This window comes from Phoca vitulina, unplaced genomic scaffold (genome assembly GCF_004348235.1).
Source record: "Phoca vitulina isolate PV1807 unplaced genomic scaffold, GSC_HSeal_1.0 scaffold2, whole genome shotgun sequence".
Classification (NCBI taxonomy): Eukaryota; Metazoa; Chordata; class Mammalia; order Carnivora; family Phocidae; genus Phoca; species Phoca vitulina.
Genome location: NW_022589705.1, coordinates 32,062,478 through 32,129,161, shown reverse-complemented (window position 1 = coordinate 32,129,161; position 66,684 = coordinate 32,062,478). Strand labels below are relative to the sequence as shown.

The window sequence follows — 66,684 nt, the reverse complement described above, 5'->3', positions numbered from 1 at the left end:
TGGTTTTGGTCAGAAAGCAAAAGCAGGTGTGAGGGGAAAGCCTAGAACAGAACCTTTATTGAGGTTTCCATGGGAAAGGCAAACCAGGGAAGAGCTTAGGATTGGCTGGTTTGAATAATTGTGTCAGGCTTTGGGGCATAGGAGCTGTCTCTTCTCTAGCTGTCTGATTTCTGGCCCTGGGTTGACTTAGGACAGAAGAAATATTGGTTTGGTATGTGAGTTAGATAAAGGAGGTGGTTGGATCAGACATGAGAGAATGCTCCTAAGTAACTTTCCTATCTTTAGGAATTAGCTACCCCTTGGGAGGAGCAATCTCTCACTGGGTCTGTGAGGCCCACCAAGATGTCAAAACATAAGATACAGAGAATAAAAAGCATAATTAATACATATAGTTCCATTCACAGATCTCTTCCTTCTTCCCAATCTGCCGATCTTTTTCTTTCCAGGAGCCTGACCAACCAAGCATTTGCCCATGAATTTATATATATTCTTACCTAGGGCCACTTTCTTTCCACACTTTTCTTTCTTAGATGACCCTTTGGTGCATTTCCTAAAACTTTATTCATTGAGAGGATTTCCCTTCAATGCTGTCATAAGAGTCCCCTCCTCTTATGACTGTAAGTGTGAGAGGTGCTGGAGAAACACTGGTAGATGACATGAAGGTCGGGTCCCACATACCTTTCTTGTGTCCTCTAGCCCTACTTGTGCCTGATTCCAGATCTATCATTTCCATCTTACAATGGATTGCTGCTGGGCTCACCAAACCCTAACACTTGGTGGGTTTGGTAGAAACCAGCTCATGATGAACAGCTCTGGACACAAAGTCCCTCCATGTCCCATAATCAGACATTTGTCTTTACCAAGACTCAATAACACACCAGGAGTTATTTTTCTTTTTCTTTTTTTTTTTTAAGATTTTATTTATTTATTTTGACAGAGAGAGACACAGCGAGAGAGGGAACACAAGCAGGGGGAGTGAGAGAGGGAGAAGCAGGCTCCCCGCTGAGCAGCGAGCCCGATGTGGGGCTCGATCTCAGGACCCTGGGATCATGACCTGAGCCGAAGGCAGACGCTTAACGACTGAGCCACCCAGGCGCCCCAGGAGTTATTTTTCAAATAGTGAATAATTCTCGGCTATAGATGGCATGCTCCAGAACTGTAGGAGTCAATGTTGTAATTTTCCTATTGGGGCTTTCTATAAACCCCAATACAATAACTTCCTCAGTCAGATACATTTCTAATAGCGTAGTGTCTGCTAATTCATATGGCTGAAGCATCAGGAATGTTTGCACCCAGCCTGGACCTGCTTTGGGCCCCACACAAAGCTAGAAGACTTTGTCACCCAGTAAATGGGTTGGACCAGTATTCCCATTGGAATATCCCAGTGAAATATGATGCCTCCAAAACTTGGAAAGACTACCAGGCACTGTGCATTCTTCTTAGTGGTAGAAAGTTTGAGATGCAGTAATGTGCCTTTTGGAAGAGATATCCTGGAACACCCTAGACCAGAGGTCATGAAACTCCCTATTTAGGCCAGAGATTAAATATTTTAGGCTTTGTAGGCCAAATAGTCTCTATTGCAACTACTCAATACATAAACAATACCTAAGCAAATGGCTGTGTTCCAATAAAATTTATTTACAAAAACAGATGGTAGGATAGATTTTTCCAACCCCTGTCCTAGACCACTGGACTCCTAAAAACTTCACTAACATGGTGGGCTCCTGATAGGTTTCTCCACCATTCTCTAAAGTACAAGCACCACTTCTTGCTTTTCCAGTTACATTAACATGATATCATGGGTACGATGAACCAATGTGATGTTCTGTGGAGTGTCCAGATGGTCCAGGTCCCAGATAGAAAAAGTAAGAGATTAATGTAGTCCTAAGGCGAGACCATAAATGTATAGAGTGGGCCATCCTATGTGAATGGAAAGTGCTTCTGTTCTTCTTCTTGATTTAAAAATCTGATGAGGGGGCGAGCACCTGGGTGGCTCAGTGGTTAAGCATCTGCCTTTGGCTCAGGTAGCGATCCTAGGGTCCTGGGATCAAGCCCCACATTGGGCTCCCCGCTCAGCGGGGGTTCTGCTTCTCCCTCTCCCTCTGCCCCTCCCCCATCTAGTGCTCTCCCTCCTCTCTCTCACTGTCTCTCTCTCTCTCTCTCAAATAAATATCTTTTAAAAAAATAAAAATAAAAATCTGATAGGTTTTGTCCAAAACCCTCAGGATCCAGTCCCATGTATAATCCTCCAGCTCTCGTATGCATTGACTGAATCTTTGCCACTCTTTTGGCCTGTAAGCCCCTTCCTACCTTATAAGTCCAAGCATGTCTCTGGCTGGTATATGATGTAACTTGACCCTATTTATAGGTCTGGTATCCTGAATGGGAGGTGAAAATAGACTCCAAGGGGACATGCAGAAGGCTTTGCACTGTCTTCAAGCAAGGGTGGCAGTGCTAGATTTTAACAGGGAAGAGTAGTCTACTTCTGCAGGCCCAGAGAATTCAGGGAAATCTGAAGATTCAAGGTTTCAGGTGCATTCAATCAGGAGCCTGACCTTGGTGTGTGGACCTCTCAGAACTGAAAATTCAATCTTCCTTGGAGCTCTGCTCTTCTTATAATTAAGTCCTAGGCCTGATCCTAATTTTTTTCTATCATCTAGTTGTAGATTTTCTTCATAGCCTACCAAGGAGGTCCTCTTGCTTTCATGCTTTGCATTATATTGGTTATTAATCATCCTCATCTTTTTATTGTCTTTCTTAATGTATTAATGGTTCTCAGCAATACCCAAACAAATTCCATCATCCTTATAATAATTATTATCCCAAATCTCTCAAGCATCCAGGATATTGTCACTGCCAGAATATTCCCTTCCTCCAGTATCACATCCCAATTCACCTCAGGGGATAGTTTTAACCATCGCATAATTATAACATTCCAGGAGCTCATCACCAGCTGGACAGTGGGTGGTTCAGCTCCCACAACCCCATTTTAAAGCCTCCTTCCTAAAACACTCTTAGATCCACAGGTTGGCTTCCCTAAGAAATGTACAGTGAGACCCCGAGATTTTCATGCAGCTTTATTAAGGATCACTTCCTGGAACAATGCCTGTGAGCAGTGAAGGAAGCAGGACTGGGCAGAGAGAGAAGTTGGATTATGATGCCGTTGCAACAAAGACCTCAGTCAGTTAGGAGCTCTGGGGCTGGAGTGTCCCCGCAGAGTTGTCCCAAATGAGGCAGGAGGGTCGGGACTTTGTATCTCCTACACTAACCAGCACTGGATGTGAGCGGCTCCCAGGTGGCGGGTATAAACTGGGGTGAGGCAGCTTCCTTTAGCCCAGGGCAATTCCTGCAGAGGGACCCAATGATAAGCCAGCAGAGGCCAACACTTCTGGCATCTGAGTGCTTTGGTGCCAAGGGAGATTTGGGTGATACAGGCTATCTGTAACAGGAGTTTACTACCCATTTTATGACCCCAGGGGAAACATTAATGCCTGTGAGCATGGCAGAGCCAAGGATGGAAACGAGCCTGAGAACATGAAGCCATCCCTGAATGGTCAGATCAATCCTGAGACAGCTTACCTCTAAACTTCTTAAGTAAACAAGATGTCCTTCTAGTTGAAGACACTCTGAGGTATTTTGTCATTTGCAACCCAAAACATTTTAACTCATGCATGCGTTATCTCAGTTAATCCTCAGTTCCTCTGTAAGGTAGTTACTATTATGAGACTCATTTCAAAATTACAGAACTAAAGTTTAGGGTTACTTGCCCAAGGTCACACAGCTAGAAATTGGAGACGCCCAATCTGAAACTGAGCACAATCTAGATCCAAAGTCCATGCTCTTCACCCTTTTATAGACATCGATGTGACAGCTGATCAAGCTGAAAGGGGGATGTGACTATCCCCCAGGTATGAAGGAAACAGTAGCCTATGTGTAGCTGAAGATCCAGTATGCACTAGAAGAGCTGCTCTCAAGAAGCTCACTGTCCCCTGACTCACGGGAGTCGGTTGAGTGGTGCCCCCCACCAATCCTATGTTCATGCCTTAATTTGGAACCTGTAATTGTGACCTTATGTGGGAAGAAGGTCTTTGTAGATACCATTAAGGATCTTGAGATAAAGAGATCACCTTGGGTTATTTGGGTGGGCCCTAAATCCAATGACAAGTGTCCTTATAAGAATGACACAGAGGAGACAGACAGAAGAGGTAATGTGACCATGGGGGACAAGCCAAGACACCAAAGAAAGTACCAGAAGCTGTAAGACCAAGGACAGAATCTCCTCTAAACTTTTAAAGCAGACACAAACCTACCAACTACCATGACTTTGGGCTTCTGGCCTCCAGATCAATGAAAGAATACATTTCTGTTGTTACGTACCATCAAGTTTGTGTTACTTTGTTATGGCAGCCCAAGAAACTAATATACCTGGGGTCCTTCTCTCTTGTTTGTTTATTTATTTATTTATTTATTTGGCAAAATTTGGTTTATTAAAGTGGTGTAGAACTGAACCTTCAGTTTCTCCAGGGTATGCCTGCAAAACCCAATTGAAGTTTTTTTTTTTTTAATTTTTTAATTTAAATTCAATTAGCCAAGGTATAGTACATCATTAGTTTTTGAACACACTTATTTCCCTTTCTCATATAAAGGAATCAGTATGCCTCTCTTCCAAGTTTGGTTGAATGTGTTCCTTATGTGGCAGATTTCCAATGGAATCCTTCACACTTTAAGGATTGAGAGTAAACCACTTCCATGATGGATGTTGAGGCACCTGTAGAGGTATGAATGAGCGTTTTGCTGAGAGGACGGTCCATAGCTATTCTTTCTCAATAGGATATCCATAGAATCCAAAAACTTTAAGAATTCCTGAGAAAGAGTCTGAGCAAATGGAAGAACGAAAGGCAGCTGAGCTCTGAGAGAAATGTGAACAAAGACTATGAAAAATACAAAGAGAATAAGTTTCCAATATTTGGAAGCAGGAAGAACCCAGTGAGTCAGAATGCTTGAAATCCACGTCTTTAGAAAGAAGCCTTGGTTTCCTCTTGAAATGCAGGCGAGGAAGCAGAAGTTACAAAGGTTTTGCAAAAGAGACTACAAAAGGCAAAGTCTGGTCAGTCCCAAGTCTGAAGGGGAAAAAAAAAATGCTCTTTCTGGACAGAGGGCTAGGAGGTTAGAGGGAAGTTCAGATTTCTGTAGTTAAATCTTGCATGTGGTTGAAAAAGGTAAATTCTGTTTCAATAACAAACAAGAAAAACACTGTTTCCAAAGAGTGATTTCTATTATATTGGGAACAAAGGGAGAAAAAGCAGGTGACTGAAAGTGAAGAGAGGTATGAACTTAAGTCGGACTCTAAAAAGGAGAAAGAATGGAACATATTTTCTGAGCCTGTTTATGAAAAGTGGGAGATGAAATTTAGAGGATTTCGACCAAGTCTTAGAATTCTGGCTGCCAAAACCACAAGCCCCAAATGACAGCTGATCCCTTGAGGTCATGCAAACTGCCTCCCAGGCAGCAAATGGGCTGGAGTCACCTGCATTACTCACCACCCCCCCCACCCCCCCCCACCCCCGACTTGAGAGCGGGTTGGGGGATGCTTGGGGGGAAGGCAGGGGAGAGCGCTGGAGAGCAAGCCTGCTTCCCAGAAAAACTGGCACAGAGTCCAGGTAGGCTTCCTTCACGAAATTACAAAGCGTTTTGATACGAATGAGCTCACAGGTGTTTCCAGTTCAGGCTGGTCCCCTCCTCTGCGGGCACTGGCAAAACCAGGTGAAACCCCCAGCCTGGTTTTCAGCACATAGTTTACGATTTTAACCACAAGAAAACATCCTTCCCAAAATAGGAATCTGGTCCTTGAAAATTTCACAGACGACAGGCTTTCCTGCCACACCACTGGGACATAACATCTAATAGCTCATGTGCAGTCCCTTACAATAAATGTTTTAAGAGCTCAGGAGAAAAAAACGCACGTGTGTATAAAATGGGCCCCAATTTCTAAGGATTCTGCTCTAATACGGATTTCTTCTCAGGAGCAACTGCAGTGTTTGTAAAACTTACATGACCAAGAGAATATCTAGCAAGAAGGGCCTGATTAAGTTTTTGTTCTTGTTGTTTGTTTGTTTTTAGAAAAAAAAATCATGTTAAACTCTAAATTGCTCTTCAAACTGGATCATCAAATCCGCAGAGGAATAAAATGTACCAGCTATTTGGCCATGCAAGTGACATGCTGTAAGCACATTTTGTAACCTGAGTATTCAATGTGGCACAAAACTTTCTTTATCAAAGTATTTCTTCCTTCTTATCTCATGTTCTTTCCCAGCAGGCACGAGTCTGTGCCTGGCCTCCAGCATCTTCTAGGGCTCCCTGCGCTCAGACCTCCCATCTCCCATCTCACTCACAAAGGCCAATGACGATTTTCTACTTGGGTCTAATAATACATGAAAAGAAGGCAAGCTATTTCATTTAGCAAACACATATAGAAATTTCTGTGTGTCGGGCATAAATACGACCACAGCACTGTACAGACATTAACCCATTTAGTCCTCAAAAAACCTCTGAGATTCTATTCTCACCTCTATTTTACAGATGAGGACACTTGTCATATAGCTAGTGAGAGGTGGATCCAGGAGTGAAGTGAGTTTGTGAAATTAAACACTATGCATGCTAGCTTAAGGTATAGTACTAGAAAGGGGGGAGAACGAAGCAGAGTTATCAAACAATACTAAGCACTCATATGTAACCATTTATAAAAAATGGAGATTTAAGAAAATTAATAAATGGACATTTTTTAAATGGAGGAAGGTTATCTAGAATGTTCATGTGGACAGGTTTTCATCGTGGGCTTCTAAAATTACAGTTTATGAAGCTTTATGGTATATATCTATATACAATAGCAGTATTAATCAACTGATATAAAGATAATCACCAGTCAAATCTGTGTACACCTTTAAATCATCAATTATATTTATTTCTCTGATTATAAAAGTAATAACTCTTCATATTTGGAAGATCCAGAAAAGCACATGGTCAAAAAAAAAAAAAAATCACTCCTAATCCCACCATCTAGAAATCATCATCACTGATATTATTTTAAAGATGTATATATTTATTTGAGAGAGAGAGAGAGAGCCCTCTTGCACAAGCGAACAAGGGGAGGGGCATAGGGAGAGAGAGAATACTGAAGCAGACTCCCCGAGCATGGAGCCCGATGCAGGACTCGATCCCAGGACCCTGAGACCATGACCCGAGCTGAAACCAATAGTTGGCAACTCAACCAACTGAGACACCCAGACACCCCATCACTGATATTTTTATAGAGTCTCTCGTCTTCTTTCTCTATGGATATTCATTGATTGGTGTATTGACTTAGCATTTATTAAATGTGCTCTTTTTGCCAAAGTGATGCATTATTCAAAGAAAAACAAGTTATATTTTTTTCAGCGTCTACTAAATATTCTCTAAGAGTTGTAAAAGTCATAAAACCAATACATTAAGATTGCAAAAGTACATTTAGAATAGAAATAAGCTCCCAGTGATTCATATACTAGAGCATTCTTAGAAATTCAAATATTCAGTCTAATTGAAGTCACAATGGTGATAGCTTTCAAAATATGATTTCGTCATTACCTGAATTGCCCAGAGCAAAGTTTTAGCATCAGTAGGTTGAAAACAATGCTTACTCTTAAATTTGTGCACAAATTAATTGATAGAGCATATCCATTAATTCATGATTATTTTCTTAATACATTGATTCTAAAACTTCTCTAAGATAGGAAGGCACAAGACAACTAAAAGGCAATATTGACTTATGACTATTCTCATACTGCTTAGCATTTGTGAAGTAAACTGTATCCGCCACGCATGTTATAATTACTAATCACAAAACACCTCGCTGAGCTAGTAGTAGAAGAAGTCCTTCCTACAGGAGGAAACTTAATGCTATAAATCAACACTCTAGTTTGAACATTTGCATGGCTACATGCTATGATTTCCAGCGTCACAAGAGGCTGAAGGAATTCCTCAGTTGAGAGTAGACTTCCAGTGGTGGTGGCTACAATGTCACAGCTTTGAAGCCAGTTTCCTCTTGACCGTCCCAGTAATTTTGCCATATGGATTGTCCAATGGTAGCAATACCTGTAGAAAAACCACATGGCAACTTCAGAGGCATTAAAATAGGCCTCTCTTTTTTTCTGTGAATCAATAGTAAGTCAACAACAAAAACAACAACTCACTAAACAGGCAAATGGATGTGCCCTACAGTCATTCAGTTATTTCAAGTATGGGAATGCCTTATTTTTCTGGCAATAGTTGAGAGATGAGTTGATGGTCCCGAAAATTAAAGAGTTTTGGAAAAATTTTAATCACTGGGATATGAATGTTTCTCAAATGCATTATATATCCCCCTGCTTTCTCAATAGAATGTGGTGAACCTAATTTGACTTTTGCTTGATGATTCACTTTGAACATCAGTCATTGTCCAATGCTATAATACCACCATGCCCTCAGGAACATGTGAGGTCCTCGGGGCTGTTAGCCCAATACTAAATGGCTCCAGACAGCTGTGAATTTAGAGAGGTTCTGTCTTCCCACCCTGTCATTTGTCACTTCTCTGCCATTGTCAGTGTGTCCTGACTCCCTGCTTTTCATGTGTTGCCTTCTCTTTGTAGCCGAGATCAGCTCCAGCCATCCCCAAAGTGCAGACACAGACCTGGGCCAACTTGTTCAGCCTCTCAGGTGCCTTCATGCAGAGCCCTGGCCCGAAGGAACTGGGCCTTCCTGCCTCGGGGTCCCCACCCGTTCTTCAGGTGGGAGCTGAGGAAGCTGCCAATCTGACTTCTTGGGTATAGAGACACAACCGGCAAGCCGAAAACAAGTTTTTGAGCTGGGATTGGTGCAAGCCAGAGGTGTTTGGGGGCCCTGAGGAGACCTCCTTTCTCTGCTGGCTTCCTGGGCTAAGCACTGTCCAAGTCATGACACTTGGCCCTTTTCTGTTTGGGGCCTCTTTGTTTTACCTTGGTGGACATGGCCAGGATTACTTTCAGGTCCCTCTCCTGCTCTTTAGAAGGTAATTGCTTTAAAAGGCTTTATGGGTGGCTCAGTCATTAAGCGTCTGCCTTCCGGCTCAGGTCATGATCCCAGGGTCCTGGGATCGAGCCCCACATCGGGCTCCTTGCTCAGCGGGAAGCCTGCTTCTCCCTCTCCCACTCCCCCTGTTTGTGTTCCCTCTCTCGCTGTGTCTCTCTCTGTCAAATAAATAAATAAAATCTTTAAAAAAAAAAAGACTTTATACTCTAATTAATGGTATTCTGGTAATCACCATGCTTTCTTTTCCTTCCACCGCAATAAACAATGTTGCCTCTCTGCTCAGCTGAGTGAACAGTACCTGGGATCAAGGTTGCTCTCTTCTGCCACTCAGAGTTCTCTAGCAGCTGTCCCAGGCACCTAAGCATGACCTTCGTTTCCCAGTGCTGTTCCCCAGCCTCCACCTGCAGCTGTGGTGGTGCAGAACCCCACACAGCCCAGAAACACAATTTGCAGAACAAAAACAAGGTGACTGGCCAGAGGACTGTGGCTAAGAAGAAGGCTCCTAGATCAGCAGGCCCAGAATTCTATGGCCGCAGAGCCACGTTGATAGATGGTCCCTCCCCCTACACACTAAAACAAGCTATCAAGATGATGTTTTCCAAATTCTAGAAGCCTATGAAAGGATGGATCAAATAGAGAAATGCTACCATTCTGAAAGTGGTTCGAGAGGGGAAGGACAGTTCTAATCTCCAAGGCCCTACTATTTCAGGCTATTGAGTCAGACACTCCCACTTGGTTTAACCTTCTGTCATGGCTTAAAACAAGTCAAGGTAAGTGTTTTTTTCCAAAACAAGGTTTCCTTTCAAAAAGTACACTTCCTCATCTCGCTTTCTATAATTGCAATTGGAAACACAAGCACTCATTTCTCTGTTGACATTTTCTGTTTATATGCTACTTAAATTGACGACTTAATCCAAAGTTAAAGACGATGAAGGAAAATAGAATCTTTTTCTTCTTGTCGTCGCCTCATCATGGAAGAATAATGAAGCCGTGACCTTGGGTGGCACTTTTCGGAGAAGTAGATCTCAGAGCTGTCTCTTCTGGCACACTCTGTGCTTGCCTTGTCTTTTACTCCCTGCAGCCTCCAGCCCTCCTCCACAATCCTTCATCCACTTCTAGCGTACTCCAGCCTCAGGTACTGAAAGGCCCAGAGTCTAAGAGGACTCTAATCAGTGGCAACTATAAATACTTCAAAAGCAACAACTGTGAAGAGTTTTGCTTGGCGATACTATCATCTCAAATTTATAAAGACAAGTAAGGGTGTGGGGCAGGAGGGTGGATATGCTTTAAATATTTTTAAAGTTCTCTTACCTCTTCCTTGTTGATCAGTCCCATTTTGGACATGTCTATGTTAAAGTAGTGCATGTTGGGCAGGCTGATTTCCATGTCTTCTATCTGGAATCCGAAGTAATATGGATCACATTGGGCAATTGAATCTCTCTCCCTCTATCACTCCTCCCCTGCAACCCACCTGCCCAGTAGCCCATTACTCAAGTTCTACCTCTGTCCCCGAGACACCCTCTGGTGATCCTCTACTGCTTGACAGTTTTCTCCTGATAGTCCTATTATTAGATGGTGGACCCACCCTTTTCCCCTCCGAGTACACAATCTGTTCTCAGAAAAGTAAGAGTTCCTTGGGTCAGAAAGCTGTGAGACCTTCGGTATCCACCTGGCCTCCTGGTGCTGGCCAGTCAACCTCTTAAATTCTTCCTCAGTCCATTTCCTCCTCTCTAGGCCTGTCCCAAACATTTGCAGGCCCTGGGGTAAGAATATAATTGGAGGCCCACATACCAGATGTTTAAAGTTATGAATAAAAAAATTAAAAAATAAAGTTATGAATCAAGCAAGAAACTTTTAAGTGAAATATGTTCTATCCTTCCAACTTGACAAATATACCTTCATAATAACCTGGAAGGCCAGGACGTAATTTAGAATTCTCTGACTGCTTACAATGCCATGCCAGGATGTGGTAGTATGGGAAGAGCCAGACCCCAGCCCCTGGCCCATCCCCACCTTCTCTTTTGGACTCACATGGGTGGACACCCTTGCTTACATGTCAAGTCTCATCCTTACCTCCTGCAAACATCTGCCCCTTCACCTACTCTCAGGCCTAAGGGTGTATACACTGAGGGCATAATCTGCCTCCAGAGGATGGATCTGAGGAAGAGGTTTGCACAGTTTCTGAAAGTAGTCTCAGGGTTATTTGGGCAGTTAATTCTGGGCTGCAAGTATTCAGAGAATGATCTAGAAAGGGATGTGTGGGTCCCTGAAGGTTTTGTTGCTTTGGCCCCATTGACTCTTCATCCAGTGAAGAGAGATATAGCCAGAGAAAGGCTTGGAAAGTGCTGAGCCATGGCAGGTATCCCTCTTGCCCAGGTCTAAGGGTGGTACACTTCCTCTCCAGCCCATCATGGAACTAAGTTCAGGCCCTTCTTGTGAGATTTCTGCTTCCCAAAAGCCTCCAACAGGTCTCCTTGTCTGTAATCTATTGTTCTTTTAATTTATCACCCTTTTTTAGAGTGATCTTTCTAGAGTGCAAATCCAGTAGTGCCACACCTTGCTTAAACCCCTCTGTGACTCCCAAGAGCTTTCAAGTTAAAGTACAGACTATAAACAAGCCCACAAAGATCCTCCTGATCTGGTTCCTGCCTCATCCCTAGGCACATGGAAAGACTTTCACTCATGGAGCTTCACGTATGGCAATCCTCAACAGCAAATGACCGTTCTATGATGCCTCCTTCTCTCTATACCTACCATGCTCCCTCACCCTTGAGTGTGAACCCAGAAAACCCCTACTTGTCCCTTAAGACTCAACCCAAACACCTCTCCCTCAGAAAGCCTGGCTGGTCCTATGCCCCATACCTGAGTTAGACGCCTTTCCCTGTATTTCCATAATAGTCTATGCTCTACTGCATCATTAATTTACTTATTTTTTTTCTTTTACTCAATGATGGACTCTTTGAGGGTAGGCACCCTGTCTAATTTGTCTTTGTATTCTTCATGTGTTGACCGAGATATAATAACCATCCAATAACATCAGATGGATAGATGGATGGATGGATGGATGGAATCTGTCTGCATCTATCTTTCATTCCCTGGCTACCCTGAAACATAGACCCTTGGCCTAATTATTGCTCATTCAGGGCATTTCAGTGTCCTGATATGAGGCTTAAATTATGGCAGGTTGAAAAGACCCACAGAATTTTCAACAAGCCTAAAGAACTATAGCAGTGGCCTGTGTTTTCAGGTTGGACAGATTTTTCCATTTTTTGCTCTCTTCTCACTTGCTATAACAAGCTTTTGAACAACAACAGATGTCATTTTTCATGTGTCTTCCACTGTCTTATTTTAACTCTCAACTCTTTGTCAGAGCTGACGGGAGACACAACAAGTTCTCTTAGTCTTCAAGATGGCAAGTGACAAAACATACCTCAGGAACCCGGCTCAAAGAGTGCACCTGGATGTCATAGAGGGTCTTCTGGACAGAGGGTGAGTACTCTCCTTTGTCATAGGGTCCAGCAAATTTCTCCAGGACAATGTCCCGAACAGTATCCCTAAAACACAGAAAAGAGACCTGAGGACTCATAGAGTGGTCTTTTAGGAATACACTATAAAGCAGGGAAGTGGTGACCTTCTGTCCCCCCAGAAAACAAATTTTATTGCTGGTTTTAGAAGAGATTAATATCCTGCAATGCCTTCCTCCTGAAAACACCTCACTTCCGATTTCCCTACACACACACACACACACACCCTATTCAACAAAAGTATTGTCACTAGGCTATCTTCATCATCTGGAACTAGGGTCCACTGGGCATTCCAGAGTAAATCTTCCTCACATTTGAAGAACCCATGAAGAGGACTTCTAAGTACGCTAGTGCTCTTACTGCTCAGCTTGGCCATTTCTTTGCATTATTATATTTTTAGGGGTTTTATTCTGTGCCAGGCTCCGTGTTAAGGATTTTATGTGATTACTTCATTGAATTCTCTCAATATACCTGAGGCAGGTACTATCATTATTCCCAATTTAGACATGAGCAATCTTTTTTTTTTTTAAAGATTTTATTTATTTATTTGAGAGAGAGAATGAGAGAGAGAGAGCACATGAGAGGGGGGAGGGTCAGAGGGAGAAACAGACTCCCTGCTGAGCAAAGAGCCCGATGTGGGACTCGATCCTGGGACTCCAGGATCATAACCTGAGCCAAAGGCAGTCGTTTAACCAACTGAGCCACCCAGGCACCCTCTTAGACATGAGCAATCTTAAAATGTAAATGATCCACACTAAGTCCCTCTCCTTAGTGGGAGGCCCAACTAAGACCCTGATTCTGCCATGTTCAATTTGGTGCTCTTTCCAACAGAAATACATCAGCCTGCGGCCAATGGGGAACACTTAAAAAAGGAAAAAGAAGATTGAGGTGAGGTTCTCTGTAAGCATTTTCAAACCCATCACGTAATAAAAGGAGTAGAGCAAAACTACGCCAGTAGGAGGAAGCTACCAGGGGGCAGATTCCAGCTTATCAGAAAGTAACGTTTCTAACAATTAGAACTTCAGCAGAGGAATGAGATGCCTGGTCAAAAAGCAAACTCAGAGTCCAGAGGCCTAATTACTGCTTGCCAAGGATATTATAATAATCACACCTTTACGTTGTTAAGGCATTTATCATTTATAAACTGCTTCTGTGAATATCGTCTCATTTTCAGTTTAGCCTACAGTGACCAGCTGTCCCAGTTTACCTATGACCAAGGGGTTTCCTGGGACATGGGACTTTTAAGTATCAAAATCAGAAAAGTCCTTGGCAAACTGGGGTGAGCTGGTCATCCTCATGTAGCCCTCTCTGCATCTATTATGAGGTAGTAAAGTCAAATATCATTAGCCTCGCTTGATACAGTGATTCTTAAAGTGTGGCTCCTGGGCCAGGAGCATCAGCATCAGCTGGGAGCTTACTAGAAATGTAAGTTCTCAGGCCTCACCCCAGACCTACAGAATCAGAGCCTCTCGAGGTGGGCCCAGTAATCTGCATTCTAACAAGCCCTCCAGGTGATTCTGATACACAGTAATGTTTGAGAACTGATGTAATCAATTGAAAAACAGAGGGTCAGGGAAATTAGGTGATCCATTCAAGGTCATTTTAGCTAATAGCATCTAGGATTTCAGTGCAGATTTACTAATTTAAATCAAGAGCATTGTCTTTCTGCTATCCAACAGAAGGGACTCCGAACAGTGGGGAGGTTGACTTGGATGGCCTCTAAGTTTCCCTTTCAGATAGAAGAGTCTATGACCTTGGGGCCCCTGGGAAGAGGGCAGAGGTGGTGCCAGGCCCTAGCACAAGCTCATACCAGATAGCATCAAAATCCATGTCTCTGCACTGGTGATAGCGCCATTTGCAGTATACTTGGGTGGCAAAACACCGGTCCTTCACCTCAGGGAGGGTGGTGAATTGGTCCTTGATGAATCCTTCAAATCCAGACTGGGTCGTTTTCAAGACCTTGAGGTCTTTGATTCCAGAATGAATGACTGGAGGTCCTGTTTTAAGTAAAAATGCAAGAAGGAATAAGGTAATAAAATAATGTCTTCTTACTGATACCTAGCTCTAAGGATCCTGGCCATTAAAACATGGTGCACTGTTTGAACAAATAACTACCTCACTGCCCATATTTTCTGTCTCCCTGTCTCCTCTGAAGTCCAAGTGATGAGGATGGTGTGCCTTTCTCTCTATCTGGATTCCATGACTCCCCACCTTTCTCCAGCCCTAGGAACTGAAGGTCGGAGACTAAACCTTCTTGTTGTGTTGAAACCCACAGAAATGAACACCTTCCTCTCAGCTACACGTATAGGTGACTTCTAGGCCAAATACCTTCTACTTTTTGAGCTCTCCTTTACTCAACAAATAATCATGCTGATTAGTAAGCTCCTCCAGAACAGTTCTTTTGTTTGCTACTCTGACTGCCTTTATGGGATAAGGGAAAGTTAGTCCTCATGTTGATCATCTACACTGGCTGATGGCTCCAGTGATCATCAGACCCTCAGTTCTCTTGTGGTCATGAGCTCACTGAAACCAAACAACTTCATGAATGGGTAGCATTGTGGACCTGGCTCAACCTAAATAGAGGCCGGGACGATGAGGCAGTGACCCATAGGGCATAGATCTGCCTAAATGAATACCCATAATGGCTTTTGGTTTGGGCTGAAGGAGAAGGGACAAAGTTGGTTCATGGGGACCTGGGGGAGAGAGGGCAGAGTTGGCAAAAATGGAGGGGATGATAAGGCTCTCCTGCGGTCCCTGACAGTATGAGGTGAATGGGGAAGGTGGAGGGATAATAGGTATAATCTGAAGAAGCTATTTACTTGTGTACCAGGCAGTTCTAGCTCGGGGCCCAGGACAGGTGGGGCACAGAGTTAGTGAGGGGAAGATTCTCTCTTTTTCTATGTGGAACACACTGTAGCTCCAGCAGTTTGGTGAAGCCTGAATAGAATATGGCACCAGGTGACATACTGGGAAATCCCGGAGTACAGTGTTCTGTAGAGAGCATCATTCTTCCCAAAGAGCAGGGACAATGAGCACAGCCAATGCTGAGCAGAACCAGTGAAGCAGTAGTGGTACCCAATGGGTGCAAACTTCTCCCTAAACACGTGTGAAACAGACCTCCAGGCTGTCAGGAGGTGGGAGAGTTTGACTGGAGAGATCCAGCAGTTTTGTAATGAGAGAAATATAAGGCCAGAAAAATTCAGGAATTAACATCACCATAGACTTATTTGTGCAGGCTGGTGAGGCTGGATGTTCAGGGCGCACTTGGGTACAAACCCCAAGGAGCATGGTGCCATGACAGGATGATTAAGGTCATCTCTTTTCAGTCTTGAAGTTAGGCCTGATTAATATCTCTCTTTCTTGGCTTGTTTGGTGTATAACTCAAGGGCCAGAGGCATCAGGCATCACTATGTTGTACATGGTTTTAGTTGAAGGACAAGAATATAATTCTATCCTCAATTAAAATCCAGGGCAGCTCTTAATAACCCAATAGTTTACATCTTCTCAAGTTGCTGTGGTTAACTCAGGAGCTGTGGAGTTTAGAAGTAGGTAAAAAATGACTGTATTTTGATATTTTCCCAGCCACACGTGTACATCTACCAAAGATAGCAATGGCCAGTGGCTAGTGGTAGATCAGCTGATTATATAAGGTCTTCTGGTCAGAGTGTTCCAGGATAATGAGGCAAAACTGAAATGATATTTGTTTAACATTCTGAAGTTCTCTTTGGAAACTACATCTGAAGAATGATCAAGAGAAAGACACTAGCAATGACTGCGTGCTTTGAGTTGGCTTGATGTAACAGATTTTAGATGTATGAAGACATAGTTATGCAAAATCAGCATTTCTAAATGCTGTGTAGAGCTGATCCAAGTGAGTCTAAGTTTAAAATCCAAGAGGATTGTAGAAGCAATCAATAAGTATCTATTGAATGAATGAGTGAATGCATGCAACAAGATTGATGCACATCAAAGAATAAATATTTCACAGCTTAGTCTCTTTTTTTTCTAGACAGTTCTCTTCCATCAATCTTTACCATTTCCCTTCCTGATCACACCCACCAAACTATAATAGACAGCATGGCAGGGGAGGCGGAGGACATCGCCATTAGCTGAGAACATCCGGACTATCGGCAAGCATTTAGTTGCTGCCTTTTTCAGTCTTTATTTTACTTAATCCTCGCAATTCTATTAAGCATTTTTATACAGGAGACTTTCAGTCATTTGCCCATAGTCACGTGGCTAAAAACTGGCAGGGGTGGAATTTGAACTCAGCACTTCATTATTTCCTCCTTTTTGGATCCCCTTCCCCATCCCCATGATGTTTTCCCCTTCCTTTAACTCTCCTGATTTTTTTTACAGTAAGAGGCCTTTCCAGGAGACAAGAAGGCTGCCACCTTCACTTCCACAATGTTCTTTGAGAGCCTCAGACAGAATCCCCAGCCTGAAAAATACCATCTCCATTGATCTGAAACAGAAACTGAAGCATCACTTTTAGAAATGGCCCCTGTGTCTGGAAAACTTTTTATTCCTTAAAAATTTCCTACTGAAATACAAAGACCCCATAAAGGAGTGACTTCTTAAGCCCATAAACCAATATAACCTACTTCCAACAGTTATCCCTTCTAAAAAAAAAAAAAATCCTATAGAAATGAAATGTAGGTTTGCAATAAGGAATGAGGTTAGAACAAGCAGTGGGAATCCTTGAGTGGGGATAAAGTCAATGAGAACCAAAGGCAAATTTTACCTATTTTATCTTTTCCTATACAGCTGGCCTTTATCACCAACATCCAAGTAAGCCAATAAGACATTGGCTCCTCCAATGGTCTTAGTCATAAAAGGATTCCCGGGCGCAGTGTTGTTGCATAGTAGTTGAGTTGAGGCCTTGGGACTCAAGATTTCCTGAATTCAAATCTTGGTGCTTTCTGTGCCTCTCCTCCTCTATTTATGAGCACTATTCCCCTCAGAAAATACTTAATCCCTCTCTACTTGAGTTTCTCATCTTGAAAATGGAGATGATCACCATACCTATTTCCTGTAATTGATAGATGTCTGAGATAATATCTGTAAAGTACTTATTAGAATGGCTGCCCCACAGAAAATGCTTTCTAAAAGTTATCATGGTTTTGCAATAATTGACTTTTTCTTATCACTTTAACTACCTGTGAATGTTTCCCATGTTTCACAAAGGCTCATTGGGTTCTGAAAACTACTTCTGACATGCCATCGCTATCTACCTCCAACCCTGCGATGAGATTTATTGATCTCTGAGGAGTGTCAGTTCTGCTAGGCAAATTTTAAATGATCTATTTTCTGGCTAGAATCTGAAAATGAAGAAAAAAGTTGAATTTTCTAATGTGTTCTGGCCTCAGTTTCACATAGAATAAAATGTTTTATGTTCCCGAAGACAATTAACCACTGCCACAGTTTTGGCAGAACATGAACCATCTACTCTGGTGCACTCATCATTCTATGAAGAAACAACAACAACAAAAAACCCCTATTCTCTTTTAATGTGAAAAATTTTTCTTCCTTGGCACACATTAGACACTCTGGATGAAATCAAAGAGCTTATTTTATCTTCTCTGTTGGCGGTGCCCCAGTTTTCTGAACACTGGTACGAACCTGAGCCTTTCAAATTCATGGACCCATCAACTAAAAATATGTTGCCTCACACAGGCTAAAAACAATTCCAATTTATACTAACAGAATTAATTCAACCAAAAGGATTGTCCTTTTCTGGGTTACTTGTCATGAAACCACTTAATCAGCTTTTTTTCCTTTTTTTTTTTTTTGCCTTGGTTATAGAGTAATGCAAAAGAAGATTTTTCACATTTTACTTTGCTAGAACATAATCTTTGCTAGCTTTTAGTGTCCTCCTACACACTTAACAGATTGTGGTTTATCTCTCAAAGAAGCATACATCCTACCCCTTAGCTCTCTAAGGGAAAGAAACTCACTGCAAATTAATAGAAAATAAGCCCAATTCCTTACCTACGCATCAGGTGTCACAAAGCACAAAGCTTTATTGAGCCAAGAAAAAAAAAATCCTGTCATGAAGAGGATAATTGCTTCCATGTTTAACACCCCCAAAAAGGACACAAATAGCTAAAAGGAGGATATTTTAAAACTATATTAAATCATTCTAGTAGAAAAACCTCAAACTTGTGAAGTGCTAGAGAAAGTGAAGATTAAATATCATTTGTCTTTGAGAGTCCATTTCACTCATGCAGGGAGAGTGCAAGGTACCTCCGTGCAACTCTGGATGGGGAAAGATGGCGTCAGCCAGGTGGAAGGAAGTTAACTGGGCTTTTGTACAACGAGGTTGTGATCGAGATGATTTTAAAAAACTTGTGTGTACTAAAAATTCATCTTTTGGAGAAACTGAAGAGTGTTTCTGTCGTGATATCAAAAAGGACATACACAGCCTTCTTGGCAATGGGCCGTCTCTGTCCTGAGTCTCCTACTTCCTCCCTCTCACTTCTTCTGCCTGCTGAGCCTCTGAAATTACTCTCCTCTAGGACTTCAGTTTCATCACCCCCCTTCCTTAAGACCACCTCCAAGGCCCCACTGGTCTCCATGTCAATAGATTTTTTTTTTTTACTTCCAGAAGACAGTATCTCTTAGTTGACATGTCTTCTCCATCTACCATTCCTCTACTTAGCTATGCTTTAGCTGAATTTTTATACTTACTGTCAGATTGGGAGGAATTTGATTCTTAAAGAATTGTGAGTTATAAATCAAATACTGCAGAGGTCTGGGGGGCAATTTAGTCCAAATTAGTGACTCAACCATCTCAGCAACTTCAAGACTTGGCTACGCTTGTCGTTCAGGGAGACACATAAGAGAAAGAGTTTGTAGGATCCAGGTTCCTTAGAATGCCTGAACCAATGACTTGCATCACACGTGCAGAGCCTAGCTCTTCTCTCAGAGTTTGGCAAGTCACAAACATAACAGTTGTCATCCCTTTGGGTGAACAAATTTCTCTCTCTCTTCCAGATTCTCCCTTGTAACTAACAGACTTTGAAACAGGTAAAAGTACACTTAATGATGTAGCTTTCAAAGATCCGCTAGGAAAATAGTGTAATGGGAGTTTTACAGCAATTCTAGGGCCTAAAATGGTGCTCGAGATTCAGTAGGCTTTCTATAAATGTGTGTTCAATTGATAAGAAAGAATCCAGTCCATTAGTTACATATCCTGCTGGGAAGAGTCCCTATTGGGAGTTGCATGGCTGAATGTGTGATTAAGTGCATGTGTTTGAGTGGGCAGAATTCTCCCCAACTAGCTAGTCCCTCACCAAAAGCCTTACTTACAAGTTTGTAACAACAGTCTTTGCCATGAGAATTGGGGTATGGAAGGGCGGGGCTAGATACCGATTATTTTCTTCAGTTAAGCCTATGCAAGGGCATTTCTTATGATAATGCTTGTTCATTGACTTACCTCAAAATACCTGCAGTTTTAGCTCTTGGATAATAAGCAAATTAAGAATTAAACTTTGCTACCCTAAGATCATGGATCCTTATTTTCCAAAGAGGGACAGAGTACAAATGTCATTTTTATGTACACAACACTGGCAAATACACATACTCATATACACGTCCACACACATACTGCATACACTTAAGGCAAGAGATCCCTCTTCCCCTACCCTGATCCCTGCCAGCCCTGCATGATATTCAGAGGGACGCTGGACTCTAGATGAGTCAAGCTGGGGCTTCTGGGAACACCACCATAACGACTGGAGTAGCCTGAAGCGTTGCGGTTTTCCGCAGAAAGAAAAAGCTTTCGCCTTATTATGGTGACTAGTTTTTCCATTCTGCAGCAACCAGGTGACTAGAATTCAGGCTGATGAGAGCTTCCGGTAATTCCTGGAAAGAACAAGGGTGTAAAGAGCAGACGGTTTTCTTCTTATGATCAGCAGAGCCTAAACTTGGCCACTCCATTTGCACGTCCAGGCCCTGCTAAAATATTCTTTTGGAAGTCACCAGTGACCCATTTGCCAAACTGCACACTTATTCTTCAGTCTTCTTTCAATCCAAACTTCTGAACTTTCCCATGGCAAACACTGCTTGCTGTTTACTAAATCTGTTTCCTCTTCCTCCTGGGTACCTGGGTAGACTACATTTCCCAGCCTCCATTGCAGTTGGGTGTGGCTGTGTGATTGGGTTCTCTCCAGTAGAAGTGCTGTGCGATCGTCTCAGGCCTGGTGTTATGCTTGAGGGGTTTTGCCTCCTCCTTTTGCTCCTCCAAGCTCTTTTCTTCTCCTGGTTGTCTGGTAAGGGGATCTGCTCTCAAGGTGACCCCAAAAAGTAACGATTAAAAAATGTAAGGTTGCATCAACCTGGGTTCCTGAATAACTTCCTGGAGCAGAGCATCACCCCAACACACACACGCACGGGCATGCACACACGCGCACACACACACACACACACTGAACCGGACTTTTACAAAAAGCAGTGAGCTTCTTGTAGGGAGCCACTACATATGAACCTGTGTGTTATGTATCCTGTTATCCTAATACGGTCCCTGATTTCTTGAAATGTATTTTTCTTTAAATTCCATGGCACCACTCTCTCCAATCTTCCTTCTCTCTCTCTGTCCTTTCTTCTGTCTGACTTTTCAGACTGCCCAACCCATAAATTGGGGAATTTCCCCCAGTCCTCTCACTTTCCTCCTCTCCTTTCAAGTGTTTTCCTGAAATGGCTCCTTCTTGCCCACAGCATCACCCACCAGCAGTCTGTTGATGGTCTCCAAATCTACCTCGATCCCTTATTCCCCTCATTCACCAGCTTCCCCCTGAACACTTTTTAATCATATGTGTTCTCCTCAGTCAGTTCCTGCGAGCCCCCAGCTTTAGGGCAACTTTAACCTCTCCTTCTCTGTACCTTCCACCCCTACCCAACCCCTCACACCCATTCAGTACCCTTCAGAAATGCCTCACATAATGCCCTCTCCATCTCTACTTCTCACTGCCTGAGATCCGACTCCATCATTTCTCCATCTCTGCAACAAGATCCCAAATTTCTCACTACTGCCTGTTTCCTCCAGGCAGTGCATGGTAACCTTGGTCAGAATTACTGAATGGTACACACACGCACACACACACAAAGACCTTTCCTGGGTCTCTATGGCCATCCTAAATAATAATACTAGTAGCTTTCATTTAAGGAGTGTTTCCTATGTGCCAGGTACTGTGCTAAAATGCTTTATATTAATATTTATCTTCTTTAATTCTTTGGGCCATTGAGGTGAACACTGTTATCATCATCTCACAAATGAAAACCAATGAGGCAGCATAAGTAACTTTCTCATAGTCACAAAGTTATTAAGTAGTGGAGCTCAAATTCAAATACAATGTAGTCGGATTCCAACACCTATGGCTTTACCACCATGCACAACTGCCTCCAATTTGACCAGTCTTGCTAGCATGCTACACGAGGCCCTTCCAAATCCAGCCCAAATCAATCTCTTCATTTTCATCTCAGCTCTTTACATTCTAAGAACTAGACCCTTTAAACTTGCTACTATTCCTCAAATGCTTTGCCCTTTAAACAAAAATTACTTGCCCAGGATGGTGGTCAGCAGAAGGCAGATGTCCAAGATACTTTAGTTTTCCTCTTCCACTCCTGCATAGGTCCTACCCACGTACATTCTATTTCTCCCACCTGTGATTTTCTTTCCCCTTCTATGCCCAGCACATCCTGAATCATTTTTCAAAAGTCAATTGGAATATTTCCTCCTCCCCTGTCAAGCCTTCCAGACTACCCTGGGAAGAGTTAGGTTTTTGCACCTCTTTGCCTCCCTCGCATAACTTTGATTCCTTCATTGTGATTTTTAGCCCCTGATATTGCAATAAATCTTTTTATAAGTCTATCTCCTGCTATTCATCCACTGTAAACTCACTAGGGCCAAGCAATGTCTTTTTCACCTCTGAATTTACAGCCCTAGGATACATAAAAAGTCCTCAAAATCCAATTGTTGAATGAATAGTATTTCAATGAATGACATAAGCATATTTCATTCATGTTCTCATTTTTTAGTTAGCTCTCCCCAAATCTAATTCTAGCCCCTACTATTATTTTACATACTTGAAAGTCAAAAGAGGGATATACTAAATATTGCAAAATCACTTATGATTTGGTTTAGAGCTGTGCTAATCAATATGGTAGCTGCTAGCCCCACGTGGCTCTTAAGCACTTGGAATATGGGAAGTGTGAACTGAGATGGCCTGTAAATATAAAATACACACAGGATTTCAAAGACTTAAGTTTTTAAAAAGAATGTGAAATATTTCATTAGTAATTGATATTTATAACATATACAAGGGGCACTGTGGATATATTGGATTAAAGAAAATATATTATTAAAATTAATTTCTTTTTTCTTTCCTAATGTGACTACTAGAAAATTTTAATATTACATATGTAGCTTGCATTATATTTCTGCTGGACAAAGCCAGTTTAGAGTTTATAATTTTATGAGGCTAGTCAGTGTGGTTTGGGTAAGAAAACACTGGCTTGGGGAGGCAGGAAACATTTCTTTCTCTTTCTCTCCCAAAGTCACATACAAAAGGAAAGAAGGAAAGAAGGAAAGCAGGAAGGAAGGAAGGAAGGAAGAATGGAATGGAGGGAGGGAGGGAGGAAGGAAGGAAGGAAGGAAAGAAAGTTACATTTCAACTAACTCACGGCTCAGTCAGCAAGTCAATATGTCACATGGCTAAGCATTTGGGGGATTAAAAAATCATTATCTTTTCAACTTATTTTAACAACTAGTTATTCAGTCTCCTTTATAGGACAATAATTACACAACTGTTAATTAAACACTGAGAAGGCTCTGGCTGTGCCTGGAATTTAATACAGATAGCGAAAATTATTAAACCACAGCTAATACAATAGAACTTTCTAAGGGAAGGCATTATCCAATAGAACTCCAAAGGGACTTATATTTTATTAACTTTATAATATTTCTGACATTTCTGAGATGCTACCTCCAATTCTTGTTGAAGAGAGCTAGAGAAGAAAGAGAAGGAGATACAGCAAAGGAAAGGAAGGGAAGGAGAGGAGAGGAGAGAAAAGGGAGAGGAGACAAAAGCGAAGAATAATTGAAAAGGGAAAAAGTTGAGTCCATGTTCTCAATTTATGATGATCATGAAGTTGTTTTTTTTTTTTTTTTAAGATTTTATTTATTTATTTGAGAGAGAGAGAGACAGCGAGAGAGGGAACACAACAAGCAGGGGGAGTGGGAGAGGGAGAAGCGGGCTTCCCACGGAGCAGGGAGCCAGATGCAGGGCTCAATCCCAGGACCCCGGGATCATGACCTGAGCTGAAGGCAGATGCCTAACGACTGAGCCACTCAGGTGCCCCGAAAGTTTATTTTTTATTAGGATAGAGACCTATCTACCACGTTTGGCTCCATGGTTCTTGGAGGTCCTCTACTCTAACTCATAGCCAATTATTAAACTCTGCTCTGACCATCTCAATCAAGCAGTGGGAGACAAGCTTTGGGAATTTTGATATTTGCTAAGTTCAATCATCAGTACTAACAAGGTCCATATTGTAATTATGTTCCTCAATTAAGTTTTAAATTTCTTAGTAAATAGAAAGAATTATATAATTGTCATTGCTATTTAAATGAGGTTCATTCTATAGTAATTATAATAATATCAGTGGTCTCATTATGAAAATAAAATGTCAGGGAAACTCGATTGTTATTTACTGGCTATTTCCTATAAAGATTGTTATAATTATAGCATGGTATGGTACAAAAAGTACTGGTCAGAAAATTCAGAGACTTGGGGTTTTGTCAGCCTGGACCTTTTTTTCCCCTCACCTCAGAAGCAGATGATAAAAATGATCTACTTTATTCAACCCCTAGATTTGTTGCAAAATGTATTATTTCATTTTTACACTAGGATAAAAAGTAGATAGTTTTAAAATGTACTCCAGAGTCACAATGCTCATTTCCATCTCAGATTTAAATGCCTTCAAAATTCTCTACAGTTTTCCTCAATGCTAATAAACAGAATTGTTTAGAAGAATAAAATACTGAAATTGCTATTGCAGAATCAAAACATGAAAATATTTTCTCACCACCCCTCATCTGTTCAACCTCACAGAAGTGCGTTCCAGTGGGAGTGTGAATAAATGCATGGACATGCTTAACTCCATTCTGAAAATTAGAAAAAAAAATTGTTTCCAGTAAAATTTCAGTATATGTCATAAAGCCAATTTCTTTAATTAAGCTGAGAGCACAAATAACTGAGGTAACCTTTTCAAAACGCTTCCAAGGGACTTCTTCCACATAGACTTGAGCTCGGATGACATGGTTAAAAGAAGAAAGAAAATGCTCACAGATGTTCATTGCAAAAGTTTCTATGCTTTTGATCTGTAAAAGGAAACAAAATGCTAGTGACCAGAAACAACTGCCTCATTTAAAAATAATTTTTAAATACCCATGGAGTTCTCTTTCCTGTTCAAATGTTTTTTAGAACCAGAGAAATATAGATTTTGAAAGACTCTGGAGAGGTGAATTGGTCCTTATCTCGATTTTTCACAAGGTCTCCTAAGTGTAGTTAATAGATCACCATTACCAGGTGAGACTATCCTGTTTTTAAAAGAAACCTGTTTTGCAGGAAGAAATGTGTCAGTGAATGAGCAAAATGGAACTTAACATTTAGATTCTCCTTACGGTGAGCTCAGTCATCAGCCACACCAACTACAGTACCACAGTATACTCCAAAACGCTCTGGTGTCTTTATGACATTGGCCAATGGGCCTCCCAGTCTCCCAAGGAAAAACATTAATGTAGGACCACTTCTGCTTTTTTGCTTTGCAAACAGGCCTTCTATGGACCATCCCCAGCTCTCCACCCCATAAAGCAGCTCCCTACTTTCATACAAATTATTCATAATAATCTTTAGACAATGGGCTATGGTCTTAGCACAGTCTACAGATGATTTATGTCTGTGCCTAAGGTGGACTATTTGTACAGGTTTCCCCAGGATAGTTCTGTTTTATGCCTCTTTAGCATCTTATTTCACTCTCAGAAGTGTCCTAGTTTAGAAAACAAAAATACTAACTCAAAAAGATGTATGCTCATTGCAGCATTATTTACAGTAGCTAAAATATAGAAACAATTTAAGTGTCCATCAGTGGATAAATGGATAAAGAAAATGTGGTGTGTATATACATATATATTTATTTATTTATATTTATGGTTTATATTTATTATTTATACCATATTTATATGGTATATATATGGTGTATATTTTATATATATATAATGGAATATTATTCAGCTATAAAAAATGAAATCTTTGTATTTGTGATAACATAGATCATAGATGAACCTTGATGGCATTATGCTAAGTGAAATAAGTCAGGAAAAAACAAATACCATATGTTCTCACTTATATGTGGAATCTAAACAAAACAAAAACAAACAGAAAAAAATCAAGCTCATAGATATAGATAACAGAATACTGTTTGCCAGGGGAGAGGGGGTGAGCAAAATGGGTGAAGAGAGTCAAAAAGTACAACCTTCCAGTTATAAAATACATAAGTCATGGGGATATAATGAACAGCACAGCAAATACAGTTAATAATACTGTATTGCCTATTTGAAAGTAGCTAAGAGAATAAATCTTAAAAGTTCTCATCTCAAGAAATAAACATTTATTTCACCATATATACAACTATCAAATCATTATGTGGTACACTTGAAACTAATATAAAGTTTTATGCCAATTATACCTCAATTTAAAAAAAAATCAAAAGAAAAAAGTGTCTTGGTTTGGATAAGAAATTATATGGTCATTCTATATATAATGAATAAATTCTAGCTGTTTTTAATATCCAGGTCCATTCCATCACTTTTCTGCGTCTCTCACACAGTGCGGGAAATACAAGCATCTGTGTTACCTGGCCCTCTTCTATAGCTCAGGAAGAAAGCCTATTTTCAATTTAATTTTTCAAGAGAGCAATGCCTTTGTCCATAGTCATGTTTGTTTTTTTTTTATTATGTTATGTTAGTCACCATGCAATACATCATTAGTTTTTGATGTAGTGCTCCGTGATTCATTGTTTGTGTCCATAGCCATGTTTATGCTTGCTGGGCCACTCTGATTAGCAAGAGAAAGGTTCAGCAGGGAGGAAGGCCTTGCAGAAATTATATTTCAATTAATCTGTTCGTTTCATGCATTCTGAGTGTGGATTCATGCAAAAGCATGAGAACAGAAGTTTTCCAGTCTACATGTCTTGTCTTTTTAGACTTCTTAGCAAATAGGAAAATTATCTTGCTGAGCGAAATAAGTCAATCAGAGAAAGACATGTATCATATGATCTCACTGATATGAGGAATTCTTAATCTCAGGAAACAAACTGAGTGTTGCTGGAGTGGTGGGGGGTGGGAGGGATGGGGTGGCTGAGTGATAGACAATGGGGAGGGTATGTGCTAGGGTGAGCACTGTGAATTGTGTAAGACTGATGAATCACAGACCTGTACCTCTGAAACAAATAATACGTTATATGTTAAAAAAAAAAAAAAAAGAAGAAGATAGTAGGAAGGGAAAAATGAAGGGGGGGAAATCAGAGGGGGAGACGAACCCTGAGAGACTATGGACTCCGAGAAACAAACTGAGGGTTCTCGAGGGGAGGGGGGTGGGAGGATGGGTTAGCCTGGTGATGGGTACTAAAGAGGGCACGTTCTGCATGGAGCACTGGGTGTTATACGCAAACAATGAATCATGGAACACTACATCAAAAACTAATGATGTAATGTATGGTGATTAACATAACATAATAAAATAAAAATAAATAAATAAATAAATAAATAAATAACATCTGCATGCCATGCAAAAAAAAAAAAAGAGAGAGAGAGAGAGAAATTATCTTGAGTTGCCCAGAAATCTGCTAGTGCTCCAACACAGCTTCACTCACACTTAAAGAAAGTGGAAGATGAAGTGTTAAAATAGCAGATTCTATCAGCTCCAAGACCCTTTTGAAGAGTACACTTACCACAATATACAGATACTAAGTGGTCATGGAGTTGGGAAAATTAGGGAGACATTAAAAGTTGGGCAAATATATTTCAAAATATATCTTATACTCAAGATTCTCTTCTGTAGTAACACCAGGAAGAGAAATGGTACTTTTTTCTATAAATGTACACCATTCTAAATTAGCTAGAGGAATCAAAGAAATGTATGACAAAAATGTATAAAATCCTATTCTGAAAATCTTCCCGGGACCTTGATTTGCCAATGATCCTAATTAAGAGAGAACATGTAAATTTGTCAGGTAGGATTCTCTTCCTAAAAGATGTGGTAAGTTGAGAACCAAAAAAGAGAAGTGAGGTTAAGAAGAAGAAAAAGAAAAAAGAGAAAAAAAAAGCTTTTCTGTAAGGCTGAGAATTTTAGAATAGAAATTTAAAAAATTAGTGGCTTAAATGTAAAAATAGGATTAAAAAATAAAGGGAACTTGCAGCAAGCAAATAATACCCTCAAGTTATAGTACAGTGAGTTCTGCAGCAAGAGAGGCAGCGTCTAAGGAGAGTGACACCTACCCCTTTAAACTTTGCCAAGACATGAACCGTGTTCTTGATGGTGTCTGTGGGGATGATGTCTGAATTATCTCCATGCACGTAATCTTTTTTGGAGCTCAGAGTAAGTTGCACTGAAGTTGCCACCTCTTTAATGTTGTGGTATTTTCCATCTCGCTGAATATGAAGAACTCTTACCATATCCTTCCCATAGCCAGTTCGGACGAACTCCACCTCATCATTCTACAACAAAAACACAGTCCTCTTATTGAAGAAACCTAAACGAAAGCAAAAAGTCAACTCCAAGCTCTTCAAGCCTTGATTTAATCACATAATTATAAAAGGTGAGAGTTAAGAGTATTCATGAAAGCAAGACTATATCCGACCTTTGAAGAAAAATGGGAACTTTAACGGAGAAAAGAGAATTATGAGAAACAGATGAAAATATATCCAGCTAGCCTGAAGACAGACAGGTAGAGGGCATTCTTGATCATAATAACTAATGATAACAATAACAGTATCTCCTGGACCGAACTATTTACTCTGTTTTATTTAATTCCTGCTAACTTAATCCTTGTAACAGCTCTATAAACTCGTATTATTCCCATTTTACAGAGGGAGAAACTGAGGTTCAAAGAGTTTAAGTGACCTGCCCTACTCCACATAGCTAGTGAAGGATAGAGCCAAGGATTCCTACTCAGATCTGTTGACTCCAGATTTTGTCCTCCGAACCACTATGTAGACTGCCCTTCTTCTATTAACATGTTTTGACTATGTTAACTGAAAATAATTATATCCTCTTTTTTATACTGAGTGATATTCCGGAGAAAATGCCGTGTGATCAATAAAAACAATTTGAAAATTGCTTCTTCTACTTGCTGCCAGGAAGAAGAGTAATTAGTGACAGGGTCCAGATTACCTTCAGGAGGGCAGAGCCAGGGCCATCTGGCTGCAGGAACAGCTATGCTTTTAGCGAAGAGACACTTAATAAAAGCCTGGTGACTGATTGATTAGTAGCCTTATCTGGAGCCGGAGCTCTCGCTAGCGAATGCATCCATCCCCACTGCTAGGATTCAGAAGAGTCGTCCCTGGGCTTTACTGGTGTTTGAGAGAAGAGACAGGAGGGAGCAGAGGGGCAGAAAACCCTATTTTAGTTAGCGTCAAAATTGAACATTAAAATGGTAACGAAAGCAAAGTGACAAAAATAAAAGTAAATCAGAAACAACATGCAGTGAGAGTCTGGGGAGGGTCACAAAGGAACCTCCCCTGCTAATGGCACACAGGCAATCTGCTGACGGCGGCCCCAAATTCTGCTTACGTAAAGCATCACCAGGTCCCCGGGGAGGAATCGTGAAGTATGAGAGGCGGGCTTAAATCTCAGGGACAGAGCCTGCTAGGACATGCTGCTGATTCAAGGGACGACTCTTGAAAAGGTCCCTCAAAAGCCTCTGACCCAGTTTTGGAGGGACTCATCTTCAAGAACAGGATCAATAAGACAACGCAAAGAGTGGACTTAAAGGATCTTAATAAGAATGATAATACGGACAAGGAAAGAGTCACCGCTTGTGGTTGCAGGGGCTTTGGAATCAGACCAGGTCCAAATTCCGTCTTGCCATTTATAGTTCTGTGGTTGCAACAAATAATTTGTTGGCTCTGAGCCCTCAGTTTCCCCGGCTGTACAAACGGAGATAACCACCCCTACTTGTAGGAGTTGCCGGTGAGTGTGAACATCCCGGCTCAGTTCCTAGTACCTCGCGGAGCCGTGAGGGCCACCCCAACTACAGTGGCCACGTCAGGCCCGGCTACGGGCACAGCAGCGGCAGGGATGGCAAGAGGGACTTTGAGTGAAGACACCAGTTTTTAGAGGAGAGAGCACTGCTGGCGGCAGTCGGAGGAAGACTCTGACGTGACTTTTGAGCCACAGGGATTCCACCAGGGGGAGGGAGGCACTTGGCTGGCCTGGGGCCCCTGGACGGCATGGATGAGGGGCCAGAACCAAAGGTCTCCAAGATCGTCCATCAGCTGCAAGACACAGCAGGACTCAACAAATGTGACCCCTCAGTCCTACGCCCTGCCGCTAAATACCCAAGCTACAGTAGCTCAGTCTGCGAAAGCAAGTGGTTCCTACATGATACATAGAAAGATTCAATGACGGCCACCCTTTAGGTCCCCAACCCCGTTCACCTCTCCAACTGCCTGTCTTGCCACAGCCTATTTCAAACTCTGCTTCAGCTCTCCTGAGCTCACTGGGCTTGCCCAGGCTCTGTATGCTTTCTCTGCCCGTAGGCCTTTGAATATGCTATTCCTTCTTCCTTGGGCACCTTTTCTCTTCCTTCTGCCCAACTACCAACCCCTTCACCTGCCAAACTTCTTCTAGTCACCCTTCAGGTCTCAGATGCCACTTCTTCAGGGCTGGAGTAGGTGCCTCTTCCATGTGCTCTGGAAAGAGTTACTGCCTTAGTAGAGCCTTTATCAAATTATGTTGCAATTGCCTCATCATGTGTCTGATTTGTTAAAAAATGGGCGACTATGGAAGCAGGAACCATTCTATCTTAGTCGTCATGGCAACCCCAGGGCTCAGCGCAGTGCCTAGTACATGAATAGGTGCTTAACAAATATGGCATGGCTGAATGAATGGTGCACCATCACCTCCACTTCTTGTGTGGGGACATGGAATAGTTAATGAAAATACCCCAAAGATTTCAATACAGAATCGCCACGTCAGCTCAAACCCTGAGCAGGAAGTTCCTCTTCCTGGGAAAGTGGGGAAGGCACCATCAGCTCTCTGATCGCCACAGCCCGGAGATCACAGGCACAGCCGACTGGAGAATAAAGGCCTGGGAAGGGCAGAACTGAGTGTAGAGAGAGTCAGGGACGCAGCACAAAGTGCTCACGTTGCTAACAAGACCGAGCACTCCACACAGCGCGGCCATCATGGAGCTCCCGCGTGCCGCGTGCAGGAGAGGTCAGCCTTCCTCAGCGAGCCCCCGACCAGGCCTTAGCACCAGAGCAAAGCTTGAGTAATCACATTTACTGGGTAATAAGTCAGAAGAAAAAGGACATAACCATCTGAGGACGGAGCAGCGTGGAACAACAGAGGTGTGGGATGCCCGAGAGTCTCTGGGCAGGACCTGACAGAACGGATAACGGGTCCAGACCAGAAATGAGGCTGTTCTCCTCAATAAGACTTCCCCCAGTTCTGCAGGCAGAGAAATCAAAAGTGGGTGCCAGAACCCTATGGTGTAGAAAGCACAGTGTGGTGCGGAGATCCGTGTCCAAGATAACTGCACAAGAAGATAGGAAGGTGGCTGTCGTGTGGAGGGTGGGCAGGTGGCTGAGAGGATGGGCTCTGGGCTCTGGAATCAGGCAGCATAGGGGGTGAACCTTTGTTCTGCCACCTATTAGCTCTGCATGTGGAGGCGAATTTCTCCATCTATAAAATGGGAATAATGGTAGTGCCCACCTCTCAGGACTGCTGTGAGGATTCTGTGGGAAAAACCACAAAGCACTCAGAAAAGGGCCTGGCAAATAGTGAGTGTTCAATAAATGTTAGCCATAATTATCATTGATAAATAATAACTACATGTCAAATTTTATATCAAAGTGTTCCAATTACTGTTAGAGATAAATACCCAGATTGCACGCCAATCCAGAAAGACTGCTGCTATGACAAGGCCTACTTCTGCCTTCATACTTTGGTTGTGTGGCTTCCTCAGGCTTGTGTGGCTTCAGGAAACAAAGTTACAAAAGGAAACTCAATTTCCTAGAGTAATACTCTGGATGAAACATCAGACCGAGTAAATTTTTACCTGGCTCTACACAAGGAAAATCCCCGTGTCTTAGACATGTCTTGAAAGATGAGAGGATAGAAATCATTACTTACCTGCAAGTAATGTTGGAGAGAACTCTCTGAGATTGTAAATTAATCTTATTTTTCATTTCTGTAATGAGATAGTGAGCATTCTCTTATTTGCAGACCATACTGAAAATGATGAAGGCTGTCACTACAGGTCTAGGGGTCCTTAGCCTGGAGTCTGTTAACCCTAGAAGGCCCAGTGGTGGGATTTGAGGTAGAAAATATTAAGAAAGATTAAAAAAAAAAACTTTTTTAAATTTAAAAATAACTCACATTTTCTCTTCAGTCTTAGAAGAGCTTCTGTAAGCCTCATCTCTTCCCTCCATAACAGAGACAAATACAAAAGGGCTAGCTATTTAGGACCCAACACAGGTATAAAAATCAACTCAGTTGCAGTGCGCCATGATGGAAGAACTGTTCATGGAGACAGGCCTCTCTCTGTCTTTGGAATGTTCTGGAGAAGTTCTTCCAATTCTATGCCCAGGTTTTTCCTTTGCCTGACTATTTTTTGGGGTATTCATGAACAAAAAGATTTCAGAGAAAGATGCTGAACTAATACGAGAAAAAGGAGTACTCATCTGAACAATCTTAATATCACTTTGGCAGATCTTAACAATACATAAGGATAAGAACAATAATGGTGAATCATAACCTTAGAAGCAGCTGGTATTTCTCTTCTTTTCTTTTCTTTTCTTTTCTTTTTTTTTTTTTTTTTGGCTGCCTAGGATCTACTAAATGTCAGATGGGAAAATATTGATATCTAGTAGAAAATGTCAGGTTGCTTTAGGCTGTAGAGTGGCTTATTTTTGCTATCAAGGAGGGCTATGCCTTGAGTTATGTTCAAAGTGTGACTCTAAAGGGATTTTTCAAGCAGATGCTTCAAAAACAGTCTAACAAGTCATATGCATAATTATGGTAGAAGGAAGGTGACCTGTTAGCTAACGAAGATTCTATTTACAGGTGCTCAGTGATTTTCAAACTTCTGCCTATTACTAAGGAAGAGAAAATTCAGTCACTAAATGTCAGGGGAGATGCTAATTTTCTTGCCAACCTCTCCATGGCGCCAGTAGCCTTAGGGCTGGGGACTGGAACAAGGCCCTCAGCAGCTTTCTAGCATTGGGGGCTGGAAACGCCACAACAAAGAATTGATGGAGACCTCCAAGAACTCGGTGGGAAGAAAATGTCACTGAAACGCATACACTGAAAGATACCTCTTTCCAAATGTGTAAGTCTTGAGAATAAAAATAACAGTAGTAACCATTTAGTGAGGGTTTCATCTGTGTCAGGAACTGGGCATGTATTATTCCCTCTGATCCTTTACCAGGACCCTGTGAAGTAGGTATTTTTAATCCAAGTTTGACCAAGGGAGATACTAGGGGTTCAGTGTCCCGCCAAGGTCACAAAATTACTTGGTGACAGAAGGCAGGAGGAGAACCCCGCCCATTTGCCCCTGAATAACAGGCTCTTTCCCACTACAGGCAGAATCCTGATCCCCCCTGGAAGGCCAGTCCACTCTTTAGGGAGAGAAAGGATATAGACGGAGGGAAACGGCCATGCAAACTTGAGTTTCTATACCATTTTTTAAATTCCATTCATTGGAATCTACATTATCTTATCTATTCCTCCCCAAACCCCTGCAATTTAAGAGGAAAAATCCCCATTTTAAAAGAAACTACATCAGGGATGTAAAGTGAGCTGCCCAAAGCTATAGGGCTACCAGGGAGACCCGGGCCGTGGACAGAGCCCTGCTGAGACTGAAAAGCCGTATTCTGCTTACACTGGACCAAGCAGAACTTATCAACACCCAGAGAGACCCCAGTTCAAGCCATCACTTTTTTCTAGAACTGAAGTCATTGGTTTAAATTGCAGGGGAATTCTCTGCTCTGATCGATTCTGTGTGTATGGCTAGGATGTTTAAATAGTGAAGTAAGGGGAGAATGAAAAGCTCATTGCCCTTGGGGGCAGGATGAAAATTCATCTTCAAGTCTTCAGTAACAGGCACTCCATTTGAGTCAAACATTGACTTTTATCTGGGCAAGGACGACTGTAAACATGAGTGATGTAGGTTTATTTGTGGTCATTAAACCCGTATCACCAAAAGACTGTTTTTAGTCCATCAGCAAAGATAAAGATATAACAGTGTCACAGAAGAACAGGAAACAAGGAGGGAAGGAACCAGCATTTAATAAGCATTCGTCATGGGCCAGAGGCTATGCACACAGCCCCTCACTGAATCCTGAGAGCACTCTCTGAAAGCACAGATCATGAGCCTCACCTTGAGGGAAGGAAGCTGACAGTGTTGAGGTTAAATAGTTTGGTCAAAACCACATGGCTGTTGTGGGGGCGCTTGGCTGGCTCAGTTGGTGGAGCACGCAACTCTTGATCTAGGGGTTGTGAGTTCGAGCCCCATGTTGGGTATGGAGATTACTTAAACATAAAATCTTAAAAAAAAAAAAAAAAAAGCCAAAAACCAAAGGCTTTTTTTTTTTTTTTTTTTAAGATTTTTTATTTATTTGACACAGAGAGAGGGGGGGAGAGAGGGGGAGAGCAAGTACAAGCAGGGGGAGGGGCAGAGGGAGAAGCAGGCTCCCCGCTGAGCAAGGAGCCCGATGCAGGACCCTGGGATCACAACCTGAGCCGAAGGCAGATGCTCAACCAACTGAGCCACCCAGGCGCCCCAAAAACCACAAGACTTTTGAGAGGCAGAGCCAGGCATGGAACCCAGGCCTGCCTGATTGTTTTCACTGTACCCAGCTGCCTTTTTGACATAACATTATAAGTTCTTTAAAATTGGATTTTGCCTGCATACTCATTTTTATTTATCTGTTTAGATTTAATTCATTATAAATTCCACATAACCCCAGAATAGAAACCTCTGAAATCGTTTTCATTCAATCCATTCATTCATCTATATTTCTTTAGCTCCTTCTAGGTGATAAGCACCAGGGTAAGTGCTAGAGATACAATAGCAAACCAGGCAGGCATTGTTCTGCCCTGATAGAGATTATACATTAGAAGTTTATACCCTTCACACTAGAACAAACCTTTTCAGTAAAAAATCAAAAAGTTCATATTTTAGGCTTTGCAGACCATATAGTCTCTGTTGCAACTACTCAGCTCTGCCATCACAGTGTAAATAGTTATACATAATACATAAATGAATGGATGTTGCTGTGTTCTAATAAAACTTTATTTACAAAAACAGACAGTGGGCCAGATTCGGCTTGAGGACCCCTGCTTTTGAGAAGAAGGCTCAGAAACATAGCCAAGTAATTAGAACACATTGTGATAATTACTCCCATTGAAAAAAATACAGTGAACCCTGGGATACCTAAGCCAGATTGAGGGAGATCAAGGATAGCTTCCAGGAGGGCCTGGCATCCACAAAGCTATGAATGATGAATAGGAATTGACAAAATAACATTTTCTGGCCTTCTTCCATTAATTCTACTTATGTTTTCCTTTAACAACATTTTTCATAAATAATTCTTTGTTTCACAAATACCTGTATCACGTCGCTTGTCTCATCAATTTTCATCAAAATAATTCCAGTCCCCCTCTTCCTCCCACAATAAGGATATCAACTTTTTCCTTCAGTCTGTCACATTCTAGATTTTACTCAAGACATCAACAGTCTTGTAAAAGTTTGAACATTAAGTTAAACCTAAACAGATAAATTTTCTGGCATGTAAATCATACCTCAAAAGCTATTGAAAATAAAAAAAATAAAGCCAGCAGCCTGACTTCCAGAAGTCCTCAAAGGATGACCAAATTTCAGTGAAGCCAGCATAAGCCAGGGTCTGGAGAAATCCAAGTTTATCTCAATCTCAAGAAATTTTCACAGATAAGGCTTCAAAGAATATGGACTCACAGTCGAAAATAAAAAAGCACACAGGGTAGCAAGGTATCATGAGAGAGAGTTGCAGAAACAACAAACAGCAAAGACTTCAGATATTGGAATTATCAAACACAAAATATAAAATAACATATTTAATATTTTTACAGAAATAAAAGAACTGAGCATATCTCCTTCTTGCGATAGAGTGTATCTTCTCTTGAGCAAAAAACAAGAGACCATAAAAAAGACCAAGTAAATCTGAAAATTTTGAAAAAAATTTTGAAAAAAAACCAATAGAACCTCTAGAAATGCATTACTAGGCGCATTAAGAAACAGATTAAACACAACTGAAGAAATATAATTAGTTATTTGGAAGAGATAGATTAAGTAACAGAATAATGTTGCCTAAGAGAGAATATGAGAACTGGAAGATAGATCCAAATAAAGAATCGGGATTAATACAGACACCCAGGAGACAGAGTACATGCAAGAGACATAAAATGCACTAGGATGATAGGACAGAGCGAAAGTGGAAGAGGCACAATTTCAAGGAGATCAGGACTGAGATCTTCCAGAATTACTGGATGAATGAATGCAAACTTTCAACTATGAACTAAGAAGCCCATGACCAAGTGAAGAACTCTACCTTGTTCACTATACTCGGCTAAATTATAATGAAGGGGTTTTCTACTGTTTTTAGAGGTAATTGTACTGTGAAGGATCTGTGGTATTTTTGTCATCTTCTACTACTTGGGCTTCAAAAGTGGATATTGTGAAAACCATTCTATCCAGTTTGCATTATCTCCATCCACCAAATTCAGTTTCCTTTCACATTACTTCACTGCTTTTAGCAAAAACCAGGACACACTGGAATCTAGTCTTTAGGGTAATGTTGACATCTCTGGAGCCCCTCAATGTCCAGGACAGGGTTTGATACCTAGTGATTGCATAAGAAAAGTCACAGACTGACAATCAGCATGATCAGGTCAGCAACAGCTGGAGATAAGAAAGCTTAACTGAAAGTTATATCTGAAAGAAAGTAACCTAACAGCATTTTTCCAGACCTTGAAACAAAAGTGGATTTAGCAAATAGCATCCTAATACAAATGTCCCCCGGCCCAACCTCAGGAAGGGCTCAGGTTGTAGTAAAAATAATCTTAGCTAACATTTGTGGATCATTTACTTTTGGTCAGGCCCTGTGCTAAGCATGTAATGAGGAGAAAACAGGAATTATTTTATATCCTATTCAACAAATGTTCCTTAGCCTACATAACTGAAAACAAGTTGCTTATATTCTCTAAATGCATCAGTGAATCTTAAGCCTAGGGTACTCAGCTATTACCTTTATACAAAAGCTATCATAAGATAAAATTAATTTTATTTTATTTTAACTTAGAAAAATAAACTTCATGCTATGAAATTTTTAAAACTTGATGAAAAGTTTACAGTTGCTGAAATCCTTTTTTTTTGAATGCAATAAAAACATATATAAAACAAAATGATACCCACAGAGAAATGATCAGAATTTTTTTTTTTTTTTTATTTACCAAGTTGATAGGTTGCAAACCTATCAGATACAGCACAGCCTTGGCTCAGGGCAGCAAGCCTCAAAGTTTAGGGTGTACTAGCATCACCACAAACCTTGTTAAAAAAAAAAAAATGCAGATTCCTAAACCGAAGTGGAAGAATTCTGAGTTAGCAGGTCTGCACTGAAGCCCAGAATTCTGCCCCTTTTGCAAGCACCACGGGAAGATGTGGGTGGATGGTCCAAACATCCTTCACAAAACTCTGTCTTTAGAGAAATAGAGCCCTAACCCCTCACTTTCCCATGAACCTTGAGTCCTGAAAAACTCCAACTCAACCAGATTTGCAAGATTCCAGTTTGGTCTGGGTCCCTAAGTGACTGATCTAGGTCCATATTCAGAGAGACAGATCAGAGCCATAATGATTTCCAGACAGAGGGTAAAGTGCTACTTTTTATGACAGCATCTTTAATAATTGAGTCAATTTAAGAAATTCTTTTCATATGCCTGTCTACTCCCTTCCCTCCTCCAAAAAGAGAATGGTCTCACCTTTTTATAGTCATTGTGGTAATGGGCCATTTTCTCTTGGCCTTCAACTTCAAATTCAGTTTCAAGAGTGAAAAAGAATAGTTTGGGCAAAACAGATGTTTTCTAACATTTTTTATCTGACCTGAAGGGTGAGCAGTCAATATGTTTACCTGATTGCATTAAAACCAATTGGACACCAAGGGTTCTTGGGAAATGAAAGGACCACGTTGAGTGGCTAAAACCAGAGGTGGAGACAATGTGTAAACATCTTTGGTAAAATACAATTAAATTTGTTCTGACTTTGAGGCAACCCTTTGAAGTACACTTTAGGGAATGTTTACTTAAGACTGAGAGTATTAGAAGTGATAGATCCTAACTATTACTAAGACATAAGGTTTCGTCATTTCTGCTCAGTGCGTCACCGACAAGCATTTGCTTTCACTCCTGGGCCATCGTGAGGGAAAAACATGAAATATATTTAATTCAACATCTACTGATCAACATGGAGTTCCCCTGCCTACTGAACTTCCTACTACATGATGTTCACTCCGAAGAGTTAACTATATATCCCGTTTTTCTCTCCAGAACTTCTGATGACTTTGCAAAACAGTCAACAATTCAGCACCAAAGCCTCCGGAGTCACGCTGGCATGTTGTGACAGAACCACACAATGACATGAGGTTCACCCTGTCCTGAAAATGCCCGAACAGCGGTAACAGAGGTAAATGGAATCCCAACGTCAGCGCCAGCACGGACTGAGAGAGACCTGAGACTCGGAGTCCTCAGTCTCGGGGGCAGGTTTCCCGCTGTGGCATGGCGTGAAGGTGGCAGATAAAACATGACAGCAAGACTTCGGAGAACAGCCCTTGCTTTGCTCTTCTTTGGCCTCTTTGGGGTCCTGGAGGCAACAACAATATCGTGCAGGAATGAAGAAGGCGAAGCTGTGGATTGGTAGGTAAATGAAATGTGCGGATCGGTACATGCAGCTAGAAAGCCAGAGTATCTGAGGCAAAACGCTTCACTGTAAAGGTCCAAAGGAGTCTTCCACCCTGCCTCTCCCTTTTAAAAAGAGAGGAAATTGAAGTGTGTAAATGGGCCAAATATCCAAATAGTGGCAGGCTCCTGAGTGGGAGAGCTTCCCCCCGGAGAAAGAGCTCAGCAGCCCCTAATGAGCCTGATTTGCTGGTCCCAGAGGGTCACAGCTGGTGGCCACAGAGGAGGGGGAGGACTGACAGCCTCTCTTGGTTGGCAGTTTCCTTTCATTGCATTGTGCCTTTCCTAACAGAACCCTTCCAACATCCTTTTAGAGACTGACAAAGGAGAGAAGGCAGATTACTTTTTGTCTGACATGGGAGCTTGCTCTTCCCCTTATGAGAAGGAGAAAGAGGGCTTGATCGAACACAGCACTGTTGGGGTAACCTTTTTATTAGGCAGCACAAGGCAGCTGTTGGACTGGGTACTAGGTCACTGGCCTCCTTCACAGTGTCAGAGAGACTAAGCACAGCATCACATCATGGTCATGGATTCTTCTAAAGCTTTGATCACCTTTTCAGTCTTTAATTAAGGTGTTTAGTTTTGGCATTATGGTCGGGATCAAGCTTTGCATAAACTTCAGGCTAGAGAACACAGATACGCTCACTCAGTCTCTCAGCAAACAGTTACTGAGCACATGCCAGGCCCTGTGCTGAGTTTTGAAAATACAGATATGGGGCACCTGGGTGGCTCAGTCATTAAGCATCTGCCTTCGGCTCAGGTCATGATCCCAGGGTCCTGGGATCGAGTCCCACATCGGGCTCCCTGCTCAGCGGGGAGTCTGCTTCTCCCTCTCCCTCTGCCTGCCACTCTGCCTACTTGTGCTCTCTCTATCTCTCAGTCAAATAAATAAAATCTTTAAAAAAAAAAAAAAAGAAAATACAGATATGAACGAAACATGGTTCTTGCCCTCCAGGAGCTCAGTTATGGGGTGAGGGCATAGATGGGGCCATTGGGGAGCATAGAGCCCAAAAACTTCTCTGAGGAAGTAGTTTTGAGCTAAGTTTTAAGAACAAAGGTGAGCTGCTCAGAAAAACCAGGGAGCTGCAAGGGCATCTCAGGCCCAAGAGGGAGCAGTGAGGAGGTACAGGGGCAAAAAGGCAAAAAGCCACCGAGAAGGCATGGAAGCAGTTCAGTGTTGTTGGTGCTTCAGGAGAACATGGGGAGATGGTGAGAGGGAAGCTCAGCGGGAGGCGATGGCCAGGTCATGAAAGGCCTCGTGTGCTGGGCTGCAGAGTCCGCACTCGACCCTCAAAGGGAGCTACTAAAGACCTTCAAGCAGGGATGTGATGTGGTCAGGGTCATATCTGAGAAAGCCCACTGGCAGTACTGTGAAGGCCAGCTGAATGGAGACCAGTCTAGCTAGAGTCATGGAGACCAATAGGACTCACATTATGGGCGAGGCAATGTGGGGACCCTCGTTCGAGAAATGGCAGTCAAATTAGAGAGGAAGGAACACTCTGAGAAAACTCGCCCACAAGTGGGCTGAGGGTCGTAAGAGAGAGGGAGAAGTTAAGAAAGACTTCTATATTGCTGGCTTCTCTGACCGTACGGATGTGTTCCCTAGCTGCAGAGAAGAGCAGAGTTGGAGCAAAATATTATAAACTTGGTTTCAAAAATATGGAGCTGGAGGTCTCTGGGACATGTATGCATGTAGGCTTCTCTGGACCTCAGCAGAGAGGTCTGGGCTACAAACAGATTCAGGAGTCTTCAGAATATAACTGGAAATGGTTACCCAAAAAAAATGTTTAAAAGCACGAGTTCTCATCTGGTATGTCGTGACACTGAGAGTTCTCCGGCCCTTCAGTGGTGGGCCACCACAGTGTGATTGACACATAAAATGTATTTTTGCCACAACTGAATGGACATCTCACTTGGCAACACCCGTCAGAGGGAATGCTGAACTGAGCAGACAGGGAGGCAGCCTGGAGCTGCTACAACTCACTGTGAGAGTCAAAGGGCGGAGCAACATCAGGCCCGCAGCAAAGCATAATCTCAGGTTTCCTGCCACATGTGAGGACCCTGCGCTGAGAGTAAGAACGCATGCGCAGGGCGGGAAAGAGCTCGTGTAAATAGAAGCAAGCGTAGAATGTGAAGCTTTTACGGGCAGTGGGAGACACTGGCGTGTGGCGATAGTGAATGCATTAGAATGTTTGCTTCATTGTATTTGACAGTTCATGGTGGGATTTTTGCTATTAGAGAGGATTTGGCTAGACCCGGGTGACTTTGCCCTCTGGAGACTTTCAACATTGTCTGGAAACATTTTTGATTGGCAGAGCTGAGGAGTACTACTGTCGTCTAATAGGTAGAGGTCAGGGAGGCTGCGATGCCCAGTACAGCCCCCCCGTGGCAAAGCATGATCTGGCCTGAAATGTGAACACAGCACATTGAGAAGCCCTGGGCTACATGATCCAACCACCGCTCCTCCCTGTGAAATACCTGAAGAAGATACACAAACAGGAGATAAGAGTAAAGAAGGCAAAATGCTTACTTGATTGGCTGGTCTTGGCCCTGAATCCTCAATGCAGGGCAGTCTGATAAACAGCTGAAGATTGTGGCCTAGGCCAGAGGCTCAAGGGAGGTGCCATCTACTCTGCATGCCAGACCCAAATCTCAGACCCAGCCAGCCAGCTACAAAGAGACAAGCATGCCAAGCACTTGGGGCAGAAGAGAAAAACACATCCAAGGCCTTTGCAGTACAGCCCTGGGCTTTGGCCTCTCCCTAATGCAGCCATAAGGACTGTGGAAACAGAAGAGAGCCACGGGCAATGGGTACAATTCATACATGGGCTTCCCCTACAGGGACCCTCCCCGCCGGGCTGGTTACTCTCTCGAGCCGTCAGATTCGCAATTCCTTCTCTGGGAAGGAGCAAAGTAAAGGTGAGAATAGAGGCAGAAAGCTGGAGCAAGTTCCTTAGGCTTAGGAAACACAAGTAAAATGATATGTTTAGGTGCTTAACACCAGGGGAGCAGTCAATAAACGTTAGTAATTTGTAATTATTTCCTTTGTTAGGTTTATCTTTTATAAGTTACCTAAAAGGCAAGACAAGGAAAGCAGACAGACTGGGTTAGAGTCCCTATACCTAGACTCTACAACCAGAAGCTGGAGAAGGAGTAAGCAGCTCATGAACACCACCAAGAGTGTGCTGGGAAGGACATTACAACAGCTATATGAAGCACACGCCTCCAAGGTAAGCTGTAGTTAATCATTCATCTGAATCATATAAAATGCGTGAAACAGAATCTAAAGCTTCCAAAAGATTTTAACGGCTAACCTACCAAACCCCCAATCCTAGCAACTTGAAGTAAGCCAGCGCAGAATCTGAATCAATCTAAAACCTTAAGGCATATGTCATCAGACTCTACAGCAATGCCAAATTATTGGCACATTCAGCACTATATCCAATAGTATCGCTGGGTAAGGTGTGAACTAATTACATATGGAAGCCTTCTGGCTGCCAAACTCTGCTAATTCACTCAGTACTTGCTATCTTATCCCTCTGACAGAAATAGAAAGGAACCCCCTCCTGTTATAATGCAATCGAGACCTGCAGTCAATATGCCATGAGGGATGGATTGCTGATGCTGTGGTGGGGATGAGTGGTGGTGGCCCACATAAAGGTTTCCACTTGGTCTGCCTTTTAATTTATCATTTTCCAAATAGTAGGTTGAGAGCTAGGGCTCTAGTGCAAGGCCCAGAACTAACTTGCCTGAATGGAGACTAAACCTGCTATCTGGACTTGATCAGACAATGAGCTAACCAGCCAAAAAGACACAGGTAAGTAGGCTGCTGGCTCACTGTGGGCAGTCTCCCGAAGTTCCAGGCACCATCTGCTGTTCGGTGACAAGATACTGCTTTCCAACCAGGGGTGACAAATAAAGTCAAACAATAATATTCAGTTGCATGCACGGCTGCATTCCTAACACTCACTTACAGAGAAATCAATGTGTATAAATGACTCAGCACTTACAGTGTACTGGGCCTTTCCACAAGTCAATAAATCTAATCCCCACAATACTGTGTTAGACCTTAGCACTATGGTGCATGTATATGTGAGTATTTACTTAAAACATGCAGACAGCTGTCCCTACATGTGCTAATATTCACTTTATTCACCTGCCATTAAGACCAGCCTTCAGAGCCAAATTACAAAGTAAGAATTTATTTGTAAGGTGCACCAAGCACTGTTCTAGGTGCTTTTTAAAATTATTGAATCCCAGCAGCAACCTTGTTTTAAATTAATAGATTATTATGTAAAGTCAAAACTGCCTTCTTTCCAAGGTTGGGGATGGAGGCCGGGAGCATAACCCATCAGTGAGAAAATCAACGCTTCTACTCTTCCCTTCCCCACTGGGGAGAGAAAGGAAAGAGCAACATGGTAGAGCCTCTGTCATTTACCTTAGTTGGGGCAGATGGTTCTTACTTTGGCAGAGTATAATACTGATCTTTGGAGGCACAACACTAGCCCCAGAGCCTAGGAGGGCAAGAGAGCTAAACTGCTCTGCAAAATAGAAAAGAGTAGATAAGAGCTAGGAATTAGAAAGCGTAAGAAACACAGAGGGAGACCGGGAGCAAGTCGGTGTAGTGATGTAAAACCATTCAATGTTTTGTAGCCTCAGTAAAACCTGCTCCTACACAAGGCCTTGAGTGATGGATTCGGGAAAGAAAATGACAGTAAAGGCGTTCATTTCCCTGTCAGATTGGCATAGAGCCAAAAGAAGAAGAGCAACAATAGTGGGTGACACCCAAGGGAGATGGGGTGTTCTTTGGAAGCTGGAGTTCTGTGCCAGGCATGATGGTGAGACATAACTCCCCCAACCCGACCTGGAATTCTAACAGAAAGCAGAATGCAAGATCAGACCAACTGGTTTTAAATTTCAATGGTCAAGATGACCTCGGCCTATATCTCAGTTATATTTGGAATTGTTTCCCTTCTTTTGGCCTTGTCAATAAGAACCTTCCATACACCTTCATAGTAACGCTTATCAAACTATATTGTAGTTGCCTGTACTTTTCCGTCTATATTCCCTGCTAGACTAGGGGCCAAGACTGTGCTAGTCTTGTCCAACATCCAGTAGGCAAAATAATACCCAGCCTAGGTGTTGAAGAACTAAAGCTGTCCAGAGGCACATGCGTAGGCCTACCTACTCTTAAGTCCATGGTCTGTCCCCTTTATCAGAGAGCCTCTCTTCACTAGAGCTACATCCCATTTAACCTTAGCTTATTGTTACCCTCCTGGTTAGAATAATACACTTCGTCTGTTATAAGAATAAAGTTCCTCACGGAATCTTCCCAGAGCCCCTTCACATTGCATGCCAAAGGCACACAATGGCCTCATGACCACATTCAACGCCAGCTCATTGAATCACTAACCGTCAGAGTCCTCCGGCAGAGGACATGAACGCCAACAGTAGCTATGGTCAATTGTGGAAAATGAAGATAAGAAGACAGCTTCTTTTCCTGGATATTCATAAATATAGTAGCCAGGAATGCTTCACAGACTATATGGTGCATTTAAAAAAAAAAGTTTTTAGATTACATCAAATAATGAAGCAACTGTAAGCGACTCAGTTATTGACTTCTTTTCTGAGAGAAAAGGAGGAGCCTTTTTTTTTTTTTAAAGGAGCTGGGTTGTCCTTTCTTGCTTTTAATTATGTCCCCAGATTTTTTTAAATATCAACATTATTGGCTTCCATAAGAATCGCTGCATCATGACACAAATGAAATGGAACCACACAGAACAAATATAAGCACGTTTCCAAAACATGACATAAGAGATACCACCAGAATAATAGCTTCATTTTTACTCAGAGATTTGGCCAACTGTTCAGAAAATTTACGCATATTTTGCCTTACCAGAGGCAATCCAATATCACACATTCAACTTCACCACTTTTTCTAAGCAGAAAATATCAAGCAAGAAAGGTGAAGTGACACTGAGAAATGGATTGAAGGAAAATCCTCCCCTATAGGGAAGTAGTGGGAGCAGAGAATGAGGAATCCTGACTAAACACAAAACTATGACCAAGCGGTGAAGCACAATGTAGGCAGAGGAACCCAGAAAGACCCTGACAGCCAGTTCCATATTGTGCCTCTAATATCAGTGGAAAAAACCCAGGTGTAATCCTTGGCTGGTTGTTCCTACTTCATTTCCTGAACAAATATTTAAGTACTCCTTTATTACACACTGGTTGCCAAATGAGAAACGCGGGTCCAAAACAACCAAGAGAAATAGGAATATTGCCCTCGCATGCACATCACAATGCATAGGGTACTTGTCACATGAGACGAAGCCAGACATGGTTGAGAATGGACTTCCTATTCCCTGTCTTGCATGGCTCAAAATTCATATTGATGGGGAAGCTGCCCATTAGGAGAATGGATGACTTCTCATGTGTATTAATGAAAGCTCTGTACTGCAGTCTGGGCGGCTGGTAGAAATGTGGTGAGCATTTACGAGTGTAAGATTTACACCATTATAACCCTAATGTGTTCCTGCAGAATAATAACACAGCCTATCTACTATACAATGATGGGGTCCCTACCTCTGTGAATTATTACAGCAGAAAATATGGACACACTAAAGGTATGACAAAAGCTGTTAGTTTCTCTTTCCTCCTGGAAATCAACATTCTCTTAAACGTTCTATCTTGAATATTCCTATATTCCACACTAAAAAGATAGCTTTTCTTTTTAATGGTTTGAGTTATCAAAATGCATGATTCCTATATCACAGGTTATAATTATATCATTTGACTTGGAAATCTCCTTTTCACAAATTCCTTTTTATTTCTTAACATTTAAAAATACATGCTTTATAGGAGAAATCCAAGTACTGACTACTGGGAATACCAACCAGTCTATCTATGTGTGTGTTGTGTGTGTGTATGTTTGTGTGTGTGTATGCACACATTTCAGTCAGATTCATTGGGGTATAATTTACATAGAATAAAATTCATTCTTCTTAGTGTACAGTTCCTTTTGAAATAAATATTTTTGAAGAGTATTTTAAATAGATTTTTTTATATTATGGTAATTTTGTTACATATATTATAATTTTTATTACAGGAAATTTTATTTTTCTATTTATAAACTATATATATATATATATATAATTTAAAAATTCAAAATGCCAGCCAACAAAAAATCTGTAATCCTAGGACCCACTAGATAATCACAATAATCCTTTCTACTTACTTTTTCTATAGTATGTATTTTAAAACATTTTTATAAAACTATTGTAATGACTATTTTCAACCACTTTTCAACTTAATATATCATGAATAATTTCCCACGGCAACAAGTATTTTTCAGAAGGTCCCAAACACAAATGCCTTCAGCGGCAGGCAAATGGACGTCAGCAAGCCAGGTGGGCTGAACTAGCAAGTCATTGAAGAACTGGAGGGTGCATACTTTGTCAAAAGGGGCAGATAGTATTCATCCTTTTAGGGATGCAATTTTTCAGGAGATGTTGAAAATTAGTATTTGTGGAAAATTTCCCCAGTGTTTAAATGTTGGCAATAAACTCAAAGTTACTCTGTGAGCATAATAATATGTATCTACAGGCTAGATTTGACCAGTAGGCTGCCACTTTGCAACCTCTGATTAAGAATATAATTTGTAATGGCTGTCAAATGTCATGAGCATTCAAAGCTTTTGATTTAGCCCAGTTGCCTCCCTGATGGTCTTATTAGCATAGAGTGCAGCAATTTTTATAATACAGCACATTCTCCAACCTCTCTTCCAACAACCCTCAACCACCATTCTCACTCCACCCTGTTAGGTGCTAAAAGGGTTTGGGAAAAAGACTGGAAAGGGAATGAGACTCCATGTCCAGAGGGGGTGTTCTCTTTGTCAACAGGTGCCTGACATCCTGTGGCATTAGTACCAGGGGGTTAGGATTTCAGGCAAACAGCACACTCATCTGGGCAGAAGAGAGCCTCTGAAGGTCATCCAGCTCTTTTAGGCAACAGGACTTTGGACATTTTCCCCCTGGACACAGGGAATAATTCTATATCCACTGAGAGACCAATAGTGTTCTTTCTTAAAGTGTGTTCTTTGCAAAAGAAATAACTGGCAGGCATTTGGTTTCCACTCTAACAATAAGACAAACATGAATACTTTATATTTGCATGGTTATATGCAAACTGGAAAGTCTAGTCAGCATACCAAAACTATCCCAATTTATTTATAAACACAGAAATAGTCACAGATGCCTGTTGGATAGGATTCATTTTGCCATGTCACAAGATGATGAAAATCTTTCTGTTTCCTTCCTTTCCGGTTTTCATGTTATTTTGCTCTAGAAACTTCACTAAACACAATTAACTGGGCTGTTCTGGCATGGCTTCTCTTTTAATTCTCTTTGCTTCTTGTTTCTGGGCTTGTGGAATTGACTAGTCTTCTACACATAAGCGAGCATCAGTTTCTTACAAATTACCACAGGTACATTTCTCCACTTGATATTTTTCTCTTTCAGCTCTTTTTTAGCCAGTTTTGAAAATAGCTTAGCTGCTTAGCAGTAAAGAGACTCATTATCTGAAGCTTGCCGGGTGACTATATAGTTTAACAAGGTCAAATTCCAATTTAGCAAATTTGCATTCTGCCAAAACAAATTCTTCTTATAATTACAACATGAAATTCCTCTTAACTCTTCACAGGGTGGCTGCCCTGGCTCTCTTTTTGGTGGCTTATTATCAGTAATGGGGCAATGTGATGTGTGCCCGAATTGGTTTTGAAATCTTTGAAAAACAAGCATAATCTTTGTGATTTTTAATGGAATAAAACATTGGCCTGAAATATAAATGGGCTTAAATGTTGCAGCTTTGAACACTATTGTTGAATGGAGATTTGTTTTTCTAATGTATCTGTATTAACTGTATTTTTGGTAGGCTTACTGCTGTGGAACAGAGTCCAGGGAATCTGGCTGATTCATTCTATTCCCCGGTTTCCTCCAACTCCTGAAGAAGGCTATGATTATCCACCCACAGGAAGAAGACATGGACAAACTGGCATCTGCATAACTTTTAAGTATAACCAGTATGAAGCAATAGGTAACACTAGAGTGTGTTAAAAAAGAGATACCAATGTTAAAGAAAGGATTTGGAAATGTATTAATAAATGTATTACTTCATCTATTTCTCTATTCATTAACACTGATACCTAGATTCTAGTAGATTCTAATATTGGCGTTGCCATGGTGAGACCTTGAACAGGTTCACTTACTAGACCTTTGTTTCCTGATCCACCAATGAAGTCTTTGAAATTGATCAGGGGTAGTATTTTCAAATGTCTGCAGTGGCCAGGCAGGTAATGAAAATGGGTGAAACAGACAAACAACGCCGCATGGGCAGTGGGGACAGTGACAGTTGACTCTCCCCTCAAAAGCCTCAGCTCTGCCATGTGGCTCTGCAGAAAAGCAGACCTAATGGTATCAGATCTCCATATTTTTCAAGAGGAACTAGGAATCTAGGGATGGGAGGGTGGGAGAGAGTCGGGAAGAAAGTATGGTCTCAATCTTATTTAAGAAAATAATTGTGCAGATTACATGTTGCCTGCAGACCACCAACTTGACAGCTCCAAGCCACGTGATCTTCCTTTAAGATCCCAAGCTCAAGCCCCAAAAATACTTGGATTTGGAAAACTATGGTGGGGGAGAAGGAGAAGTAGGAACGCTGTTTTACCAATCTCTTTTTACTGAGGATGCTGCTAAATTGTAGTAAAGAATGATTTACCTTTAAGTATAGGAGATTTAGAATATGTTTTTCATTAAATTTCTACCTTATGGCAAGGATTACTGAGGCTCTCACCCAAGTTAAGCCCTAGTTTAACTAATTGAGTTCCCGTAATGATTATAGAGATAAGTAGCATAGAGATTAGGTGTACATGCTGATGAGTTGACCATTCGTTGAGCTGGATGATCAGTGCACGGGAGTTCTCTACTTTTGCATATGTACGTATTTGAGAAAGGAACATATGACCTCCAACGCCAGACTGCCTGGATTTGAATATCAACTCCATCAGTTACAAGCTTTATAACCCTGTGCATATGACATAAATTCTCCATTAATTCATCTGTAGAATGAAGAAAATGATAAAAGAACTTACTAATATGATTATTGTTAGGATTGAATTAGTACACCCATGTAAAACCCATAGAACAATGCCTGGAAAGTAGGAAGTACTCAATAGGTGTCAAGTATTTTAACCAAGAGTAATTTGAAAGCTATTGGTTTAAAGAAGGGAATACTCTTGTTTTTCGTTTTTTGTTTTGCTTTGTTTTTTAATTCACAACAAGATCTATAATATCAACAAGCATTTCCATCTGTGTCCTAATTCTCAACTTTTCTTTCTGTTTCTTGATCCAGATTCTCAGCTCTTGGTCTATAACCCAAACATTTATAGCTGTTCCATCCCAGCCATCTTTCACCAGGAGCTCGTTCACATGCCGCAGCTGTGCACTGGGTCCAGCTCATCAGAGATCCCTAGCCGGCACCTCATTGCACTTCAGTCAGCCCGGGGCCAAAAATTCCTCCATTTTGCAAAGTCTGATTTTTTCCTTGATGGTATGAAAGATCATGATCCAACCATATGTAACTCTGCTGTTGGGCTCACTTTGGATTGTACAGAGGAAATATTCTGATTATTCAGGGGTAGGGAAGTAGAAGGGAAGGGAGGAAATAGGAAAGAAAGGGAAAAGGGAAGTTGGATCAGTTCAGACATTTGCCTGCTCTGCTTGAATAGCACAATTGCTGATCCAACCGCCAAAGTATCTCACAACCATCCAGCCAGGGGTGAAAACTCAGTCTCCAGCCTCGGTTGGGCACAGGACCACAGCTGTCTCCTTTTTTTCCATTCCCTAAGCAGCTATTTTAAGCCTTCTTTACTCTCAAGTCCTTTACATTACCCTGACACCTCATTCTCAGCCTCACTTTTTCCTTCATAGAGAGAACAGAGATCACCAAGGAGAAATCACTTCAAGGACAAACCCCACCCAAAACAGTAGGAGGTTCCTCAAAAAATTAAAAATAGAAATATCACATGATCCTATAATTCCACTACTGGGTATTTACACAAAGAAAACAAAAATACTAATTCAGAAAGATATATGCAGCCCTATGTTTATTGCAGCATTATTTACAGTAGCTAAGATATGGAAGCAACCAAAGTGTTCATCAATAGATGAATGAATAAAGAAGCTGTGGTGTATATATACACATGGAATATTACTCAGCGATTAAAAAGAATGAGATCTTACCATTTGTGACAAAATGGATGGACCTAGAGGGTATTATGCTAAGTGAAATAAGTCAGACAGAGGAAGACAATGATTTCACTTATATGTTGAATTAAAAAAACAAAACAAATGAACAAACACCCCCCCCCCAAAAAAAGGCAGAAATGGACCCATAAATACATAGAACAAACTGATGATTCCCAGAGGGGAGTGAGTGGATGGATGGGCAAAATGGGTGAAGGGAAGTGGGAGGTACAGACTTCCAGTTGTGGAATGAATAAGTCACAGGGATGAAAGGAGCAGCCTAGGGCATATAGTCGATGGTATTATAATAGCATTGTATGGTGTCAGATGGGAGCTCCACTGTGGTCAGCATAGCATAATGTACAGAGTTATCGAATCACTATGTTTTATACCTGAAACTAATGTAACATTATGTGTCAGCTATACTTCAATTTTTAAAAATAGCTAAAAAAAAAAAAAAAAAAAAGAACATACCCACTCTCAACAATCTTATCTGTTTCCGTTCCTTTTCACGAGTTTTCTCTCATCCCAACAGAAGAAGTGCACCCCTTGTGCCTTGGAACCCATCCCAGCCTCAGAATACCTTGATTCATCCACTTGATCTGTTCTCCCTCTTCTATTTCAACAGACCCACTCTATAAGCTCTGTCCCCTTAGCACACAAACATTCCTAAAAACCTTCCCTCAGTTCTAGATCCCCTTCTCTCTGCTTCTTCTTTTCTTCCAAATTTCTTTTTAAAAAACTCTTCAGAACATTCGCTTGCTCGATGCTCCTTCACTGCAGTCTTGAGCCTCTGCCTGTAGACACTCCAATCTCTCCCCAGTCACCAATGACTCTCTTAGTTGACCTCACTGTCTTCCTTCCTTGCTTGCTTGCTTCCCTCCTTTTATATTACATAAAATTTACTGAATGCCTACCACTTGCCAAGCCCTGTGTTAGGCACCAGATAGAGATCCAAAAATTAACAGGACAGAAATAGCCTCCACAGAATTTGGTACTGTTAAAACCCTTTCCTTCCTGAAACACTCCCCCTCCCTGATTTTGGGGGAGTATATAGTCTCTTGGTCTTCCTCCCACTTCTTTTAAGTCTCTTCTGCCTACTCCTTACGTGACAGAGTTGCCATTTGGTCCTCTACTCTTCCTTATCTCATTCTACATACTCACTCTAGGTTATTCCAGCATGGCTTCAGGTGATTCCCAAGACTAGATCTGCACCCCAGACCTCTGGACTGGCAGATGTATTCAACAGTGGGTGGGACATTTCTACTTGGAGGTGGCACAGCCACACCAAATTCAACCTGCCAAACTCATCATTATCCCCCACAAATCCACTATTTTTCTTGTATTCTGCAGAGTCAACTGGGGACTCCAGATCTCTCTATCAAGTCATCAAATTCAATCAGTTCCAGGTTCTTTGTAACACTCACTTTTATCTTTTCTTCTCCAAACTTTCTGCCACTGCCACAGTCCCACCTGTGTTTATTGTCACAGTTATTGTGACAACCTGATGTTTTCCCTATCTCCAATCTAATGCACCTTTCTCAGTTCATCCTCCACATTGGCTCTCGATTGATATTTATGATCATAAACCAGTTTCTATTAATTCCCCATGAACACTTCTGTAACAGCTCCCCCAGTGAGGGGCGCCTGGGGGACTCAGTTGGTGTCTGACTCTTGATTTCAGCTCAGGTCATGATCTCAGGGTGATGGGATGGAGCCAGGCACTGGGCTCTGTGCTCAGAGCAGACTGCTGAAGATTTGCTCTCTCCCTTTCACCCTCCCCTCTGTTCACTCTAAATAAATAAATAGCCCCATTGATCTCAGGAAAATCCAAACATTTTGGCATGATTTGCAAAGATCGCTAGAGGCTGGCCCCTGGTTACTTCTCTAGCTTTATTCTTTCCGAAGATCTTTTCAGGACAAAAACCTATATTGCTCTCTTGCTTGCATGGAACAGAAGACATTTTTAAACACCAATGTCATCTTAGTAATAATGATAATAACTTTTATTTACATATCACTTTAGCACTCACAAAATGTTCTCCCATCCACTATCTCAATTATGTTGTTATTACTGTGCTTGTGACATCCACATATCAGGGGTGAATGATGATTTCCATTGCTGAGGATATTTTCAGGGACTTATCTAAGTATAAATACTAACCTCGCTATCTTTCTCCCTGTAAACTCTAGACATCTTTGCAGCCTGGATGGCTCAACATTTGAAGACACACTTGCTAACAGAAACCTGGCAGCGAAAGAGACAAGAGCTTCCTTCAAACTGCTCCCTTCCTTACCATGTCTACAATGTCAAAGCAATTAAGATATCTGGACAGTCTTATTTCAGTTCTTACCAGGATCATGCCAAATGGTGTGTTTCCCAAAAGAGGACCAAAAATCGCTGGACCTGTATTGGAGACCTAAATCGGACCCCATACCAAGCCTTCAGAAGTGGAGGATTCATTTGTACCCAGAATCAGCATATTTACCGTGCATTTCAAGGCCTGGTTTTATATTACGAGCACTGTAACTAAACTTGGTGAAAGGACATATTTTCAAAGCTGACAATGGGTCTTCTTCCATCAGATCCATTCTTTATATATTAAAAGCCTATGAATGTAGTTATACTCCACATATCATCAAATAAAATGCTTTTCTACCATGTTTACCATTTTATCTTCCACTTAGTGGCAATTTATCTACTTTTTTTTTATATGTCATAAACATAAATTATTATACCTAACTAAAGTGAGAATGGATGGACTAGAAGAAAAAATATTCTCAATTGTTCATAGATTGACTGGATATCTCCTAGATTATTTGCATCTCCTTCACAAAGATTTTCCTGACTCTTCTCCTCATCCCTTGTTTAAGGAAAAAAAAATCTCTCTCTGTATCTCATACTATTTAGTCATATTCTTCTTAGAGTTCTTTTCACTGGTTTATGGTTAAGTCTTATTTGTTATTCTTGCAGCTGCTCCATACTAATCTTACAATCTTAGGCCATTCACTTGAACTCTCTGAGCTTTGGTTTTCTCATCTATGAAATGGAAATAATGTCTAGATGTGTTTAAGCACCTAGCGCAGAGCCTGCCAGAGTTGACACTTAAAAATACTGGTGGAATTTGAATATGAATCCCCCTACCAAGTTAGAAAAGACAAAAGAAAGTTTAGAAATGCGTAATATTTTTCAAAAAAAAATTTAAGTCAGATTAGGAGAAAGAAGTAAAACAACCCACCAACGTGGGGGTAAATAAAGAAGAGTAACATAAAGAAACCATGATCAGGGGCGCCTGGGTGGCTCAGTCGGTTAAGCGGCTGCCGTCAGCTCAGGTCATGATCCCAGGGTACTAGGATTGAGCCCCGCATCGGGCTCCCTGCTCGGCGGAGAGCCTGCTTCTCCCTCTCCCTCTGTCTGCCGCTCTGCCTACTTGTGCTCTCTCTCTCTGTTAAATAAATAAAAATCTAAAAAAAAAAAAAAAAAGAAAGAAACCATGATCAAATTTAACAATCTTCATTCCAGTGTGTTTCATTTTGGGAGTTCTAATCACTAAATATAACTATGATATAAATAAACAGTAAATAATAATAATAAATTTATTATTTATTTATTAATATTAATTTATTATTAAATAATAAATAAATTTGCATTAAGTACTAGTTGCTTAATAAAATTTCAAATATGGTTCCCAATTTCAAGAAAATTACAATCTAACAAGAGTAATCACAACAATAACTAAAGCCAGCACTTATTGAGCATTTACTATGTAGTTAACGGTCAACCCATATTTTCTTATTTGATCTTCATAATAATACTATGCAGTGGGAATTATTATATCCCCATTTTACTGACAAGGAAACTGAAGCTTACAAAGCTTCAGTAACTTGCCCAATATTATAGATGTCTATCTGACCTCCAAGGCTATGTTCTTTACTTCTTTTCCAAGAGACAATAAAAGAAAATGATGCAAAATAGGATAACATATATATGATGTCTTAATGCCAACCAAAACTCATGGGACATAATGGCACCTGTTCAATGAAAAGCAGAGAAAAAGTTGAATTTGTCTTCCTGTCAGAAGCAAAGATAAGTTAAGGGGATATTGAACACTAGCTAGCTAACTTACATGCTTGAATGTATGAAGAGGTTTGATCTTCACAGAGAGCATCTGAGCAAAAATAATTCCAATAAAATAGGATTAAAAGAAAAACTAAAAAGTATAAGATCCTGACTTTAAAGGTGAAGAGAGTCAGAACTTGATCCAATAGCACAAATAGGAATGAATGAAAAGGAAAAAGAGAAAGCAAAGGTCAATTGAAGAAGAAATTTTATTGGGCTAAAAATACACACAGTATGTATGAGCTTCCCCCCAAAGGTAAAGCCAGACCTTCTAGAAAAATGGTTTTATCTCAAGCTCAACAGAGAATCTGAACGAGAGTAGAATCAAAATCAGAATCCATAGAATAAAGAGTACAAGAATGTGACAGAGAGAAGAAAAAGAAGATGTTGGCCTACTGGCAATGCACATTGAGGATGTGCTTCCCAGTGAAGGGGAGAAGGGCAGGGCCTAGACCCTCCTTGAGGACGGAAAATATGCTGGAAAGGAACTGAACAGCTCCGGGAGTTCAAGGATATCAAATACTGATCTTGAGAGGAAGGAATATACCTTGGTATTGTAGTTCCCTGTGATGGAGCTTAGGAGTAGCCACAGCAGACCAAAGAAATTAGTATTGCTATCTTTCTCAAGCATATACCCAAGCCCATTACCCAATCAAACTGATTCCTACAGGGACACTGGGGAGTATCTTTAGGATAATAACATCATTGGAAGGAAACTGAAACTTTTGAGGTTATAGGGGATGTTTTCATTGATTCCCTTTGGGAGGAAGAGAAGGATATGGGAGATATCAATGAATGGTTTAAAATACTGGAATTAAAGACTCATGTCTAAGATGGAAGTGTACTTTACAAAGAAGTATAAGATTGTATTTGGTTGGAAACTACTTAATGTAATTGCAGAGGAAGGAAATTAAAATCAGAAATAAACCTATGGCAATAATTAGGTTGAAGATGGCAATTCTAACATGGTAATTCCAAATCATTTCTACTGTGCCCTCACCCTTCTTAGGTGTGAGCTTCTTAGAAAAGCTATTTTCCCCAGTCTATATCATGTGACCCTTTCCTCTCCAACTCCAAATGCTTGTGACACAAAAGAAAATAAGCCATATGGCATTCCAAGGCAATACCATTCAGAAAATAGTTTGAGGTAGGGGTACCACAACTGAGTCTTGGTGCTTGAGCACTTGATCTGGAGGGTTATGTCCACTGGAGATAAGATCACCATCGCCTGCCTTGTGCTTGCTGAAGCAGAGAATGGTGGGCTGCAGAAGCTGGAGAATGATGCAGATGCACCCCGAGTTCAAAGGAGCACAGAGTAATATCAATTCCAAATGTCCAGTTGTCAGATGAGTTCCTGTGAAGCCCAGCTGTTTTTCCTAGTCACATATTCTATGACATACCACTATATTCTTTCATTAAGTATCCCATTTTTAGTTTCAGTTGGTTTGAGTAGGTACCTATTTCTTGCAGGCAAACAATTCTCATTTAAGTTATGTAGAAACAAGAATGACAGTGCAAGGGTAGTACCAAATCATTTCAATTAAGATAATAACTGAGGGGGACACCTGGCTGGCTCAGTTGGTCAACATGCAACTCTTTATCTCAGAGTTGTAAGTTCGAGCCCCACGTGGGGTGTAGAGATCACTTACAAATAAAATCTTTTAAAAAAATAAATAAAATAATAAAAAAATAACTGAGAGATGGGTCATACACAATTCTCACAGACCCACAATCTCAGATGTTTTACATACTAACACAGAATATGGGTCATAAAGGAAGTACACTAGAGATTGTAGCATGGCATGGTGAATGTACTTTCAAGGGAATAAATAGGAAGGATTTGGTGGGAAAGAATAAAAAAGAGTAATGAGATAGCTTCAAATATGTGGACATCTACTAAGTGTCTCATTCAGCTAAAATAATTTTTGATTAATTTGTGGCTAAATACACTATTGCATTTCCCAAAGAGTTGATGAAATGACCAGAGGAATTTCAACTCTGAACCTAAGACTTGCAAACAAGGAGTTCATTGGTGAAATGAAAGAAATGGTGCCCCAGGAAAAAAGTGTCCCTGGATGATCATCAGAAAAAGAAAAGTTGAATGTAGTTCAAGTTTAGAAAGTCTGAGATTGAGGTACAGAAAACAATATGATTCCATAGCAGAAGATTCTTAAAGAGAATACAGCTCAAGAGTTTAAGATCAAAAAGAAATTCTGACTATATGATTTCTCCATGAGGAAGAAAAGGAGAAAGCAATGTAAATACACAGCCTGTTTTCTCACAGGCTCTTCTATAACTTGCAAAGCATGTGAGAAAAAGCCCATTGAACAAAGAATATAAGAATGTCACCAATCTGTGTACAGAATTATGTGAAACTGTAATATGAAATTTGTTGCAAAAAATGCTCAGGTTAACAAAAAATATTTTATACTTATATTCAATCAGGATTACATTGGAATTAATAGGAGTTTGTGCATGTCAAAAAAAAAAAAAAACCCATAAAAAACCAAAGCAACTTTTGTCTCTTTTACTTCCATCTTTTCAGTAAAGATAAATGGTATTTAAACTAAAAAGGTAGGAAAAAATGATCAGGAATAACTAAATCAAGGCCTCTGCAAAGCAATATTCACAGAGCACACAGCGCCCCACCGTGAATTCATGTTTCCAGGCTCAATAAATGACAGTGAAAACTACTGAAAGACCAGAGATCACTAAATAAACACAGAAGAGAGGTAAATGTCACTTTCATTTATAAAATCGAGTGGTAGGTGTGTTCTTAAATGTAATCCCCAGGATGTTTCTGTGTGGCTCTTAAAAGGGCCAGATTTTTAAACACTTACCAAACAATTAACTAGAAAATCTGCAGGTGCAAGAATGAACTAGGTTCTCTATGAGTCAGGCATCTCTGACTACCTCATTTCCCTTTTTGATAAGAGTTATAAGACCAGTGGATCATGAGGTTGTAAGAGGTATAGTATCCTTGGGCAGCAACAAACAAATGTCGCTCTTGATATCCTTACGGTCAAGACAACAACATTGAGGGGCGCCTGGGTGGCTCAGCCGTTAAGAGTCTGCCTTCGGCTCAGGTCATGATCCCAGGGTCCTGGGATCGAGCCCCGCGTCGGGCTCCCTGCTCAGTGGGAAGCCTGCTTCTCCCTCTCCCACTCCCCCTGCTTGTATTCCCTCTCTCACTGTCTCTCTCTCTGTCAAATAAATAAATAAAATCTTTAAAAAAAAAAAAAAAGACAACAACATTGGGTGAATGTTGAGTACAGTCCAGTGAATTTATGCATTACTCAAAGAGTGGGTTTGTGTCAGTTTGAAAGGAAGCTCTTGGGGTCATACCCAAGCACTTTTTCCAATTTAATCCATCAAACATACTCTGTACTGAACTCTATGGTGAGCAAAAGGAACAACAATGAACAAAACAGACAGTTTCTGCCCTTATAAATCTTATACTTAAGTCTGGCCTTAGCCCTGTTCCATAAACATTTTAGATGACTTCAGTGAGTATTCACAAAACACATTTATTGAATTGGTATATGACAAGCAGGTAAGAGGAATAGCAGATCCAGCAGACAATGAAATTCCATCCCAAGGGAACTTGAAAGGCTGGTGTAATGGGTTAAATCAGGTAATACTAAATATACTAATGATAAATGTAAGACTCTGCCCTTGAATTAAAAAACCCTGCACAATGGCCATCACAGAGGTGTGGGTTGAGGGGAAGTACAATTTAGTAGCGAATGATATAGAAAATGATCCAGGGGTTTAGGCAAAAAGTCAACATGACTAGACAGTGCAAATGGCTGAAAAAAGAAAAAGAAAAAGCTAATACAATCTTGAAATGTATGAATAGGACATATTAGAAAGAGTAAGGAAATAGACATACTCTATCCTGTGTTGGTGACCTAGATAATCACCGTTATGAGGAATACAGATTGGAGGACAAGTAGAAGAAATTGGCCAGAACAGTATGGATCCTGAGACAGTAGAAGAAACAGTGGAAAGAAATGGAAATGTCTATCTCTAAAAGGGCTCACTGGGGACAGGATAAATATCTTCAAATATATAAAAGACTATTCTGTGGAGATTGGTCTACATTTGTTCTATATAACATCTAGAGGCAGAGCCAGGATAAAGGAATAGAAAATAGCGTGAGCCACATTCCGCTCAATTTAAATACAAGCTGTGTTGCCCAAACCTCTTGCTATGACCTATGAGCTCTACAGCCTATAACCCGGGCTCACTCTCCAGCCACTCTCTCACCTTTCTCCCACCCACTCACTACACTTCACCTACTGCCATTCTTCCTACTCCTCAAACTCTCCAAACTCACCCCCACTTCCCAAGGCATGCACTTGCTGTTCCCGCTGTCCGAAAAACTTTTCTCTCAGAAGTATACATGGCTAGGCTCTTCTCATCAGTAAGGCCATCAGCATTAAAGTAATTTCTTCTAAAAGGCCTCTTCTGGTCACCCTAAGTTAGCATCTCTAGGCACTCTCTAATGCAACACCCTTTTATTTATTTTATTTTAGTATTTCTCACTATATGACATTATCTTCATGACAGAAAGTAGATTTTTGCATCCTGTTCATTGTCAAATCCCCAGTCCCTTGTTCCCTGCCTGGAATACTGAGTGCTCAGGAAATATGAGTTGAATGAATGAATGTATAGATGGCAAGATCTGCCAGATATGTGTTTGAGTGAAGGGCGAAAGCTTGTTGGGAAGGCTGTGGTAGAGGGGAGTCACACATAGATTGAGAGGTAGAACTGAATGATCTTAAAGTCATTTTCAATCCTGAAATTTTATAATTAAGCACTAAATTGTGGGATGCATGATAATTTCACTATTGGTTCAGAGACGGGTAATTAATGAAGACTGGAACAGTCAAGAAGATTTCATTGAAGAGGTAGACATCAAGGGCTCTTCAAGGACAGGTGAAATTTAGACAGTTGGAATGGAAAGAAAGATATTCTGGGAGAAAGGAATAGCATGAGCAAAGTCTCAGAGGCAGACCTGAGGAGAGAACCACAAGGAGTTAGGCTTGACTAAAGGAGAGGATGTACTTTAGGAACTTGAGAAAAAAATGAGACTGGACACGTACAGTAGGGCCACAATGCAAGGTGGGACCTTATAGCCAGGCTAGGAGTTGAACTCAAGGGGAAAAACCTGAGAATTCTTGAGAAGATAGGTAACCATCATATAAAGACAGTGATTTAAGGGAAGTTAGTCTCTGGTAAGGTCTGAACCTTGAAACTGATTTAGACTAAATGATGTCCCTTCCACCCTAAAACAATTTATTTCTATTCTATTCCATTTTAGGTGGCTCTCACAATAATCCTGATGGGAGATAAGAGGTCCTGACCTAAGACAGTAACAAGTGAAACCAGGAAAAGATGAATGTGAGAGATATTTAAAAAAGAAAAAAAAAAAGCTGTCAGGATTTCACTTCTAAATTAATAATAACTATAGGTATTTCCAAATGAGAACCCAACATATACTAAGTACTCAATAAATATTTGCTTATGTACCATAAAGGATCCCATCACTGAATACTGGCAAGATAAATACAAGCCTTTGTGTAAGGATGGTCATGGATTTGCACATACTCTCTCGCGCAGATTCCTTTGTCACCAGTATCCTGCAGGTGGCTCGCTGATCATGGTCAAGTGGAAAAGATATCCTCTATTACAAACAGACAGCCTCTAAGACTATATGCTGTGACCTTATTAGAATCATGCTCCATCCAGACCAGTTATAACCTTATGTGACCAGACCCATCTGAGACAGCACCATAAAGGGATTAAAATGATTTCTTATCCATCTTGCCAGCACTTAGACATTCAAACGAATGTATTTCTTTCCAAATAATCACTTTAAAAGCCCATCCCTTAATATCATTCTTCCCACCCTTTGTGACACTTCTCTTTGCAAAAGACTTTCAGAAGCCACACATCAGCCAGACAATTAAAATGCCTCATCACTCTCAGCTGAATCCCCTTTGAAGCATCACCACAACTCCCTGCCTCAAGCAGTGATGGTTAGAGATCAAGATCCCTGCTGGCCCTAACCCCATTTCATGCCTCTTCCTGTCAACTGGCCTCTCTTTCTTCTCTTTGCACTTGACTCATTTATTTCTAATATTGCTTGATTTTTTTTCCCCAATGTTTTCCAAAGCTCTTTGAAGGAAATGTTAACTATAGTAGTATTATTTAAATGAATTCAGTATGCTACCCCTTGAGAGCCCAGCTGAATTTGGAAAGGAGCATGGCACAGTGTAACAGCTCTGGAATCACACAGCCTGGGTTTGAAACCCGGTTCTGCCAATCTTGAGCAATTACCAGCAGTGTGACCTTGAACAAATTATTTAACCTCTCTAAGCCACTTTCTAAACTGAGAACAAGAACATTAATGAGAGGAATAAGATAATCTGTGTAAAACACTTAGTACCTAGCACATACAGAATTTCCCCATTTTCCATTTTAAACTGTCAGAACAACAACAAATATTAACGATATTAATCAATCTTACTAACTGAGAGGTTAAGGGAAAAGCAAAGGCTCCGTCGGCAGTGCATTCGACCAACTACTCGATTCCATGAAGAAATCAGTCTCACAGGTGAGCATAAATAAAGGAACACAGAATGCCCTTTATTTGAATTGTTCCCTTTCTCCATGGTGATAGTGTTTTCTCAGTAACAAAAAGACAAACAAATAAAAGCCAGTCTTTTTTTTTTTTTTTTTACTTTATCTCACACTTAAGGAATCAGGAAGAAATGAATGGAAGAAAGAAATGCTCTCAGAGAAGAGGAAGTAGAGCCATCAACCTTCCAAACATCCAGGAAAATTCTTCACAAATGTTTTCAGTGCAACATTAACAAGCCAACTAAAGGGTGCTGCCACCATTATTTGCAGAGCAAACAGCAAGGAGGCGCTTCAGGAGAGCAGGGCTTTGGAGATTTAAATTCCAGTTCTGCCACTTTCCATGCAGCCTCAGGTGATTTACTTAACCCCTCAAAGCCTCGATTTCCTCATCTGTGAGTTGGAGAAAATTAAGAAAAGTAGCATATGTGACGTTCTTACGCAAGGTAAGCAAGCAATGTACATTGCATCCCTCCCTACTCCCTTAGGGCCATGTTAGCTAAATAAAACGGTATGTTCTCATCAGGGTTTCTAGACTACATCATCTGAAGTGTACATGGTACTTTCGTACAAAGGAAGACTTTGTATCTGGATATTAGGCAGGCAGGTGTTCAATCAATATTTGATCATCTGTTTTGGCTTCCATGGAAGCACTCTGTGTACCCGATATCTAGTCTAGGATCTCCTTCATCACGTTTGTAGACAGGGAAGCCACCAGCTTCCTAGGTCTGCACCATACCTAATCCCAAGATCCTGTCTAGTTCATTCACCACCGTTTTTCTTCATTTCCTGTAGTCTCAAAATGTTTCCAGTGGTTTGGCAGGAGAGACATCCAAGGAAGGCAATCTTTTTTAATATGTTTGGACTGTGTGAAGCTTCTACTATGTTTAATTATCACTCTACGACTGGGAGGTATTTCAAACAGAAGTGAAAGAAAAGGAGTAATTTAAAGAATTATCCTAAACAATAAATTGCTCTCAATGTCACATACGTACAACCTTCTGAAAAAAGGGGGTTGTCTCACTGTTTTCCATTTTGGATCAGAAGATTGTCATAACCCCTAGAGGCTATGGATTCATGAGGGGGTGGTGAGCTGCTGATTTGGGAGAGTGTGGGTAGGTGGGGGGAATAGGGGGAGGTCCTTTAGAGTCAGGGAGCAAAGCAGGAAATGGAAATTCACCCAGGGAGAAATACATCAATTAATTTTGAAATTACTTCATCTTATAGATACATTTTTTTGCCTTGCTTTCCTAATTTTTATCGTAGTTTTAATTTTTTTTTAGTTTTAAAACTTTTCTTCTTATTAAAAAAAGATACGTGTTCATTGAAGAATATTACAATACACAGATAAACAAAAAGAAGAAAGTACAAAGTACTGCAAAAGAGCAGATCAGAGATTGCCTGGGGCTGGAGGTTGGGGGAGGTGGCATCGATTAGAAGAGGCATGAAGAAACTTCCAGGGGGGAGATGCACATGTTTTGTCTTGATTGTGATGGCGATTACAAATGTGTATACATTGTCAAAATTCAAGTTGTATGCTTAAAGTAACTGTATATTGTATGTATCTTGAATGAGTATATGTAAATTATACCTTACAGAGCCAGTGAATACTTTTCAAAGTACTTTTGTCATCACCCATACAAAACTACTCTTAATACTCTTAAGTACATTTTTTCAAATGATTTTTCTATGTATCTATATATACACATATTTGTTTACACAAAAAATGGTATTTTTTTAATCAAATGTAACTGGTTCTTATCGATTTAAATTTTTTACTTTCCTACTTGGAAGTAGATTTTACCACCATAACCAGCTGTTCCTACAGAGCTCATTACATAACACCCAAGGGAAAAAATTGCTTTAGGGAGAGAGAAACAGAAAACTATTTTCACTTGTACAGCCTCCAGGATCTCCTTATTGGCGACTCAATGATCATTGCACACTTAATAGGCAGGGTCTCGCCATATAAATGTTGGATGACAACACTTGCCATTGATAATTTAATGGCAACCAACTGCTAAGAAACCCACTGGGGCTTGCTGACAACAGCCTTGACTACATCACACGGGCCTCTGAAAATGTGATCCTACCTGTATGTGTGTGCCTGATGGACAATTATACAAGCCTCTGCATCTAGAGGTTTACTAGACATTTTAAAGGAGAGGACAACAGAAAAATCTGACCCCTTCCTCCCGAGGCAAAGCTATCATTTTCCAGAGGTAATTGGAAGACAGGGAAAACTTTACCTCTACCTTCCTAGAGTCTCCAGCTGGGTCTAAGAATTAAACTGACATAAAACTAATTAACAGGAGAAAATCATACACGTTTTATTTAATGTAAGTTTTATGTGACATGGGAGCCTTTGTAAGGAAATGAAGACCCAAAATGGTGGCAAAACCTAAATGCTTTTATACTAGGTTGGTCATTAGAGACAACTGTGGAAAAGTTACTAAAAATATGGGGGAGCTAAAGGAAAGAAAAGAGTCATTTTAACAGGGTCTGTTTGTACAGAATTCTCTCAGCTTCAACTACCTGATTCTGGTGATAAGAATGTTTTTTTCCTCCAGGTACAGAGAAGACATCTTTCACATGGGAGTTTCATCTCCTGCTTTTAGGAAGAAAAGGGAAGGTCAGAGCACCCTTCTTGAGCTGGCCGTTCTTCAAGTGCCTTTAGCTCGAAATAATCCTCTGCCAAAATGGCATATTTTGGAGTGCATTGTGGTTTCCTTCATAATTCTGGACTCCTCAGTGCCAGTTCCTTCTTGTCTATGGGAGACCTCGGGAACGAGGAAGGAGCCAGAGAAAGTAGAGGGAAACCATCCTGCAGTTAATATGGATGTCAGTGTCCAGACCCAGTTATCACCCACCTCTGCCTCTGTGTGCACGTGTGTGCAGGTACGCCAAAGAAAGACGTATACCTCCCACCAGGGGTGTTAGACAAAGCTTCTGACGGTGGGCTAATCTGTCTGGGGTTAGTTCCTAGAGAGCAGGAAAGGAAGCTGTAAAAATCTAGCCATTTTACCAGGGACAAAATAATTTGGCCCCATTGACAGGAAAACAAAAACAGAAGTAAGACACTAGTCAGGTTGCATGACTCATTTAGAGCAGTGCCCGATAGCTCAGGACCATATGCAGATGAGGGTTTAATGAGAGCCTCCTGAGGACTCAGGTGTATACACCTCCAGGAGAAAGAAGAGTGCCTGGCAACCACAGGGAGGCTCCACCAAGCTGTAGGGCTTGCCCATTGTGTCTCTATACCCAAGAAGTCAGATTGGCAGCTTCCTCAGCTCCCACCTGAAAAACGGGTAGGGACCCCGAGGCAGGAAGGCCCAGTTCCTTCGGGCCAGGGCTCTGCATGAAGGCACCTGAGAGGCTAAACAAGTTGGCCCAGGTCTGTGTCTGCACTTTGGGGATGGCTGGAGCTGATCTCGGCTACACACGAAAAGCAGGGAGTCAGGACACACTGACAACTGCAGAGAAGTGACAAATGACAGGGTGGGAAGACAGAACAGCTCTAAATTCACAGCTGTCTGGAGCCATTTAGTATTGGGCTAACAGCCCGGAGGACCTCAAGTGTTCCTGAGGGCCTGGCGGTATTATAGCATTGGACAATGACTGATGTTCAAAGTGAATCATCAAGCAAAGGTCAAATTAGGTTCAGAACATTTTGTTTAAGAAGGCAAAGTAAAGCATTTTGGAAAAATCACTTCTCAAGATAAAATGTTAAAGTCATCATTTAAGTTTGGGTTATACTATGTGGCTATTAATAGTACCTCCACTTAAAGTATTAGGTATATTCTATGTTATTATATGAAAAGTCCCATCCAGAGAGAATTGATTTTTATCTTATACAGTCTTACTGATATATAAATATATATATACACACACACACACACATATATATATATACCTATTTTTAAATCAAATTCCGTAACTTCCTTCCTCTTCCAGGACCTGATACCATTATTTATCTCCTCCCACATTTTCAGCCACGTGCTCTCTTTCTCTTCAGCATCTAAGCATGTTCAAGTTTCTCCTGTCTTGAAAACAAAACAAACAAAAAACCTGCCTGCAGCACCTACACCTATAGCACCCCACCCCCTCCCAGAACTGACCTTTTCCTTTCCTTCATAATCAAACTTTTAAGAATGGTCTGAATCTCGTGGCCACTTGTCCAAGGAATCTTCTCTTGCTAACGTCCAGTGCTCTCTATTTAAACTTTTAATCTTGGGGCACCTGGGTGTCTCAGTTGGTTAAGCGTCTGCCTTCAGCTCAGGTCGTGATCCCAGGATGGGATCAAGCCCCACATTGGGCTGTCTGCTCAACAAGGAGTCTGCTTCTCCCTCTCCCTCTGACTCTCCTCCCCACTTGTGTTCTCTCTCTCTGTCTCAAATAAATAAATAAATAATAAAAAATAAAGTTTTAATCGTATCTTTTGTGCCTTTCATTTGCACATTTCACTGTGCCCCCTTCTTAAGCCATGCTTTCCTCCAGATCCCTGTGATACTGCTCTGCTTTATTTTCTTCCTACCTCTGTCCTACCAGGGTCTCCTTTCAAGTTTCCTTTTCCCCTCAATGTCAATATTTCTCAGGGTTCTATCTCTGGATCTCTTTTCACTTGAAACATTCTCCCTGGGCAGTCTTATCCACTATTGCTTTGATGACACCCGCATCTATGTTTCTGACAAAGTTCTCACTTATGTATGTGTTTACATGCATCTGAGCGTATAAAACAGCATGGTAAACATCTCTATTGGAATGGCACTTAAAAGGTCCCGTATTCAAGATTCCTTTCTGCTCATCAGACCTGCTCTTCCTCTGTTTTTTCCTGTTTGGGAACCACTCATCCAGTCACCCAACTTTAGAGACATAATAGATTCTTCCCTTTCCATCCTCCACTCATCCAAATAAACACCACTTCTTGATTCTTCTTCCTCAATATCTCTCCTATCTATCCCCTCAGCCTGCCTACTGTGTGCTACTTTACTTACACATTGGGTCAGGATAGGGCCTCAGTCCTCATCTTCACACTTCAGGTCTTGATCCCAGAACTTCTGTGTTGTACTGCCTGGCTTCTCTTTGGAATTTTTCATTTGGTAATCTGGTTTTATTCTCACTCACTACCCAGGACATGAGGTCCTGGTTCTGTTGTGCAAGCCAAAGACCATTCTTCCCCTACTCTTAACCACCACCCTCCATTAGGATAAGAGAGAAACAGGATAATTTCTCTTGACTGAGGACACTCCCTTGCAAATCATAGCCCAATCATAAGTAATTTATTATTCTGTATTGGAATTGTTGGTTCCTTTGTTGTCTTCCACTTTATGCTCTGAATTATTTTATAGTCCTTTCAATATCTAGATCATCAGTGGGCCTAGTTCTATTATCTGCCTTGTCCCTTGGCTATTAGCCATGTTTTATTGGCTCATCACATGTCTATTAATTTTATATTATATGCCAAACATTAAACATAAAAATATCACAGAGAGTCCAAGTGTTACCTTCTACCAGGGAAGGTTCCCCATTTTTCTCTGTTAGACAGAGAGGGTAAGGGCTGGTTCCTTCAGTTACATGAGAAATTGAGATGTGTTGGGTCTGAATTGCAATTTAAGATTTTTTCTACCTCTGACCTGCCCCTTGTTCCTAGGGCATGGCTCTCCTGGGCTTATATTTCTGAGCCTAAGGGTCTTCTTGGCCCTGACAGATTGCAGGAGATCCAGCCCTGCCCTTCAGAAATTCCA

At 41.1% G+C, this 66,684-nt stretch overlaps 2 protein-coding genes across 3 annotated transcripts; one reads left to right on the top strand and one right to left on the bottom strand.

Annotated features, from left to right (window-relative positions):
- Window positions 1-7,215: 7,215 nt before the first annotated feature.
- LOC116639754 (uricase) lies at window positions 7,216-38,017 on the bottom strand. Its single transcript, XM_032416332.1, has 8 exons — window positions 37,904-38,017; window positions 28,162-28,380; window positions 24,868-24,984; window positions 24,690-24,768; window positions 14,413-14,599; window positions 12,509-12,632; window positions 10,390-10,473; window positions 7,216-8,127 (listed from the first exon to the last, which is right to left on the bottom strand). The coding sequence occupies exons 1-8, from the start codon at window positions 37,931-37,933 to the stop codon at window positions 8,053-8,055; spliced, it is 915 nt and encodes a 304-aa protein (XP_032272223.1). The 5' UTR covers window positions 37,934-38,017; the 3' UTR covers window positions 7,216-8,052.
- Window positions 38,018-38,283: 266 nt separating this feature from the next.
- On the top strand, window positions 38,284-52,841 carry DNASE2B (deoxyribonuclease 2 beta). Of its 2 annotated transcripts, XM_032416319.1 has the most exons (7): window positions 38,721-38,833; window positions 41,928-42,105; window positions 45,417-45,501; window positions 46,801-46,809; window positions 47,882-47,968; window positions 49,283-49,480; window positions 52,369-52,841. In XM_032416319.1, the coding sequence occupies exons 1-7, from the start codon at window positions 38,721-38,723 to the stop codon at window positions 52,707-52,709; spliced, it is 1,011 nt and encodes a 336-aa protein (XP_032272210.1). In that variant the 3' UTR covers window positions 52,710-52,841. The 2 variants fall into 2 exon arrangements, with proteins under 2 accessions (XP_032272202.1, XP_032272210.1); XM_032416311.1 differs by lacking the exon at window positions 46,801-46,809 and having other exon boundaries at window positions 38,284-38,833; window positions 47,807-47,968.
- The last annotated feature ends 13,843 nt before the right edge of the window (window positions 52,842-66,684 follow it).

What these genes read in the sequence shown, in the direction of transcription:
- LOC116639754 (XM_032416332.1), bottom strand. Translation starts at nt 37,933, where the DNA reads ATGGCCCATTACCACAATGACTATAAAAAG. An exon ending in ACCACAATGACTATAAAAAG is followed by an intron (nt 28,381 to 37,903) that starts GTGAGACCATTC and finishes TTTTTGTTGTAG; the next exon opens with AATGATGAGGTGGAGTTCGT. An exon ending in ATGGATTTTGATGCTATCTG is followed by an intron (nt 12,633 to 14,412) that starts GTATGAGCTTGT and finishes TCTGTGTTTTAG; the next exon opens with GGATACTGTTCGGGACATTG.
- DNASE2B (XM_032416311.1), top strand. Translation starts at nt 38,721, where the DNA reads ATGACAGCAAGACTTCGGAGAACAGCCCTTGCTTTGCTCTTCTTTGGC. An exon ending in GAAGGCGAAGCTGTGGATTG is followed by an intron (nt 38,834 to 41,927) that starts GTAGGTAAATGA and finishes TTCCTTTGTTAG; the next exon opens with GTTTATCTTTTATAAGTTAC. An exon ending in ATGAAGCACACGCCTCCAAG is followed by an intron (nt 42,106 to 45,416) that starts GTAAGCTGTAGT and finishes GTGTTCCTGCAG; the next exon opens with AATAATAACACAGCCTATCT.